The sequence below is a fragment of the Dryobates pubescens genome, chromosome 13 (genome assembly GCF_014839835.1).
Source record: "Dryobates pubescens isolate bDryPub1 chromosome 13, bDryPub1.pri, whole genome shotgun sequence".
NCBI lineage: Eukaryota > Metazoa > Chordata > Aves > Piciformes > Picidae > Dryobates > Dryobates pubescens.
Genome location: NC_071624.1, coordinates 28,492,999 through 28,546,859, shown reverse-complemented (window position 1 = coordinate 28,546,859; position 53,861 = coordinate 28,492,999). Strand labels below are relative to the sequence as shown.

At 48.9% G+C, this 53,861-nt stretch overlaps 2 protein-coding genes across 4 annotated transcripts; both read left to right on the top strand.

Annotated features, from left to right (window-relative positions):
* The first annotated feature begins 544 nt into the window (after positions 1-544).
* Positions 545-26,909, top strand: RABGEF1 (RAB guanine nucleotide exchange factor 1). Of its 3 annotated transcripts, XM_054166709.1 has the most exons (10): positions 545-587; positions 11,252-11,437; positions 13,831-13,997; positions 14,848-14,967; positions 18,271-18,440; positions 20,825-20,906; positions 22,215-22,347; positions 22,791-22,882; positions 23,829-24,085; positions 26,310-26,909. In XM_054166709.1, the coding sequence occupies exons 2-10, from the start codon at positions 11,259-11,261 to the stop codon at positions 26,706-26,708; spliced, it is 1,599 nt and encodes a 532-aa protein (XP_054022684.1). In that variant the 5' UTR covers positions 545-587; positions 11,252-11,258; the 3' UTR covers positions 26,709-26,909. The 3 variants fall into 3 exon arrangements, with proteins under 3 accessions (XP_054022684.1, XP_054022682.1, XP_054022681.1); XM_054166707.1 differs by lacking the exon at positions 14,848-14,967 and having other exon boundaries at positions 18,274-18,440; XM_054166706.1 differs by lacking the exon at positions 14,848-14,967.
* Positions 26,910-29,620: 2,711 nt separating this feature from the next.
* TMEM248 (transmembrane protein 248) lies at positions 29,621-49,846 on the top strand. Its single transcript, XM_054166486.1, has 7 exons — positions 29,621-29,874; positions 42,754-42,928; positions 44,817-45,099; positions 46,931-47,081; positions 47,882-48,065; positions 48,502-48,645; positions 49,498-49,846. The coding sequence occupies exons 2-7, from the start codon at positions 42,770-42,772 to the stop codon at positions 49,516-49,518; spliced, it is 942 nt and encodes a 313-aa protein (XP_054022461.1). The 5' UTR covers positions 29,621-29,874; positions 42,754-42,769; the 3' UTR covers positions 49,519-49,846.
* Positions 49,847-53,861: the final 4,015 nt, after the last annotated feature.

Genomic DNA, 53,861 nt, shown 5'->3' with positions numbered 1-53,861 from the left:
TCAACAGGGACATCTTCAGCTAGATCAGGTTCTTCAGAGCCACATCCACTCCGGCCTGAACTACTTCCAGGGATAGGCTATCTACGGATAACCCCTCTCTGGGCAGCCTGGGCCTGCATCTCACCACCCTCAGTGTAAAACGTTTCTCCCTTCTCTCTCGTCTGAATCTCCCCCTTAGTTTCAAGCCATCACCTCGTCCTAACAGGCCCTGCTCAGAAGTCTCTCCCCAGCTTCCCGATCGGCCCCAGGTGGTCTCCCTGGAGCCTTCTCTTCTCCAGGCTGCACAACCCCAACTCTCTCAGCCTGTTCCCAGCAGAGGGCTTCCAGGCCTCGCATCATCCCTGGGGCCTCCTCCGGCCTCTCTCGCAGGCCGCCGCTGCCGAGCCGTGCCGGCATGAACGAGCGGCTCCCGGCCTGGCAGCCCGGCCCCGGCTTCCTTCCGGGAGGGGGCCCCGCCCCCGGAAGCGGAACCACGCCTTTCCGCCGCGGACTGGGGCTAGCTCCGGGCCGCCGTGACGGGAGAGCCAGCGCGGGAGGAGCGGAGCGGCGCGGCGGGGCGGGTCTCCTCCCGCCGCCCGGGGCAACCGGTGAGGCACAGCTCGGAGCCGCTTCGCTGCTCGCCCCGGGGCCGCGGGCCTGCCGGGCTCCTCGCCGGAGCCGCTCGGTGCCGCTGGGCCCGGCTGCCGGAACGGACAGCTGAGGGACACCCTGCCGAGCAGCCGCACCGTGACAGTTAGTGACAGTTCGGTGGCTGGCAGCCTTCCCCGCCTCGTCCCCGCCGCCGGTCGTTGCCATTCGTTACCGGTCTCGGCGATACGGCGTCTGAAGCGGCACCGGGGCCGGCCCTTGGAGGGGGAGGTCGTGCCCGGTCCTGCCGGCCCCTCTCTCAGGGATGGGGAAAGGCCCCACCGGGCTCCGGGAGGTAACAGTGACCGGGCTGAACGCAGCGGCGTACAGAGAAACGAAATACCCTGCTTGTTCCACAGGAGGACACAGTCTCAAGCTGCGGCAGGGGAGGTTCAGGCTGGGGGTTAGGAAGAAGTTCTTCATAGAAAGAGAGACTGGCCATTGGAATGTGCTGCCCAGGGAGGTGGTGGAGTCACGAGCACTGGAGATGTTTAAGAAGGGAGTGGATGGGGTGCTTGGTGCCATGGTTTAGTTGATTAGATGGTGTTGGGTGATAGGGTGGACTGGGTGATCACAAAGGTCTTTTCCAACCTGGTCTATTCTATTCTGTTCTGTTCTATTCTACCCTATCCTATTCTACCCTATCCTATCCTACCCTATCCTACCCTATCCTATCCTACCCTATCCTATTCCATGTGCAGTTCCCAAAGCTGAGCTGGTTTCATGATGTTTGTGTTTGTTGCTTTTTAGTTCCCTGGGCACGCTTCAGTAGCCAGGCAGGGTAAAGAGGGCACTGGGAACTTGCCAGTCCAGCCCCTCAGCCTCTTTCCCTGCCCAGATCCCTGTGGATTCATAGAATGATTTGGGTTGGAGGGGACCTTAAGGATCATCTAGTTCCAACCTGCCTGCTATGGACAGGGCTCGAAGGGTTTGGACTCTTTGCAGCAGTATTGCCACTGCCTGACTCCTTACTGTGAGGCTGGGGATTGAAGTCCTTTTGGCTCAAGCCAAGTGAAGTCTAGAGCAGCTTTAAAACTCTGAGCAGGGCAGCTGGGGTGGTTTTGTGTGGGGGTTTGTCCTGTGTGAACACCTTGTGCTGGGCTGGGGTTGCTCCCGTGGAGCAGGGAGTGGCTGTATTTTCACAGAGGGTGTGAGAGATTGGAAGGTGGATGACACACTTGAAGTAACACCACCAACAAAAAAAGGTCATCTGAGAGCATAACTTGGCTCTTTCTGAAATCCTGGGCTGCCATGGTCTGTGGGCAGGGGCTGGTGCTGGGTTAACCGAGGGAAGTGTTACAGGCAAAGTTCAGATCAGGTCCTGTAGGCTGAGTGGGGCCCAGATGAGTCCTGTTGCTGGGAATTAGTGGCACTGCCCAGCTTTGGAAAAAGGCTGGAATTGTGGAGATGGGGGTTCCAATCCAGTATTGGCATAGCTTTGCTTGTTTGGTTTCACAGTTGTGAAGCTGCTTTCAAAGTGCTGCTTTGTTTCAGCAGCTCCTGGTGCCAGGCCCCTGGCATCTGCAGCAAGTTTCCCAGCTACCTGGGAGCCTTCGCAGGCCAGTGACCCATCAGCGTGGAAGGACGTAGTGTTTCCAGGAACAGTGTCTCACCCAGGAATTGGATGGGTTGGCTGTCTGGGCATGGTTGCACAAGGAGCATTATAGCTCAGTGGAATGCTTTGCTGATGAAAACCAAACCAACAGACAACAGAAGGGGAGAGCAGGATAGAAAATCAGTTGTCCCGATTCAGGAACGGCTTTACACAGCAAACTCTCCTTCTAGGCTTGAAGATACCCATGGATCTGGTGTCTCATTTTGTTGTGGAGTCTAGAAGAGTCTTAGCCCCCTCCTGATGTTTGCTACATATTTCATAGATTCATAGAATGGTTTGGGTTGGAAGGGGCCATAAAGATCACCCAGTTCCAAGCCCCTGGCCATGGGCATGGACACCTCCCTCTAGACCAGATTGCTCAAGGCCACATCTAGCCTGGCCTTGTACACCTGCGGGGAGGGGGCATCCACAGCCTCCCTGGGTAACCTGTTCCAGTGTCTCACCACTCTCCCTGTCAAGAATTTCTTCCCAAGATTTAGTCTAAATCTGCCCTCCTCAAGCTTCATAATCCCCAATTATGCTAGTTTTTTTCTGTGATGATGGGGTGTTTGTGGCCCCAAACTAGACCTATCACTGGCGCTTGTGAGGCCCTGTTCAAACACTGTCAGTGACAAATCAGGGGCAAAATGCATGGGGTGCTTTGAAGTTTATGCAGCTTAGTTTTCATCTGTGGTTGACAAAGCACACAGGGAGTGGGGAAGCTGATTGCCTCTGTTTCTGAGGAGATTGTGGAAGTTTTGGCTAATCCTCCTGTTCCTGCTTGAATTCCAGGCCAAGCAGTACAAAGCAGTTTTTAGATGTCTCTTGTGATTGCATTTGAGAGTGCAGTGACGAGTCACATGTGGATGGTGAGACACAGGCTGCTCATTCATGGAGAGGTGCTACTCCCAGCTGGGTGGCTATTGCTACAGGCAGTCGTTAAGGATTTGATGTGGCCAAACAAAACTGTAGCTTAAGGTCTGTAGTGACGTTGGAGGGGGAACGTGAACCTTCCAGGTGAAGTGGACGGGGAGCTCTGAGGGCAAAGAGGTGAAGCCTCAGGGCCATTGGGTTTCAGGGGTTTTAAGTAGTGGCTGCAATTTCCCCTGCCAAATTACAGCACCCAGCAGCACTGGTTGTTTCCAGGTGGCTCTGTGCTGTCATCACAGTTAAGGATTGTGTCTTCTCCCAGGATCATTAGTTAGCAACCTGCACTCTTTAGGAAACAACTGCTGGAGCTGAAATGTCTTAATTGCAAGGAAGATGCACATTAAAACTGTGAAGATTCATATCTTCAGCTGTGGATTCCTCATCTCCAGGGATGGGGCCTCAACCACCTCATCCCTGGAAGTGTTTAAGATGAGGCTGGATGGGGTTTTGAGCCACCTGGTCTAGTGGGAGGTGTCCCTGCCCATGGCAGCGGGGCTGGAAGTTGATAATCTTTGAGGTCCCTTCCATCTCAAGCTCTTCTTTGTGATCTATTGTAGCTGCCATGGTTCTTCCCCAATTCATGAGCTAATGGCTTTCCTATTTTCTGTTCATGAGGCTCTTAGATCATATTGCCCCACCCTTTCCTCTGGAGGAAATTAACTCATGGTTAATTACCTTTGTGCTAATTATATGCCTGAATGTTTAGGGTTATGCATGAATTGTGACTCACACTTAGGTGGCTCTGAAGAAGCTTGTGGGTCAGTGCTTGCTCTCTGGAATACCCAAGTGGTATTTCAGCTGCAGTGTGGGTGCTTGTTGGAGACCATAACCCAATCCCATCCTTCCACCCCTTCAGTTTTGCTGCACTTTCTAGTCCACCTCATACAATTTATCTTCAGTAACATATGTTGTGTGCAATTTCAGGTGGGACTTGCTACTTACTCTCTTGATCTGGTGGTGAGGTCTACAATGTAGGGACATATAAACCAGCAGCTGTCACTGTTTGTCTGGAGACTTCTCCCCAGTTTCATCCTGTGCCAGGGGATGGCCATTAATAACCAGCCAGCTGCAGTGAGTGATACTGTGTGAGACATTGTGGACACTCTTTGAAGCACTTTGATCTGTGTTTGGTTGTGGTTTTTTTAATGAGAAGAATGAATGTAGTTTGTTCATGAAGTGTTGTGAAGACTGCAGCTTGAAGAGCCAAATCACACTCACTTGAGTCCAGTGCAAAGTGTAGGTTGTTGCCCAGAGTTGTGCCAGGCTGGGGGTTGGGGTGTTTTGTTTTGTAGAAGGCTTGATTTCAGGCAGTAAGGTAAAGAGATGAGAGAAACCACACAAACCCAAATCAACCCAAACCAAAGGTAGGAGGAGGCTTCCAGGTGTCAGGAGACCTTTTTTGTTGTTGTTTGTAGCTGGAAGTGTAGAAGCTGAAAGAGGCTTCCCAGGAGGCAAATGCAGTCTCATGCTTTTGTCAGCTTGTTTGGAGGCTGTTAGGGGAAGTCTCTTCCTCTTCCTAGACACATTGAATGAGTTTTGCTACTCATACTGAAACTCTTAGGAACAGTCTTACAAAGCCACTGCTTTCCTTTCCAGAGTTAGCCTGCAGGGTCATTTGGCACCTGCTTTCATGGCTCGTAGTAACTGTAAATGGACTTGCAATTACCTCTTGGTCAAGACGTCTGCAGATTGATTCAGCGAGGCCCTTTCCGACTCGGCTTTGCTCTGTGAGCTTTCTCAAGCAGCTCTTCCATCAGAGGTGACCTGAGCAATCCAGGACTGATAAATAGTTGATGAACAAGTCGGTATCTGGTCGCTGGGGCAGTGATGCAATCCGCACCGACAGCGAAGGTATCGCCTTGCCTCGCTCCCTGGGAAGGCTGCACGGTAGAGAGGAACAAGACAAGCAAGCTGGTGGTGGCTGAGCTCATGGCAAATCTCTCCTGCTCCCTAAGCTTTATTTCACTCCCAGTGCTTCTCCTGAAGCCAAAGCCCTGCCTGCAGTCTTTGGAAACCCTGATGGGTTATGAAAATGATCTTGGGCTTCTTGCTGCAAGGAAGCTGTTACATAAGGGTAGTCTCTTGATGTGTGTGTTAGCTCAGCCCTAGTGACAGATCCTGTTGTGATGCAAGGAGGGCCTTTTCCTTCCCACATAAAAGCCAGGCCTGCACTTGCTCTTTGCAGTGCCTGTGATACCTGCTTAATAAGCTTGCTGTGGATTTCCCCAGCTCTTCTGTATTCTGGTCTGTGTGAAAATCAGAATATAGTCCTTTGGTGGTGGTGAAAGCTTTGAGTGTGGCACAAAAGGTACGGTGTCCTGCAGCAGGAATTGCTGCTGCTGCTTCAGTCCTCATTGTGGGATACTGACCAAAAAAATGGCCAAAGGATTTATGAACTCATAATTGGAGGAGGGAGAGAGCTTTTTGGAAACTTACTTTGGTGCTTTATGTAACTGACCAGCATATCAAGAGCTCCTCTCTGATCACCAGGTGTTGGCAAACTTCTGAGCTCTCCTTTTATCCCCTGGTTTTAATTGTGCAGTAGCTCTGATTCTGACGGTTTAGTCTTTAGTCCCATGGGAATGGGAGAAAAAAAACCCCAAACAATAAACCCAAAACATTAACATAGTATCTGGTTGCCTAATTCAATGTCAGTGCAGTCTGTTTAGTTCTGCACTGATGCAGGCAAACTTCACTGCCCTGTTTTAGGAGCAGTCAGGATGCCAGAGGTTGGATGTGCAGCCTGATGTACTCAGATCTAGACCCAGACAAGAGTCTAAGGTGGGACATGAGCAAAGTGTTGCTGCCTATACTCTGGTGACTGTTGTAGATAGTGTTGCAGTGCCTGCAGCTGTTGCCCAGTGATGCATAGGGAATTAAGGTTGTAGATTCCTGTCTGCAAATGTTGTCTGAAGACAAAATACTTTGGTGGGATCCCTTTGTAGTTAGAAGCATTCTGCTTTACCCTGGACATCTGGAATAGAGTGGAAGGATGTAGCCGCGGGCCCCTGAGGCTGTAGCTCAGAGTCAGAGTGCTGTCAGGCTGGGAATGCACGTGGCAGGAAGACAAGGAGCTCTTTGGTGTCCATACAGTCTGGTCCTCTGTTAGCCACACTACAAGCACTCTGATTGCCAGCAATGGGACAGCTTTGCATGTTGTGATTGCCCAGAATAAATCCACTTTTGCAGCCGTGATGTTAGAGCACGTGTTAGCAGTGATCCTCTGGGGAACCACACAGACTGTGTGGCAGGTGGAGTTTGAAGATCATGGAAGGGTGTTTTCCATTTTTCCATTTCAGAGGAAAATAGGGAGGGAAGAAGCTCTTCCTGGCAAATAATTACCAAGGGGAAAGAGATTTAATAAATTCATAACTGAGAGCCTGTTCTCTTTGGAAACTTTTCCATGAGGTGCTGCTAATTAACATAGGTGTTAACCCTTGATGAGGTCTAGTCCAGAAAGGCTTGGGAGAAGATTCTGTATTGAAGAGGAGATAAGAAAGTGACATTTCTGCTTCCCAAGGTGCCATTCACAGCAGAACTATCTGAAGCACCTACTGAGCAAAGCAGTGTGTGAGAGACTTCAAACTGCAGGTGTCTGCTTCTGGTGCTGCTTGAAGTGTTTGAATTGGAATACAGGAGGTGTGAAAAGTGTGTTTGGTGCAGTGCACCTCTCCAAAGTGTACTAGTTAGGGTTTTTTGTGGTCTTCTGGTACAAGGTTGTCCTTCCTGGTTAGAATATTTTAATCCATTTTTTTCAACATGGAAGTTTGTTACCTTCCTGACCATTATTCTCTGGATGTCTCAGTGGGGGCAGGCAGCATGAATGCTGCTCACAGTTGCCTGCCTCTCTGACTCCAGCAGAACAACACAGTTGTTCTGTCTTTTGGATTTTTATGCTCTCAGAAGGGAGCTGTGAACAGCTCATGGAGAACAGCTCATGGGTTTGGGACATGAGTGAAAAGAAGAGGTCTGACCACGCAAAATACGTGGTGAGGCTGTGAAAATCCAGTGAGGAAGCTGGTCTTTGAGTGAAGAGTGATAGACCTTGAGCTGGAATAGGAATGGAACTGAATAGGAGTGGAATGGAGTGGGAATGGGAATAGGAATGGAGTGGGAATGGGAATAGGAATGGGAATAGGGATGGGGATGAAAATAGGAATGGGAATAGGAATGGGGATGAAAATAGGAATGGAAACAGGAATGGGGATGAAAATAGGAATGGAAAGGAATGGGGATGAAAATAGGAATGGAAATAGGAGTGGAATGGAATGGGAATGGAAATAGGAATAGGAATGGAATGGGAAGAGGAAGGGGAATGGGAAGAGGAATGGGAATAGGAAGGGGAATGGGAAGAGGAATGGGAATAGGAAGAGGAATGGGAATACAATTAACCAGGTTGGAAAAGACCTTCAAGAAGGGAACAGAGAAAGGAGAAAAAAAAAGCATTTTGGACACTCAGAAGAGCCAACAACACACATTTGGGGAATAGAAAGATCCCAAAGAGCATAGACTTAGTTGCAGAAAGCTGACTTGAGAAGGATTTTTCATACTCCATTTATTAAAACTTGTTGAATTGTTCATTAAAGTGTAAATGCTCAGCTGCAAAAACTGGCTGTGGAACTTGTTTGGCTTCTCTTTGGCAATGGCTGTGTGTGTTTGAGGGCAGCAGAAAGGCTCTGCCTCAAGTGCAGCATGTGATTTCTTCATATTGATTCAGGGTGACCTCTTTTGTCCCTGCCTCTGAAACTGATGTAACTGCAATCGAAATATGCTTGAAGGGGAGGAAGCAGAACAAAACTTGCTTTCTGGGGGCTTTGCAGCTGTTTACCAACCTCTCCTGCAAGAACACAGAAAAAGGAATCTTGCTACAAAGAGACCTGCAGGGAAAGCTGCTGAACTTGGACACAAACCAGAGCCTTGTTTTTGGGGCTGGTGTGGGATGCCAAAGGTAACTGCACTGCTGCTGTGTGGCTCAAGCTCTGCATGCAGAAAGCTGATTTTTGGGTCTTTGTCTGGAGATAGTGGAAGTGCACAAGGGGCAGAGGAACTCAGGGTGCTGTTGAGCTTTCAGAAGGCAAGGTGCTGATGCGGGGTAGGAGCAGGGTTGTGTGTTTTACTCTGCTCCTTTAGCCTCCAAAAGCTCTGAGTGTCTGGGCTATTGAATGAGAACAACAGACACCCAAATGCATGGAACTGGCCTCCAGGCTGCAACTGCAGAACTGCTGTCACTGACTCAGTGGCAGCAGATGATAGGATCAGGGACGTTATTTCCCTGGGTGAGAGCGATGGGTGTGAGATTTCTCTGATGTGTTATGAAAACGTTTTGCTCTCTTGTGTCTCTGAGGCTCCCTGTGGTTTACAATGGGAATGTTCAGACTGCTCAGCCATACCTGTACATTTAATGCATGCTGAGTTCTTTTCCTGGGACAGGCACCTGCAATACCCCACAACAACCCCATGCAGTGCTACAGGCTGGGGTCAGAGTGGAGAGCAGCCAGGCAGAGAGGGACCTGGGGGTACTGGTTGATAGCTGGCTGAACATGAGGCAGCAGTGTGCCCAGGTGGCCAAGAAGGCCAATGGCATCCTGGCCTGGATCAGGAATAGTGTGGCCAGCAGGAGCAAGGAATTCCTTCTGCCCCTGTACTCAGCACTGGTTAGGTCACCCCTTGAGTCCTGTGTCCAGTTCTGGGCCCCTCAGTTTAGGAAAGATGTTGACTTGCTGGAAGGTGTCCAGAGAAGAGCAGCAAAGCTGGAGAGAGGTTTGGAACACAGCCCTGTGAGGAGAGGCTGAGGGAGCTGGGGTTGCTTAACCTGGAGAAGAGGAGGCTCAGGAGAGACCTTCTTGCTGTCTACAACTACCTGAAGGGAGGTTGTAGCCAGGTGGGGGTTGGTCTCTTCTCCCAGGCAACCAGCACCAGAACAAGAGGACACAACCTCAAGCTGCTCCAGGGGAGGTTTAGGCTGGATGTCAGGAAGAAGTTCTTCCCAGAAAGAGAGATTGCCCATTGGAATGTGCTGCCTGGGGAGGTGGTGGAGTCACCATCCCTGGAGGTGTTTAGGAAGAGACTTGGATGGGGCGCTTAGTGCCATGATACTGTGATGGTTTAGTTGATCAGATGGTGTTGGGTGCTAGGTTGGGCTTAATGATCTCAAAGGTCTTTTCCAGCCTGGTTAATTCGATTCTATTCTCATAGGAATCTGCACAAAATGCTGCTGCAGCTTCTGGTTTTAGGAAGCAGTCTTCAGAGTGGATGGGGAGGAGCTGCGGAGTTTCCAGCTTTCGCTTCCCTGTTCTTTTCAGAGCTGGTGCTAAAGGTCATGCCTGAGAATGGGGCTGTGTTTCCAAACACTGCCAGCAGGCAATTGCTGGCCCAGGCTGTGCAGCTGACAAACATTTGATGTTTAGTTTCTATTCTGCTGGAGTCAGGCAGCAGCTCCGTGTGCTGCTTCAGTCAACAGAAAGACCTTGCTGGAGGAAGCAGAACACGAAGGTGGTATAGGAACCAAAGATTTCTGTGAGGGCAGTGTACTGATTTTCCTCTCTTAGTTTGTCCATAGGGGAATGAAGTAAAGCTCTGTGAAATACCTGAGATCTGCCTGTTCTTTTTGTTTTACTTTGCAGAAACACACCAAAGCCTTTTTCACTGTCAGACTTCTCTATAGGAGAGAAAAGAGCATTCAGCTGCCCTCTGCCTATATAAATGAGAAGTGTCTTTATCAGTGATGCCTTTAAGAAACTGATTGCTTTAGTAGCCCTTAAGAAACTGATTCCTTTAGTATCCAGCTCTTTACATGTTGCTAAGGGTGCTTGCTCAGTTTATGCAAAGGACACTGACAGGGGACAATCCTCTGACAGAGCTGAGGAAAAGGGGCTGGATTTGGTGGCCCAGACCTGCTTTCCAGTGCCTTGCTTTGGTAGTTCTAGTGCCTGTGTATGTCAATGCTGCAACCCAAATGTCAGTATTTTAATATGCAGACCTGAAACTTGCCCATGCAGGTAATCCTCTGCTGCTTTTCTCCAAACCCAAATCCAGGATTAGAACAAAGCAGCTGAAATGTCTCTGGGAGCAAGCTGGTGTGTGGGATGGTTTCTGTCAAGCAAGAAAAGAAAGGGGAGGGCTGGATGGTTGGAAGACAGGCTCTGCACAGTGGTGGTGTGGGCATGAGAACCCATCTTTTTGTTGCTGTCACTATATATAAATACTGTGGAGCTGTGCTGTATCCAGGTGCCCAACTTAACCCTGAAGTAACTCGAGTACTGAAGGACATGCAGATGCAATGGGCAGTGGTTTTAAACTAGAGAAGGGGTAGATTTAGATTGGACATTAGGAAGAATATCTTTACTCTGAGGGTGGTAAACCACTGGGGCAGGTTGCCCAGGGAGGTGGTGGTGAAAGTCCCATCCCTGGGGACATTCCAAGTCAGGCTTGATAGGACTTTGAGCAACCTGATCTAGTTGGGGATGTCCCTGCTTACTGCAGGGGGTTGGAATAGTTGACCTCTAGAGGTCCCTTCCAACCAGCTCTATGATTCTATGCACTTCACCCCTGTTCATGTACCTTGCTGAGTGAGCTGTGATCCTTCCCAGCACTGGGAGCTGTGCTCTTTGAGGCCAAAGCTGTGCTGCCTCAAGTCTCATCGATGGGACTCTCCGCAGAGACGTCCTTAGCCTCGGTGCAAACCAGCTTGGTCTCTTGCTCCCTTTGCTTCCTCTGCTGGTGAGAATAACTTGCTCTACTTATTTTTCCCCCATTGCTTTGTGCCTCTGCAACTGTTAGAACAATGTGCTGGTGAGATAAGAGACTTGTGCCTTTTTCCCACGTGTGTATGGAGCTGTAGGGCTGGTGCTGCTGGCCTGTGTTGCAGGCCAGCTGTCTGCTACCACGGGCAGGTCACAGCCATGCAAGCAGCTGCTAATGCTGCAGCTGACTTTCAGGGCTGTGTGGTTGTGTAACTGTGCCCTTCCTTGGTATTGTTGCTGGGGGAACTATTAAATCATTCAGCCAGGTGACTTCTTTCTGAAAGACAAGCCTTCCAAAGAAATCACTTCTGGCAGGCTGCTGCCTCTCTGTCTTCTCACTCTTTTTGTCTTTCAACAGGAAGAAGATGAGCCTGAAGTCTGAGCGCAGAGGAATTCACGTCGATCAGTCAGAGCTCCTGTGCAAGAAGGGATGTGGTTACTATGGCAATCCAGCTTGGCAGGGATTCTGCTCCAAGTGCTGGAGGGAGGAATACCATAAGGCCAGGCAGAAACAGATTCAAGAGGATTGGGAGCTGGCAGAGCGGTAAAGAGCCTTCTATTTCTTCATCTTTTACACCAGGGTGACTTCACTCAATACTATTCCTGGCTCCTATTTCCTGGCCCTCTGTGCTGTGGCTCAGTTTCATCAGAAGTTTTCAAGGTTGACCTTTCCAGCAAGAATCAAAGTCTTCCTTTTGATGCAAAGCTGAATATTTATGGCATTCTAATTTTAGAGGTTTCAAAAGAAAGCCTGTGAAGTAGCAGATGTAAACACACCCTCCACCCCCCCACCCCCCCCCAACCTCTCAAGAACCACTTTGACCTGATTTGCATACTGGAATCTGTCAGGGTGAAAGTGACAATCTTGATTAAAATACCTCTGCCTCTGGAGACTGCAGGTATTGTCTTGAATCGAGCCAGCAAAGTGGGTTTTGACATTTCAGCTTCAGCTTGGGTTTAGCCTTGTCTTTAAACTGCCATGTTGTGCCCCAAAGCATCAAAGCCTTAGCTGTAAAACCTCAGATTATTTTTCTAAGCACATATTTTGAGTAAAACAGTCTGGAAATCTATGCTTGAGTGAGAAAATAAGAGCAGCTCCAACTGCTTTTTATGCCATGGGCTGGGACACCTCTTGACTAGACTTGGTTGCTCCAGGCCTCATCCAACCTGGTCTTGAACACCCTAGGGAGGAGGTATCCACAGCCTCCCTGGGCAGCCTATTCCAGAGTCTCAGCACCCTCATACTGAAGAACTTCTTCCTAAGATTCAGTCTAACCCTGCTCTGCCTCAGCTTCAAACCATTCCCCCTTGTCCTGTTGTTAAACATCCTTATGAAAAGTCCCTCTTCAGCCTTCCTGTAGGATCCCTTCAGGTATTGGAGGACAGCTCTAAGGTCCCCTGGAGTCATCTCTTCTCCAGGCTGAGCAACCTCAGCTCCCTCAGCCTGTCCTCACAGCAGAGGTGCTCCAGCCCTTGGATTGTCTTTGTGTACTCACTCCAACAGCTCTATGTCCTTCTTACGATGGAGACACCAGAACTGGACACAGTATTCGAGGTGGGGTCTCATAAGAGCAGTATTGACACTCAGGTTCTCCACATACACTCAACAGGTTCAAACTTGGAACATAGAAGATTTCACCTCAACATGAGGAGAAACTTCTTTACAGTGAGGGTGCTGGAGCCCTGGAGCAGGCTGCCCAGAGGGGTTGTGGAGTCTCCTTCTCTGGAGACTTTCAAAGTCCACCTGGGTGCATTCCTGTGCAGACTACCCTAAGCGATCCTGCTTTGGCAGGGGGGTTGGACTTGATGATGTCCTGAGGTCCCTGCCAACCTGTAATGTACTGTGATGCCTTGATGTATTGGTGCTGTGTGCCTGCACTCTAGGAGCAAAGTACAAATTCCCAGGAGACCTGTCTGCCCTTTGGTGAACTTGAGTTACTTGGTGATACATTAACCAAGGCCAGTGGGGGTTAAAGAAAGGGAAAAGGCATTAAGTGCCCTGCTCACAGCAACCTACCTGAAGAAGGTGACATCTGTGGAAGCACTCTGATCTTGAGTTGGGTTCAGGCTGATGGCTATAGTTTGGAAGCCATAAGTTTTCTGGTATCTGGCTACCCTAGATCAGGGAGGTCATTCTGCCCCTGTACTCAGCACTGGTTAGGCCACACCTTGAATACTGTGTCCAGTTCTGGGCCCCTCTATTTAAGAAGGATATTGAGAGACTTGAATGTGTCCAGAGAAGGGCAAGGAGGCTGGGGAGGGGTTTGGAGCACAGCCCTGTGAGGAGAAGCTGAGGGAGCTGGGGTTGTTTAGCCTGGAGAAGAGGAGGCTCAGGGGAGACCTTAAACTTCCCCTGGTGCAGCTTGAGACTGTGTCCTCTTGTTCTGGTGCTGGTTGCCTGGGAGAAGAGACCAACCCCTTCCTGGCTACAACCCCCTTCAGGTAGTTGTAGAGAGCAATGAGGTCTCCCCTGAGCCTCCTCTTCTCCAGGCTAAGCAACCCCAGCTCCCTCAGCCTCTCCTCACAGGGCTGTGCTCGAGGCCTCTCCCCAGCCCCTCGTTGCCCTTCTCTGGACACATTCACGTGTCTCAATGCCCTTCTTAAACTGAGGAGCCCAGAACTGGACACACTACTCTCCCACAGTCCTTCCCCTCACATCTATGTTTGAAGAACTGAGGGCTGGAACATGAGAGGAATGTGGCCATGATTGCACTGCAGTCCTTTTGGCCTCACTATCTAATCCTCCCTGGGCATCCTAAGCTTTCCCTTATTTCCACCAGTGCAACATGGAAGGAGTGAATGTAATGCAGTGAAGGGAGATGTGGTAGGAAGCAAGAAATGAAGGTGAGGACAGAGGAGAATTTGCATGTCAAGTGAGTAATCAATTTGCTATACAGGAAATCAACTTCTTTGTGCCCTACATGTTTCTCATTCCAGGCTTCAGCGTGAGGAGGAGGAAGCATATGCCAGCAGTCAGAGTACCCAAGGGGCACAGTCCCTGACCTTCTCAAAATTTGAGGAGAAAAAAACCAATGAGAAAACAAGGAAGGTCACTACTGTGAAGAAGTTCTTCACTGCTTCTTCTAGAACAGGAGCTAAGAAGGGTAAATCTCTCCTTTGCTTTTCAGGGTTCCCTACGACAGGTGGAGTTGTGCTCCTGCTCGCTGGCAGAGCAGGGGAAACTGCAGAGTCCTACCAACACTGTTCTCATACTCAACCACAGCATTGCACCACCTGCTAGGAAGAAAATGAGCTCTTAGTCCAGCCAAAGGCAGCATAGGTGCACATCCTTGGCTAGAATCATGAGTCAGCCATGATGTGGTACTGTGGTTTAGGACTTGAAGAAAGCAAGGGGGGGGAAAAAAAGTGCAGGCTGTCAGTCACCTCACCCTGATGTGCCTAAGTGTCATAGAAATAATCAGATCATGCTGCCATAATGCATCACTTCAGCAGCTTGAACAGGAAAAAGGAAATGTGTAAATGAAAACAGTTGTGAAAGGAAACTTGTACTCTCCATGTGTATGTGGGCTGTGAATATCGAGTTTGTGGTTGGCTGAGTGTTTATTCTGCAGCGTGTGTTACCAGTGGGAATGATTAATGGCCCAGCAATAGCTTACATGGGCAAAAAGCAGCAAATGCTAGACTGTGGAGGAGGCATTCCAGAAGGCAAAAAGCAGCATTAATGTGTCTCAGCCTTGGGTGCATTTCCTTAAGAAGAAGTTCTGGCTTTGTCTGGATTTCGTCTTAGAACTTGTCTCGGTGCATGGGCAGCAGCTGGCTAAATGAGGCCTTCACCTGTGGATTGAAACCATTCCCTTTTATGTTCATTCTTCTAACTTTCCACATTCTCTTTTGTGTTTGGTTTTTGTTTTTTTGGTGTTTTTTATCCCATTCACCATCCCTCCTGACGTGCTCCTGCCCTCGGTGTCCTGCTTGCTCTTGCGTTTACTTCAGTGGCTCAAGAGAAAATCCTTAAGCAAGGACAGCTTGGGAGGGAGAGAAATGCTGATAACATTCTCAGGGATTTGAAGGAGATTTTTACTCCCTCCTGGGAACTGGCTTCCCCTACTGAAGGTAATGCAGCACAGCTTGAGCAAGCTGTCTGCTTGGTGTTAGCAGGCTTCTTACTTAGCTGGGCTTTGCACAATGCAAACTAGGGTTGTGCCAGTTATCACTTGTGCTGTTGAGTGTGGAGGTGATAAAAGAACAAAGAAGAAAGTCTTATCACCTCAAAGTGAACTTGAATCTGGAAACCAATTGTTTGCTTTTTGATAGGAGAGTGTAGGAACAAAGCTGAAGCTCCTTTGAGCTCTGCCTTAGTGTGGCACCTGAAGGATTCCGCAGTTTTAAAACCCCCAAGGATTTTGTAAGCAGTGCCTAGACCTTGCTTTGTGTTTTTATCACAAAATAATTCCAGGTTGCCATTATAAATCTGATCAGAAGTTGAAACTGCTTCAGTTTAATAGTTCACACTCCAGGGACTTTCTCAAAGCATCTCCAGATGTTACATTAATCAAGAAGCCAATCTCCTAGCAAGAGGAGACAGCACTGGTTTCATTTAAACCAGAAGGACACCAAACCCCTTGATGCAAACAGCTTTAGCATCTTGTCCTATGCTACTTGTTTGCAATTCTGACATGTTCTGCTGACTAAAGAAATCTGCAGAGGGACCATTCCTCATTTAGCCAATTCTCTGAAGGTGATGGATGGCTGTGGGTAGTAGAGCTAATGACAACAGCATTTTGATACACTTGACTTGGACTGGGATCCATGAGCATGGCACAACCATAGTGAATCACTGGAGTGCTGCTGATGTTCTGCTGTGACAACTAGAGGTTTTGTAGAGTGCCTTGAGAAAGATGTCAGTATGAAGAGTGCTTATTCTTTGTAGAGGTGAGCCCTTCGTAACTCCTTCCATACTCTTTCTTCTCAGTTTACCATATCTGCTCTCCTTAAGCTGGAGTTTCTTTTCTGTGATCAGCTTCTCTTTAGTGAGGCTGACTTTTATTTTGTGTTAAAGCACATGAGAAGGCTAAAAATACTTTGTTGGAAGTACATTTGGTCCTGCATTGCTTAGTAGTCAGTGCACATTGCACAGGTTCACTCTCCTTCAATCAGGATTTTGACACAAAGCTGCAACATTGCTGAGTGGCTCCATGTTCCTGATGTGACTCATGGAAAAAGTTCATCTTAACATTCAGGGTTGGGTTTTTTCAATGCCTGCATTAGCAGTAATTTGCTTCACTTCTCTACATTTCTCTAGTGGCTACAAAAAATCCCCCACCAGACCCCCCTCCCCTGTTTTAAATCTGAGACTTAACTAACAAAAAGATAAATCATACATTCCTTAAAGTCAGATAGGAAAATTAGGAACCTTATTCTTCTAATGCAGTGCAGTCAGTGTTGAAATGATCAGAGAGTTGTCAGGGTTGGAAGGGACCTCAAGGATCATCCAGTTCCAACCCCCCCTGCTGTGGGCAGGGACACCTCACACTAGATCAGGTTGCTCACAGCCACATCCAGCCTGGCCTTAAAAGCCTCCAGGGATGAGGCTTCCACCCCCTCCCTGGGCAGCCTGTGCCAGTGTTTCACCACCCTCATGGGGAAGAACTTCTTCCTAACATCCAATCTGAATCTACCCACTTCTAGTTTTGCTCCATCCCCCCCAGTCCTGTCACTCCCTGACACCCTAAAAAGTCCTTCCCCAGCTTTCTTTTAAGCCCCCTTCAGATACTGGAAGGCCAGGGGAGACCTTATTGCTCTCTACAACTACCTGAAGGGAGGTTGGAGCCAGGTGGGGGTTGGTCTCTTCTCCCAGGCAACCACCAACAGGACAAGAGGACACAGTCTCAAGCTGTGCCAGGGGAGGTTTAGGCTGGATGTTAGGAGGAAGTTCTTCCCAGAAAGAGAGATTAGCCATTGGAATGTGCTGCCCAGGGAGGTGGTGGAGTCACCATCCCTGGAGGTGTTTAGGAAGAGACTGGATGAGGCACTTGGTGCCATGGTTTAGTTGATTAGATGGTATTGGGTGAGAGGTTGGACTTGATGATCTTGAAGGTCTTTTCCAACCTGGTTAATTCTGTTCCGTTCCATTCTATCCCTATTCCTATCCCTATTCCTATCCCTATTCCTATCCCTATTCCTATCCCTATTCCTATCCCTATTCCTATCCCTATTCCTATCCCTATTCTATTCTATTTCTGGTCTGGTCTGGTCTAGTCTAATCTAGTCTAGTCTATACCCAACTTTAAGATACTAATCCCATGTTATTTCTGTTTATTTTGGAGTTCTGCATGTATGCCTATTGAAAGAAGGGGTGCTGCTGTTGTGCATGTTAGTGTTTTCAGGTTGGCAGCTGTGTTTGTATCACATTGACCATGCTTATGTCATGTTTTCTGTCTCTCTGCTGCTTGCTTTTCATCACGTTCATTTACACCATCTCTGTTCAACCCTTCATTTTGAACAGTGTTGGCTGGCAAGTTGAAAGGTGGGTGAACTAAACTTGGGTAGTGAAGGTATGGTTGGATCAGTACAGTTAACTTGCAACACATGCCTTGGAAAATCAGATGTTGTTTGTGTGGAGAAGAGCCCTGTGGTTGCAGCTCTATAAACTTGCATCCAGTGCTGTGTGCAGTCTGTGTTCCCACCTCCTTCTTGAGTGCCAAGCAAATTCCTCCTTGAACAGGTGTGGTGCCTCTGCTCTTCCTGAAACAAGAATGGCCAAGTGCTCATTTACACTGCAGGTGTGATTCTGTGGCATCTGCTGCCCAGCCAAGAAGGGCTGCTGCATCTGCCCCATCCTCATGCTCCTGTTCCTTTCTTGTGCTGCTGCTCCTGTGACCTGGTGGGAAGCTGAAAAATAACCCCCACCAGAACACTGCTTTCTGACCAGGGCTGCCCTCAACTGTGACTCCTTGAGCTAGTTCATGAGTCAGTTGAATGCTTGTGTTGGTGCAAGCAAAGGAGCAGGAATGTCAGGGTGAGGGAGGATGGAGAGAGACCCTTCCCTTATCCTAAACCGCTGCAGAATCCCATCTGGAAGCCTTGATCTTGTATGGTGATCTCCTAACCTGGGAATGAAAATGGAAGAAACCCAACAGCAAACCCATGTTACAGCAGTCTGCCAGCAGAAAAAAGGCCAGCAGTGTAAATGGGACTGTGGCCACCAATGTTTCACTCCAGTGGAATACTGAGTTTCCTGGAGCTCTGTTTGATGATATCCAACATCTCCTTGGTAAAGCTTGGGAAGTGAATGCTCATACCTCTGCACAATTGAAACCAAAGCCCAAGAGCCTGGAATTCTCAGTTGTGTTCCATGCTTCCTCAATTCATCCAGCAGAGTACAAATGCTCAGCTGATGTGCCCACTTCTTCCCAGCAGAGATCCAAGAAGCCAAGGCTCCCAGCCCTTCCATAAACAGGCAGGCTAGCATCGAGACAGATCGAGTCTCCAAGGAATTCATAGAGTTTCTCAAGACCTATCATAAGCCTGGACAAGACATCTATAAGCAATGTAAGCTGTTTCTGGACTCAATGAATCATAAAAGGGTGAGTTTTGCTTGCCTTTTACCTAAATAAAATGGGGAAATGGAGGAGAGGTGGAGAAGTCCCTGTGCAGAGGGAACTGCACAGGCTTGGGAGGTAGGCTCAAGCTAACCTCATGAAGTTCAAGGCTAAGTGCAAGGTCCAACATGTGGGTTGGGGCAACCCCAACTGGGTGAGGAGTGGCTTGAGGGCAGTCTTGAGGAGAAGGATTTGGGGGCTAAGAAGTTATTGCTAGCATCCCCTCTAAATCCACTCTTCTCTAACTGAAACCATTTCTATACCATTTTATCTTAGACCATTTTTATCTTTCCATACTGTTACTTAGATTTATACTCCTTTGCATCATTTGTGTCTTTCTAACTGGCTAGGGTTAAGATGCTGCAGTGTCAACCCACATGGCCCCTTTCCTCTGGGGAGAAGGGATTTGGGGCTACACCTTCCTTCTCCATGGCAAAAAAACCCCACACTAATAATCAATGTTCCTGAAATATTGATGTGTTTGTAGTGCCACCTATGGTTGAAATGAGTCTGTGTTCAGCACAGATTCCCTTTTTTACCTTCCCTTTCCTTTCCTATTTAGTTACTCAAGTTACATCCTCCAATCAGACTGGAAGTTTAAGGATAGAATCTTCCCTGCCCTCCACTTTGAAAACATCTTGTTCTTTTTTTCCCCTCCCTCTTTTGGAACTGATGCATTCTGAGCATAGAGTTTGTGAAAATAGGGTGGTGGTGTCGTTGGTTCTAAGCACCAAAGGGGCTGGAATTTCATCATCCACTCACAGCTTGTGCTAGCCAAACAAGCAGTCTCCCTCAAATCACAAGAAGCTGCTGCTGCTACTCATAAACCAGGCCTGAAATGCAGCACTGCCATCAGAGCTGAGACTGTGTTCAGGGTAACTGATTTTTGGCCTTAAGAGTATTCAGAAACTGAAGTTCTTTCAGTTCTTTTGTTCAATGTGTGGTTTTATGCTGCCACTTAATGGTGAAAAGTGACTTCATTGGTGAAGTGAATTTGTAACCCTTCAGGCCTCTGTGATTGTTCTTTAGTAGCTCAGCAAGTCAGGGCCCCAAAGACAACATTATTTCACCAATGGCATGGGGAATGTATTTCATAGTAAATCATTACTCTAGATACTGTTTCCACTTAGGATTCATGTTCTTGGGGGTTTGATTTACTGTGCAGCAGGTTAGATGATGCACAGCATATAGTGGCATTCATCTAGTTCCAATGCCCCTGCCATGAGCAGGAGCACCTTCCACTAGACCAGGCTGACCAAGGCCTCGTTCAGCCTGGCCTTCCTGGATCCAAATTGTTCCAAAGCCCAAATACCACTGATGAAAATGGGCATAAACTCAAGCCTTTCACATGTTCATAGTATAGTATCACAGAATCAGTCAGGGTTGGAAGGTACCACAAGGATCATCTAGTTCCAACCCCCCTGCCATGGGCAGGGACACCCCACACTAGATCAGGCTGGCCAGAGCCTCATCCAGCCTGGGCTTAAACACCTCCAGGGATGGGGCCTCAACCACCTCCCTGGACAACCCATTCCAGGGCTTCACCACTCTCATGGGGAAGAAGATTCACATCCAGTCTGAATCTCCCCACCTCCAGCTTCATTCCATTCCCCCTAGTCCTATCACTACCTGAGAGCCTGAGCAGTCCCTCCCCAGCCTTCTTGTAGCCCCCTTCAGATCCTGGAAGGCCACAATGAGGTCACCTCGGAGCCTTCCCTTCTCCAGACTGAACAGCCCCAACTCTTTCAGTCTGTCCTCACAGGAGAGGTGCTCCAGCCCTCTGCTCATCCTCCTGGCCCTTCTCTGGACACCTTCCAGCACCTCCAGATCCCTCTTGTAATAGGGGCTCCAGAACTGGAGGCAGTACTCCAGGTGGGGTCTCCCCAGAGCTGAGTAGAGGGGGAGAATCCCCTCCCTGGCCCTGCTGGCCACACTTCTCTTGCTGCAGCCCAGGATCTGCTTGGCTTTCCAGGCTGCAAGCGCACACCGAGAGCTCCTGTTGAGCTTCTCCTCCACCAGCACCCCCAAGTCTCTCTTCTCAGGGCTGCTTTCCAGCCAGTCCCTGCCCAGCCTGCATTTGTGCCTGGGATTATCTTGACCCAGATGCAGGACCCTGCCCTTGGTCTTGTTGAACCTCCTGAGGTTGGCTTGTGCCCACCTCTCCAGCCTGTCAAGGTCCCTCTGTTAGAGCCAGCATGCCTTGGTTTCTCATACTCTAAAGTACCATTTAGCCAACACAAACACCTCTGATGATATATTTGCATTCTCAGACTGTTACTGCAGCTGGACACTTCCCCTTGAACAAAACCAGAGCACCATTGCTGCCATTTCATCCAGGCATGCACACTTCAATCAGTTTTCTGTTACAGGACTTGAGTATTGAGGAGCAGTCTGAATGTGCCCAGGACTTCTATCAGAACGTAGCAGACAAGTTACAGACACGTTGGAAAGGTACCAAGTTCCCCTTCCTTCCTGCCTTCCTGCTGAAAAAGTCAGGATTTGAGGTGGAATCCTCTTGCATTTGCAAGTGGAAATGGAAGCATTCCTAACCAGCTTTCAGGAGTGTTGGCAGCAAATGCTTGTACCACAGTTAGGACTACTCCCAGCAGCACTAGTGCTATAAAGTTTTGCAGTCTTAATTAACTGGGGGGGTTTTACAAGGTTTTTTTTTTCTTAGACTCCCAATTAAATGGGGTTCAGCTGTTTTCATTTCTTGCTCAAATTCAGCTTGTTTGAAACTGAAGTTTGTTTGAGTAACCTCAACCCAATTAACAGAAGCAGCCCGGTGAGAGGGGAGTGCTTCTCTTGCAAACTGCTTTTCTGTGCCTGGTCTCTCTGAGTGGCATGGCTTAAACATACCCAGGGCCTTTTTAAGGCATAAACAGGAACAGGGGACTTGGAAGACCTCACTGGATTTCTTCCCAAAGACTGTATTTTCAAGAAATATTCCTGCAGCCTCCTAGCAGTTGAACCTGATTTGTGTTGAATGTGCTTCACTGTGAGCCTCTGCATGTGCTTTGGCATCTCCCTGTGGTGTTCTCACCATTAGGTTTTGATTTCTGCTGTAGAGAGTGAAGAATGCTCCAAGTAGATCCATTTAATATTAGCTCAGGTTGGCTGAAAGGCAGTGGTACCCATTTGGTGATAGTAGAATCATAGACACAGAATCAGAGACTCAGTGAGGTTGGAAAAGACCTCAGAGATCATCAAGTCCAACCTATCACCCAGCACCTCATGACTAACTAAACCATGGCTTCAAGTGCCACATCCACTCCTTTTTTGAACACCTCTAGGGACAGGGACTCCACCACCTCCCTGGGCAGCACATCCCAATGGCCAATTACTCTTTCTGGGAAGAAATTTCTCCTCACCTTGAGCCTAAACTTCCCCTGGCGCAGCTTGAGACTGTGTCCTCTTGTTCTGGTGCTGGTTGCCTGGGAGAAGAGACCAACCCCCACCTGGCTACAACCTTCCTTCAGATAGTTGTAGACAGTAATAAGGTCTCCCCTGAGCCTCCTCTTCTCCAGGCTAATCAACCCCAGCTCCCTCAGCCTCTCCTCACAGGCTGTGCTCCAGACCTCTTCCCACCCTCCTTGCCCTTCTCTGGACACATTCAGGTCTCTCAATATCCTTCTTAAATCGAGGGGCTCAGTACTCAAGGTGTGTTCTAACCAGCAGAACCAAACTGGATTCAATCTACAGAGGAGGCATGGAATAGTTTTACTGACTTGTGTTGGGGGTGGGATCTGTGCCTTGCAGTGCCCCCTGAAAAAGTGGAGAAGGCCATGGATCAGATTGAAAAGTACATTATGACTCGGCAGTACAAGTATGTCTTCTGCCCTGAAACCACTGATGATGAGAAGAAAGATCTTGCTGTCCAGAAGAGGATCAGGTAAGCCTTTAGGGGAAAAACAGTTGTGTAATCACAGTCCTGAACCAAGAGTGTTACAGCTCTCAGGCAGTGCACACAACACTAGCAAGCTGCTCACCCAGAAAGGGTTAAAAATCCCTTTCTTTAAGGAACAGAAGGAATGCACAGAATGAAGAATGAAAGCTTTAGCAGTTTGCTTTTGTTGAAAGACAGCAAAAAAAAAAAAGCCCCAACCACCCAAAACCCAGAAAGGTTTTTGGTTTGGTTTGGTTTGGTTGGGTTTTTTGTACTGAAAATAAATGACATCAGTGGAATAAAGTAGCTTATGGCTGGACTCATGCCTCATTTACACAGAGCACTCCTTGTGTGCCTTGAATTGAAGAAGCAGCTCAGTTCAGACACCTGAATGTTTCTGGCACAGAGCAGCTGTAACATTTTGTATTTCTTTCTTTTCCTTGTGCCAGGGCTCTGCACTGGGTGACTCCCCAGATGCTGTGTGTTCCTGTCAATGAGGAGATCCCAGAAGTCTCTGATATGGTTGTGAAAGCAATTACAGGTTTGTGAGTGATGAGAGAGTGGTTCTGCCCCCTCTGCTCTGCTCTCATGAGACCCCCACCTGGAGTACAGCATCCAGTTCTGCTGCCCCTAGCATAAGAAGGAGATCAGTGTGGTGGAGCAGGTCCAGAGGAGGCCAAGATGATTGTCAGAGGGTTGGAGAACCTCCCATATGGGGACGGGCTGAGAGGATTTGGTCTGTTTAGCATGGAAAAAAGAAAGCTTTGGGGAGACCCAACAACAGTACCTGAAGGGGGCTACTGGAGAGGGACTTTTGGCAAGGGCTGGTAGCAATAGGATGAGAGGGAATTGATTGAAGCTTGAGGAGGGGAGATTTAGACTGGAGATTAGCAAGAAGGTGAAGGTGGTGAGGCACTGGAACAGGTTGCCCAGGGAGGTTGTGGTTGCCCCCTCCCTGGAGGTGCTCAAGGACAGGTTGGATGAGGCCTTGAGCAACCTGGTCTAGTGGAAGGTGTCTCTGCCCGTGGCGGGGGGGGTTGGACCTAGATGGTCTTTAAGGTCCTTTCCAACCCCAAACCATTCCATGAACCTACGAATGATGAAGTTGACATTTACAGCTTTAAATTCCGTGCCTCTTGCTCATCAAGATTGTTTTCTGTTGCCAGCAGAAGGGTCTCCAGGCTTTTAGCTTTGCAGTATTCTTTGTGGTGTGGAGTGGGAATAATCTTTGTGTCACAGAAGAGTTTAGACTTACCCCTGACCTATTTGAAATGCTCGGACTAAACTGACAGGGCTTGGAACTGGGTGATCTCTGGGGGCCCTGCCAGCATGCAATGTCTCTTGAATAGACTTGGAATATTTTTGTGGCCCAGCAAGCACCACAGATAAAAATGATGCAATGAGAGCCTTGCCCACTGAGTGTCCCACTCATTCAGGTGACTCACTGATGGCCTTTTAATGATCTGAGGACTCTTTTTGTTCTGCAGACATTATCGAGATGGATTCCAAGCGCGTCCCTCGTGACAAGTTAGCATGCATCACCAAGTGCAGCAAGCATATATTCAATGCTATTAAAGTCACCAAAAATGAGCCAGCTTCTGCTGATGACTTCCTTCCGACACTTATATACATTGTTCTGAAGGGCAACCCCCCCCGGCTGCAGTCTAACATCCAGTACATAACACGCTTCTGTAATCCCAGCAGGTTAATGACAGGAGAAGATGGCTACTATTTTACCAACCTGGTAAGTGCAGCAACAGTGCTGACATTTCCTACAAGAGTCCCTGTTCTCTTGCAGGTGGTAGATTGAGGTTAGACATAAGGAAGAAGCTCGTTACAACGAGAGCGGTAAAATACACATCCCAGTGCCGGGTTCTGCACATTGGCCACAGCAACCCCAGGCAGAGCTACAGGCTGGGGTCAGAGGAGCTGGAGAGCGGCCAGGCAGAGAGGGACCTGGGGGTGCTGGTTGATGGTAGGCTGAACATGAGTCTGCAGGGTGCCCAGGCAGCCAGGAGGGCCAATGGCATCCTGGCCTGGATCAGGAACAGTGTGGCCAGCAGGAGCAGGGAGGTCATTCTGCCCCTGTACACTGCACTGATTAGGCCACACCTCAAGTACTGTGTCCAGTTCTGGGCCCCTCAGTTTAGGAAGGAGGTTGACTTGCTGGAACGAGTCCAGAGAAGAGGAACAAAGTTGGTGAGGGGCTTGGAACACAGCCCTGTGAGGAGAGGCTGAGGGAGCTGGGGCTGCTTAGCCTGGAGAAGAGGAGACTCAGGGGTGACCTTATTGCTGTCTACAACTACCTGAAGGGAGGTTGTAGACAGGCAGAGGTTGGTCTCTTCTCCCAGGCAACCAGCACCAGAACAAGAGGACACAGTCTCAGGCCGTGCCAGGGGAGGTTTAGGCTGGAGGTTAGGAGGAAGTTTTACACAGAGAGAGTGATTGCCCACTGGAATGGGCTGCCCAGGGAGGTGGTGGAGTCACCATCACTGGAGGTGTTCAGGAGGAGACTTGATAGGGTGCTTGGTTGCATGGTTTAGTTGATTAGGTGGTGTTGGATGATAGGTTGGACGTGATGATCTTGAAGGTCTCTTCCAACCTATTCTATTCTATTCTATTCTATTCTATTCTATTCTATTCTATTCTATTCTATTCTATTCTATTCTATTCTATTCTATTCTATTCTATTCTATTCTACTGTACTGCAACAGGTTGCCCATGGATGTGCTTGAGGCTCCATCCCTGGAGATACTCAAGATCAGGCTTGATGTGGCCATGGGCAGCCTGATGTAGTTGGGCAAGGTGACCATTGAGGGTCCCATCCAACCCATGTGATGTAGGAATGTCCAGTAAAGGCAAGCACAGCATAACAGAGAAGGAAACTTCATCTTTGACTAATGGTTGAGGCTGCTCAGAGTACAGGAAGCTCTTTGCTTTGTCTCCTCTCTCTTCCTCCCCTGCTTTCCAAACCAGACAGTGCTTTGCCTTCTTAATAATATGAAACCCTTTATGTGAACAGTCTGCTGCTAAGACTTAGGTATAATTTTATTCTGTAAAGAGATAAGTCCTTTCTATTCCCAAAATCCTGAGGTTTTATTTGTGCAGGTGTTAGAGATGCAAAGTTCCCCATTTAAACCCACGAGAGAGTTTAATGGCCTAGTTCTGCAGTGCCTTCAAGAGATAATGTGTGGAGGTAAACAGGTTTTATAAAGCTGCTGCAGGAGGCATTTATTGCTGTGCTTGTTTATAGTAGAAGGAATTATGGTGAGGAACTTGGCTTCCCTGCATTTAATCATAAAGCAGTTCTCCAGGGAAAATCTGTAGTTGAATGGGATGTTAAAAATTCCTTTCACTAGGAGGAGAGCTTCCACAAGGTAAGATGATCATTCCCCATTCCTTTCATCAGAAAATGAATGCAGAGCACAGCAGATCTCTGCTGATCAGATCATTAAATATTAAACAGTGTTGTCTAGCTGCTAGGTTCTGTTTCCTCACCTCCAAAATGCAGTGACCCTGAGGTTTGTGGTAGATGTTACCCTGTGAGTCAGTAATGTTCAGCTGAAGTGCATCTTCTTGCCCTGGAGCTGCATCTTCTTGCCCTGGAGCTGCATCTTCTTGCCCTGGAGCTGCATCTTCTTGCCCTGGAGCTGCATCTTCTTGCCCTGGAGCTGCATCTTCTTGCCCTGTTCTCCAGAGTTTTCAACTTCCTCAGTCTTCAGGGAAAGAGACATTACCTGTCTCATGTACTTAACCTCTGGAAAGGCTCTTTAGGAGCAACTTGTTGAGGCATCAAATAAAATAATCAGTTACTGGTCTAGGGGCAGGATGAAAAAATAAACCACCTGCTTTGGGGGCTGGACTTGATGATCTCTGGAGGTCCCTTCCAACCTCGAATGTTCTATGAGTCTTAAGTGCTGACTTGATTTCTAGCTTGCTCTGATGCTCTCTCTCTGTTTTGTTTGCAGTGCTGTGCTGTGGCCTTCATTGAGAAGCTGGATGCTCAGTCTCTAAATCTAAGCCAAGAAGATTTTGATCGCTTTATGAGCGGTCAGACATCCCCAAAGAAGCAAGAACCTGAGAGTTTTTCACCTGATGTGTGCCTGGGTGTTAAGCAAATGTATAAAAACTTAGACCTCCTATCTCAGTTGAACGAGAGACAGGAAAGGATTGTCAGTGAAGCCAAGAAGCTTGAGAAAGACCTAATAGATTGGACTGATGGAATTACGAAGGAAGTCCAAGATATTGTTGAGAAGTACCCATTAGAAATCAAACCAAAAAACCAAGCCTTAGCAGCTATTGACTCTGAAAATGTGGAGAATGACAAGCTGCCCCCACCACTGCAGCCTCAGGTTTATGCAGGGTAATTCTCAGTGCTCACTTGGAAAAGTGTCATTGTCCTCACCTAGTACTATCTGCTACTTGGGAAGGGGGGAGGTAATTCAAGGCTAAAAGTCAGATGAGCTTAAATCAGTACCTTTTTAAAAGGTTGGTTTGCTTTGGGGGGTTTTGGTTTGTTTTCCTGAGTGTATTTATTTTAGTCAAGTAGATTTCTATTAGGCTCTGGTGGGGGGAGTGGGGGTGGTTTTGAACTGAACTTACATTTTCTACACAAACTGGTGTCATTTTTAAGCAACACTAGGCCATTGACAGCTTTCCTGAAGGCTACCTTCTTTAGGCATGCACTTAACTTGGTTTTAATGCTTTCACCTGAAGTCGAGTCCCAGCAGAAGCCCCAAAGGTAACCAGTGTTAGTCTCAATTGACTCTGTGGCTGCAAAGAGGAAATTATACAGTGTAAAATAATGTAAAATTGTAAATAGGTTTCAACTCTGATGTCTCAGCTGTGCATGACACCTTGTGTGTGTGAGTGAAACTGGTATCAAAAGGGTTCATTGCAGCACCTTTCAGTTAACGATCCCCTTGCAGCATAAAGGCAGGTACGCTCTTCATGCTTCCCTAAGCTAGAAGGTATAATGATGAACTACAGTCAGGGGATGCTGTGATGAGTGGAGGACACTCAGCTTGAAGTGTGCTGAGTGAAAAAAACAACAAGACAGAAAAGTGCTATTCAAAACACATTTCTCCATGTAAACATTCTCTCTGCTTTGTCAGTTCATCTGATCACCTTCACAGGTGCACAGAAGTGCTGATGTTACTGCATTTGAGGGGAGTGTTGAGCCAGGCTTCAGAAGCAGGAAGGAACAGTTGTGTTTTAAAAAAAGAAATGCATAATGTAGAATAAAGAGGGGGAGGGGAGGAGGAGGAGGTATTTTAAGAGGTGCACCAAAAGTGGCTTTCTTTTCTGGTGTTGCCCAGTAATTTCCATCCACGGGCTAGGTCTTGATTGCTTCTTTGACAATCCTGGTAGATAAAGAAGTTCATCTAATGAGAGGCTGCTTTTTAGAGGAAGGATGAGCTATTGCTCTGAGCAGGTGAAAAAGGCACTTTATTTTCCTGAAACAACAGCCTCCTGATCTTTAGTGACTCTCCTTAGCAAAAGGACTTACCTTGCTAAAGCCCTGAACATCAAGATGGATGTGGCTTGGTGTCACGGTGTGTTTCAAGTTCAGAGGAACAGCTCACTCTGCACAAAGCAACCTCTTGCAGTAGAGCTCTTTCTAATGCCAGCCAAACATTCGATGTATCATTTTTGTGAGTATCCTCCAGTGACTTCAGGCTGCCATCACTTGTTTGTGTACCTGAGATATCAAAGCATAATGCTACTTAGCTCCAGCTGCTTCTCTAAGCAATGTTAAATTCTTGGCATCAAGGAGGGAAGTGCCTACCTCTTCATTCCGTTCCACTGCTTTCCAAACACTGCGACTTGCAATTTGCACTGCAATACTTTCAGACCACAACTGTGATTTGTCCCCTTTTATGTTAGCTTTTTCATCCAGTGGGTTGAACCTTATGAACTATGCACTCCTAGTGTTCCAGAGAACCACTTTACCCCAAACTCCACTACTGAGGTGAAGCTAAACGGATAGATCACAAGGAGCAGATCAATTAATTAGTCATCTATGTGTCACGGTGCCCCAATTGCTTAGGATCTGATCTGACCAGTGCTTACAGTAGTAACACTGTCAAATCTTTCTAAACACTAGGTGCTAATTCTGATATCCAGGTACACAGGTTTTCCTGGGGGTGGGGAGGGGGAAGCAAACTTTGAGCTCTTGTGTAAATTGCCATGTTTAAATAAAAGTGTGTACGTTATGGCCTTGGTAATGAGTTCCTAAAGATTTCGTCACTGGGTTTTGTTACGCTGTTAATGGTTAATGCGAATATAATTGTGGCTGCTGCTCCTTGGGGGTCTGGGGGATTGACAGTTCTTAGCCATTCAACTGCAAGCCTAGGCAACAATTCTTTGCAGCAAGATCGTTGTAGTGATTAAGTACTTAAGAACGACTTGCTGGTGAATTTGCGCTGAAGTACCTCTTATTCATATGCCACTTTGTTATCGACCCATGAAAGTGGGAGCGTTTTCAGCAGACAAAGCCTCTGAGTCCCCCATAAGGCAGGTAAGATGGATTTCCATCCACCATCGAGCAGTTAGCAACCCGGAGTGGTTTGCTCCGAGTAGCAACGACGCTGGGAGCACCTCTCAGTGGAATTTGCATTCTCGTGTTTGAGTGACCGCTTTAAACCCTTATCAATATTTTATTAGGCAAATGAGCAGCCTGTAGGTAAAACAGGTAAACAGTTTTGTCTTGATTAAAAGTAAGGTAGTTCAGCTGCCCTAATGATAACTGCAGAGTATCCCTAAAAATTAGGAGCGGGCAAGCCGCTGTGCAGTGGATGCTGTCAGGTGCTGCTGGCTGAGCGGGGCAGCTGCTCTGCCATTTCAGGGCTTGTAAGCAGTAACAGAGCGGCCTGGTTCTGGGTGTTGCTGTCGTATTGCTTTCGTGGTCCCACAGGCAAGTCTGGGATAAGATAGAGCGAGAGACCCCGGTGCTGCAAAACCTCATCAGATAGTATCTATGAACAAATTAGTTGTGAACCAACACCTCCCCCCGCCTCCAGCCTGAGGAGACAACGGGGAGGAGGCGGGACGAGAGGAGACGTGCCCGAGCTGCCGCTTGTGGTGTGGCAGCGAGCGCGACCGGTTGGCAGTGCCCGCTCAGCCGGGCCGGGGCCACTCGTGGGGCGCAGCGGCCGGGCTCAGCCGTGCGGCTCCGCTGCCGTTCGTGGGGCACCGCCCGCCGCCTGGCTCCGCCCGCACGTTGCCGGCGCCGCAGCAATCTTGTCCCCCCCGCGCCACCGTCCGCGCGGCTGGGGTGAGAGGTCACGGCTGCGTCCCGGAAGCAGCGGGAGGCGGCGGCGGAGGAGGAGGCGGAGGCGGGTGTCCGGGCAGCTGCGCCGGCAGCGGCCTCTTCCCCCTCATCCCGTCCGGCCCCCTCCCCGTAGCCCCGGTCAGGGCAGGAGGATGGTGCAGAGCCCGCCCGCACGGCAGCCTCGCCGCCTGTGAGCTCAGCCGCTGCCTCCGGGCCTCGACCCGCCCGGCCCGGGGGCCTCTTCCCCGCTTCGGGCGCCGGTAAGATGGGGATGGGGGTGGCTGTGGCTGCAACTGAAACTGAGTGGGCCTGGGGGCTTCCCGTGCCGTGCCAGGCTCGGGAATCCCGGCCATCGCCAGCCTGCGGGCCCGGGAGCGCTAGATGTGGGGTCGTCTCCCTTCCTCTTCACCGGTGAGCGGCGGGAGCACCTCCGGGCCTCGACGCCGGCATCCTGCAGGCGGGTGGGTGGGCAGCAGGGGGGAGCTTTGGGTCGTTACGGCGATGGTTGTGTAACGGGGGGAGCGCGGTGCGAGCCGCTGGGGGAGCGGCTGCCGGAGCCTCGGCCCCACGGCCGCAGGCAGAGCCGCGGGACCGGACGCAGCCTCCTCTGCTGCCCCCTCCGCAGAGCCTCGGCTCCGGGGAGTTTGTTTTCGGAGCTACATGGCAACACCGCTAACAGGGGTGATTCGGCTCGACGGATCTATTTCAGCGTTACTCTGGCTTGACGGTTTATTTCCTTTTAGCTATACATTTAAAGTTGTTAGCTTGACGTTTGTAGATGTGGCATCGCACCCGAAAAAAAATAGCAAGAAAGAGTAATTTCGGTAGCAGTAAAAATACTTCCGATTCAAAATAGCTTCCAGAACAGCGATTAATTTGTTGGTTGGTTGGGCTTCCCCCCCCCCCAGCTATTCGCTATATGTTAATATTTTAACTACTTTCATGCTTTCGGTTTAACTTGCTTAAAGATGTCATGATGGTTTTCGATCCTAAGTCTCGGGTGCCTCACGCCTAGAACATGGCTGCGAGCTCCCTAGCACTGAACTGGAGCCGTGGATCATAATCACAGAAAGGGACATCCTGGGAAGTGTTTCTGCCCGGCAAGGGAATGGCCAGTCCACGGCACAGCTCTGTTAGGGTTTTTTGCTTCCTCTTTCCCTTTGTTTGCTTTTCAAGGGCTTGTCTTCGGGGAAACTTATTTGCATGATTAGCTCCGCTGGGGTAATTAGAGGTGAATGTGCTCTGTTAGACAAATCTTGTGTCTAGATAAGAATCCGTCGATTACCCTTCACAGCCTTATTCAACTTCTGAGGAAGTTTGGGAGTTGGAAGGGTGTCGTGGAATGGAAGCCTGTCGTGGCTGAACTTGGCCTTTGTGGTGAATCATTAATGGGGTTTTATATGCAGTCGACTTATAGGGAATATATGGTACTAATCCTTTCGCTTCTAGGTTGGATGTACAAAAGGGTTCTAGGTTCATCTAGGGAGGTACTGCCACTTCCATCCTCCTGCTTTCCCTCTGCTCTGGGAACAAGACAACGGCTGTTGTCCAATTTCTGGTCAGCAGGTGCCCACAGGACAGGGGATAAATAACTTTTGTAGGCAGCTTGAGCAGAGATAATATTGAATTGTGCCTGTAAGACTGCAATGCTCTTTGACCCTAGACCGAGGCCCATCAAAGACCTCGGTAGCTTTGTTGCCTCCCCTGATTTGAGGAGTGGCTCAGGGCCGGTGGAATGTGATTCTTCTTTACCACTTGAAAGACAGGAACTTGAAATGCTGCCTGATAACACAGAGTAGGCACTGTGCTCGGTCGGTGGAGAGGAGCATCTGAGGGCACGAACAAACAGACCTCGGTGTCCTTTGTGTGAGCCGGCCGCATCCGGCAAGCGACAGGAGCCTGGCACGTCCATCACCCTTGCACAGCCAGCCAGACGGTGTGCCACAGGAGAGCTGCTCCCTCCTTAAACACCCCGGCCTGGATTCCTGCAGAGCTCTTTAGCTCTGATTAAGTAGCATAACATTTTTGGTAGAAACGAAGCTGGTTGATCCCACGAGCCTCCAATTAAATATTCATGAAGCTTGTGGTTGCCAGAACTCGGTTACTTTCCCCAGACGCCCCTCTGCCAAAGGTGTGTCTGTGTTGGGAGTTTCATCTTCTGAGAGGATCCTTCTGACCTGTGAAGAAAGCTGGTTCCCAGGACTCGGAACTCCCCGGGTTGCTCTGGGAGGAGATGCGAGTGCCCTGGCTGGTTGAGGTTTGTTAACTGTCTCTCTGTAAGATGGAAACTGCTAACGGCGTGGCTTTGGGCTAGGCAAACTTAAATCCCCTTTCTGTTCACCAGCAGGGGTGAAGTGTGCAGACCTGGTGATATTTATTGCTGCCATAGCCTGTTGCCCAAGTCCTTTGTTGCACTTGGGTTTGCTGCTGGTTGTGTTTTCTCCTTCGCTAGCGGCTGCTGGCTCTTCTCCTCCTCTTGCACAGCCAGCGCTACCTTCGTTCTCCATCCAGCACTCTTCTATTTTGCCATGCCCACTGAAGCTGCCATTTCCTCAGCCTGTCACTCATTTTCAGCTTGTGATTCAAGCTGTGTATCTGTCTGCAGCTCTTGTCTCCTTACAGCTCTCATTACGAGCAGCAGTTCTCATCACAGCTTCAAGAGCCTTTGCCTGGCACGTTCCTCTCCTTGCAGTTCTGCGCCGCGTTCCCTGAGGGGTGGCTTTAAGGGAGTCCACCGCTGACCTTCTCAAATTGGTCACTGAAGTTTCTGCTGATTTCAACTGTTGCTGGGACTTTTCATCCCCCTTTCAGTGAACTGCCTTTGTCCAGGGCAAGTTACACAGAGTGTGGTTCCGTGAAACTTGGCCGGATCCGATAAAGCGAAACCGTTTGGCTTTTGCTTTCCGTTCCCAGCTCCTCCTGCTAAGCAGCAGTAACCAAACCTGCGTTTTGTTTTAACTAGCGCTTCCAACATCCTCGAGTCTTAATTTTGCATGTTTTATTGCAGGCCATATGATTCAGATTATGACAAGTCATGTTGGAAGTCATGACTTTGACTTGTTAAAGTTGGAAGCTTTGGAAGATGCCCAAGCCAGGGCTCTTGCGGCTGAGCGGTGCTGTTTCTCATGGCTCACTTGGCAAACAGGGCTGCCTTTTTGGGGTGTTGTTTTTTACAGGCTGGCAGCAAAATGTCTCTTTTAAAGTTTCCAAACAGAGGTTAGGTTTTACTCTTATTGTACAGCTTTAATTGTGGCTTTTGCATTTAGCAGAAGTCAAAGGTTTTTAGGGTGCGCTGAACCGCTTCAAAAACGCTTTCCTCGCATCGTTTGTGTTTCCTGGCTTAGGACTTCTGTCTGACTGACTTCTGACTTACTGTGTCCAGTTCTGGGCCCCTCACTTTAACAAGGACATTGAGACACTTGAAGGTGTCCAGAGAAGGGCAATGAGGCTGGGGAGGGGCCTTGAGCACAGCCCTGTGAGGAGAGGCTGAGGGAGCTGGGGTTGCTTAGCCTGGAGAAGAGGAGGCTCAGGGGAGACCTTATTGCTCTCTACAACTACCTGAAGGGAGGTTGTAGCCAGGAAGGGGTTGGTCTCTTCTCTCAAGCAGCTAGCACCAGAACAAGGGGACACAGTCTTAAGCTGTGCCAGGGGAAGTTTAGGCTTGAGGTGAGGAGAAAGTTCTTCCCAGAGGGACTTGTTAGCCATTGGGATGTGCTGCCCAGGGAGGTGGTGGGGTCCCCATCCCTGGAGGTGTTCAAGAGGGGATTGGACGTGGCACTTGGTGCCATGGTTCAGTCATGAGGTCTGTGGTGCCAGGTTGGACTCGATGATCTTTGAGGTCTCTTCCAACCTTGGTGATTCTGTGATACTTCTCTAACCCTTTTCTGATGCCTGATGGGTTAAAAAATACTCTTGGCATTTAAAAAAAGAAGAAGGGGGAGGGAAAGCATTTGGAACTTGTTTCCATTTGTCTCTGCACAACTTTCTCTCAGGGGTAAATGAAAATTGCCTTTGCTGTCCCAGGAGCGTCAGCTGACGCTGTTTGGGTGCTGGTGTTAAATCCCCTGCAGAGGTTGTGAACTGCAGCATGCATTTGGGAAGGGCTGTTCAGCACCTGGGAACGCTGCATACACAGATTGAGTAACACTTGAGCCCTCCTTATCTTCCTTGGTCATTTTTTGACTCCCCCATTTTTCACTGTAAGCTTTCTCTCTTGATCCAGAGTTACAGTCAGGAGCTTGGCTGCTTGAAGTTCAGTATCGATTTGATCCTTAAAAGGGACTAACATCTCCTCCTGCCCAAATCACCTCCTTTCCTTGGCTTTGTTTTAGGGGTGGAACTGAGATGTTGGCTGTTTAGGAAGCTCTGGGGGATGTTGAAATGCTTTGTTATGCTTTGGAAAGTGTTTTGGGAGGTGAAAAGAAACGTTTGGTGTGAGTATGAAGCAGTTTGCCTCATTCTTTTCTTGCAAGTCCCCAGGCTCTCAGGCTTCTGTTAATAATCTGCTGCCCTTAATAATTGGACTCCCTTATCAGCATAACAGGAGGAAGGAATCTCCTTTTCATCAGGGGATGTTCTTGCTCTCCTCCTGTGCTGCACAGTATCTTCTGCCTGTGTTCTTTGCATTGGGCCAGGCCATTTTTCTGCCACACTTTCTACTTCCAGGCTCTAAGCTGCGGGGGGAAAAAAAAATATCTTTATTTAATGAGTAAACTTAATTTAGAGGATAAAACAGCTCAGCCAACTGATGAGCCACTGGCTAGGTTGAGCTCATTCACTGTCATCTTCCCCTTGGGTGCTTTTTCCTAGAGGAGGAGATGTTTGTTCCCATCTGGCTGCTGATCTTTGGGGTATTTGGCTGCAGTGGGCTGGCACTGGTTGGATGTTAGGGAAAATGTCTTCCCTGCAAGAGTGGTCAGACACTGGCACAGGCTGCCCAGGGAGGTGGTGGAGTCACCATCCCTGGAGGGGGTGAGGAAAAGTGGGGATGTGGTTTAAAGGCCGTGGTGGGGTTAGGTTGGTGGTTGGAATCCATCTCAGAGGTCTTTTCCAAGCAAAACAGTTGTAGGATTCCATGAAGGAGGTGTTTACATCAGCTTTCTTCCTCTACAGGTCTTGATTGCTTCTCTTCCTCTGCTTTGTGAAGAAGCCTGGTGGCATTTACTACAATATAGGCTGTTTGCTTTGCTGTGTTTGTTTAACACTGAAGGACAGGAGCAGGAGGGGGGATCGTTTGGACAGAAAAAGTGCTCTGCTCTGGAGGATTTCCTTCCCTTCACTCCCCTAGGAGTCAGCCCTGCCTGCCCCTTCTGCTGCTGGCAGGGATTTTAGGCTGAACAATTTCACCCTGCAGGGTCTTGATGTGCTTCCTAAACAAAGTTGAACTCAACCAACTGAGATCCTGATACTTCCCCCTCCCCAGATACCAGTATGGTAAAGTCAGCCCTCCTATAAAATCAGTAGGAAGCCTCTCCCCTCCCTTGCCCCTCTCTCCCCTCCCTTGCCCCTCTCTCCCCTCCCTTGCCCCTCTCTCCCCTCCCTTGCCCCTCTCTCCCCTCCCTTGCCCCTCTCTCTCCTCCCTTGCCCCATGATACAAATATTATGTTGTGCCATTCTAATGGATTTAAAAGAGGAATAAACCCCCTTGATTAGCCTTCCCCAGCTCCTGCAAGAAACTGGCTGTAAAAGCTCCTGGTAGTTTGTGTAGTAGAAATTAATAATGCATTTCAGGGCATGGAAGGGCAACCTTCTGGTGAGTTCAGAAGCCTCTGTTTAATTGTAGTGGGTGTTTTTTTCACTCTGTTTTCTTTCCCTTATGAAAAGAGGGAGGGATGGTAATTGCTGCTGCTCTGAGCAGCAGCAGAGGCTTTAGTTTCAGTTGTAAGACAGCTGAGGTTACTTCAGCTAGGCTGGGGAGATTAGAGATACAGACATTTTGATTAATTAGTTTTAATAAAGCTTTCACAGAGCATTTGGGCATGTAATTAATAGAGTGCTTCACAGTTAACCCAACTGTGATCTCTTTGTGCTTTGCTGTTTCAGTGCCCTAGGTGTCAGACAGCAATTTGAGGAGAGGAAAACTAAATCAGAGGTATTTTTGGTACCTGCTGCTGTTCAGTGCTCTTAACTGAGAGGCACTTGAGTTTGAGACCAACACCATTCCTCTGTTTGCATGTTATTTGTGGGTGGTTTGCTAACAAAATCGCAGCTGGGTTGATTTGTGGCTGTGGGTAGCTCTCTGGCTCATTCCAAGTGGTTAACCCTGGGGTGACCCATCTCCTACCCCCCCCCCCTTGTGCTGCTGGTGCTGGGGCATCGTTGAAAATGTGATTGATCTACAAATAAACTGAAGTGCACAGCTGTAGATGAAATGCTTCTATGTGTGACAAGATGCTGAGGCTTAGGAAATGTGAGGGCTCGATGGGGTTAGCAATGGGTTGCTGCCCTTCTTTTCCACCTGGTTTTCTTCCGCAGGATATTTCAGTGGTGCAGGTCCAGAGGAGGGCCACAAGGGTGATGCCAGGGCTGGAGCCCCTCTGCTATGAGAATAGGCTGTGGCAGCTGGGGTTGGTCAGCCTGGAGAGAAGACTCCAGGGGGACCTTAGAGCTGCCTTCCAGTACCTGAAGGGATCCTACAGGAAGGCTGGAGAGGGACTGTTCATAAGGGTGTCCAGCAACAGGACAAGGGGGAATGGTCTGAAGCAGGGGGAGAGCAGGTTTAGACTGGTGTCTTTTCCAACTGTCTGGATCTTAGGAAGAAGTTCTACAGTATGAGGGTGGTGAGAGTCTGGAATAGGCTGCCCAGGGAGGCTGTCAGTGCCTCCTCCCTGGGGGTGTTCGAAGCCAGGTTGGATGAGACCTTGAGCAGCTGAGTCTAGTTGAGAGGCATCCCTGCCCATGGCATGGAAGTTGGAGCAGACCTCTAAGGTCCCTTCCAAGCCATTCTAAGCTTATTCTTTAAGCCTCTCTCCAAATGTTTTTTCTCCTCTAGACTGACAATCCTCCATGCACCACAAGAAGGGGAAATATTCCCAAGGAAATGACCTCATTTTATGCTTTCTGGTGGAAAGATGGCAAGATAGCTGCAAAACCTGTCAGCCATTTGCTTTGATCTCTTTCACATTCATGTGGTCTTTTCCCTTCTATTCTGCTTTTAATACCTGCTTTAGTACAGCACAGGATGGTTTTATTATTGCTGGGAATGTGCTTCCTTTGATATTAAGCCCTGCAATGGGAATTGAATCCTTCTGCTGTGACTCATTTCATTGACTTTTTGGTGCTGTGCAATAGACTTCAAGATTTATTTAGTTTTTCCCCTTGTTTGCAATTTATTCTTGAAAACCTCACAGGTCTGTTTCAGAAAGGACCTTTTCTGTGCTCTTTCTCATATGTAAGCAGGAGGGGATTTAAACCAAGAAAGGATTTAAAGCAAGAATCACAGAATCACCAGGGTTGAGAGAGACCTCAAAGATCACCGAGTCCAACCTGGCACCACAGACCTCATGGCTAAACCATGGCACCAAGTGCCACATCCAATCCCCTCTTGAGCACCTCCTGGGGTGCTGACTCCACCACCTCCCTGGGCAGCACATTCCAGGCAGCTAACAACTCTCTCTGTGAAGAACTTTCTCCTCACCTCCAGCCTAAACTTCCCCTGGCACAGTTTGAGACTGTGTCCTCTTGTTCTGGTTCTGGTTGCCTGGGAGAAGAGACCAACCCCCACCTCGCTACAATCTCCCTCCAGGTAGTTGTGGAGAGCAATAAGGTCTCCCCTGAGCCTCCTCTTCTCCAGGCTAAACAATCCCAGCTCCCTCAGCCTCTCCTCATAGGGCTGTGCTCAAGACCCCTCTCCAGCCTCGTTGCCCTTCCCTGGACACCTTCAGGTGTCTCAATGTCCTTCTTAAAGTGAGGAGCCCAGAACTGGACACAGGACTCGAGGTGTGGCCTTACCAGTGCAGAGTACAGGGGCAGAATGACTTGCCTGCTCCTGCTGGCCACACTATTCTTGATGCAGGCCAGGATGCCATTGGCCTTCTTAGCCACTTGGGCACACTGCTGGCTCTTGTTCAGCCAGCTGTCAATCAGGAGGGATTTAAAACATGACTGCTTTGAGGTTGCTGTGTATGGGCTCGAGCTGTATTGGAGGAAGACTCCCAGAACTGTAGAAGTAGTGATTATTTGCTCTTTCATTGGCTGCCCAGGTCTCTGTGTGCCTGGGGCTCAGTTATGCATTGTCCAGGGAGGTGGTTGGGGCCCCATCCCTGGAGGTGTTTAAGCCCAGGCTGGGTGAGGCTCTGGCCAGCCTGATCTAGTGTGAGGTGTCCCTGCCCATGGCAGGGGGGTTGGAACTAGATGATCCTTGTGGTCCCTTCCAAGCCTGATACTATGATACTATACTATTTCCCTGCTTTCCCTGTTTTCCCACTGTTTAACACAGTTTCTGGGGTTTGTACTGGAGGAAGAGTCCCTAAATTGTGAACCCAAGCGAGTGGTTGTTGGCCGTTTTTAGCTGGCTGCCCAGTTCTGTGTGCCTGGCACTCAGTTATGGATTGCCTGCCACCCTTCACCATTTGAACCTTTTGCTCACTGTTTCACAGAATTCCTGGGGTTTGCAGGGCCTGATTTAAGAGCACCATACCCCTGCAATGCTTGTCAAGTGTTTTCCCAGCCAGTGCCATCAGCTGTAACTCTGCCTGAACCTGGCATTTAATCTTGCTGTCTAAACCTCAGTGCAGAGCAATTACAACTGGAGCTGGTGGCCAATGTTCCAGGCTGGCAGTTTCCATTCTTCCCGTTGTGCTTGAGCTCCTCCTTAGGCTGACTGTAGAGATTTTTATTGCAGGAGTATTGAGGGAGCTTAGCTGGGGGTGGAGGAAAGCAGGGCAGCAGTTATTAGAGCTGCTTTCTAAATTATTTAGTTAGCTAAAAAAGTGAAACCTGATCTTGCTTTCCTGACCTGCCAGGGGCTAAGAGCAGTTGCTTTCTTTTTGAGCTGTGTGAAAAAGGATTGAAAGTTTAAATGTTGGGGGTTTTATTTTCTGGTGGGTTTGGGTTTGGGTTTGTTTTTTTTTTTCCCCTTAGGTTATTCATTTACAGGGAGGAAGTTGTTGGTTGGTAGAAGAGTTGCATTTGTGCTGTGCTTCTAACAGGAAGGAGCACTTTAAGTGTGTGGATGATTAACCAGATCCCACCTAAAAAAATCCTCTGGGAACAGACATTGTGGGTTACCTGCACCTCTCTGTTTCACAGGTTCCCTGGCAATTAGTGTTACTTGAGCACTTGGTTGCCTTTAAAAAGGGGAGATTTCTTCAGGCAGCAGTGTGAAAACCCTGCAAAACCCCCAAACAAATAAACCTTTCCCCTCCTCTCTCCCCCCCACCCCCCCACCAAGTAAGGTCTAGTTTGCTTTTCTTTCCTTTGAGCAATTCCTTATGCCTCCTACCAGGGCTACAAAACTAACCCCTCCTTTCAGAGTCAGAATTGCTTTGGTTGGAAAAGACCTCCAAGACCATCAAGTCCACTTCTGATGCTCCCAGCATTAAGGACATCATGGCCTCCTTTGGACCTGCTCCAGCAGTTTGATGATCAAAGGGCTGGAGCACCTCCCCTATAGGGACAGGCTGCAGGGCTTGGGGCTGTTCAGCCTGGGAGAAGAGAAGGCTCTGGGGAGACTTGAGAGCAGTCTTCCAGTACCTGAAGCTGGGGAGGGACTTTTGAGAAGGGCTTGTAGCAATAGGAGAAGAGGGAATGGATTGAAGCTTGAGGAAAGCAGGTTTAGACTGGAGATTGGGAGGACTCGGGGCTGTTCAGTCTGGAGAAGAGCAGACTCTGAGGTGACCTTATTGTGGCCTTCCAGGATCTGAAGGGGGCTACAAGAAGGCTGGGGAGGGACTGCTCAGGATGTCAGGGAGTGATAGGACTAGGAGGAATGGAATGAAGCTGGAGGTGAGGAGGAAGTTCTTCCCCATGAGAGTGGTGAACCCTGGAATGGGTTGTCCAGGGAGGTGGTTGGGGCCCCGTCCCTGGAGGTGTTTAAGCCCAGGCTGGGTGAGGCTCTGGCCAGCCTGATCTAGTGTGAGGTGTCCCTGCCCATGGCAGGGGGTTGGAACTAGATGAGCCTTGTGGTCCCTTCCAAGCCTGACTGATTCTATGATACTGTACTATGCACATGTGAAAGGCTTGAGTTTATGCCCATTTTCATCAGTGGTATTTGGGTTTTGGAACAACTTGGATCCAGGAAGGCCAGGCTGAACGAGGCCTTGATCAGCCTGGTCGGAACTAGATGATCCTTGTGGTCCCTTCCAAGCCTGACTCATTCTATGATACTATGAAATTCTTGCCAGTGAGGGTAGTGAGACACTGGAACAAATTACCCAGGGAGGCTGTGGATGGCCTCCTCCCTGGAGGTGTTCAGCTCTAGGTTGGATGAGACCTTGAGCAACCTGTTGTAGCGCAGGGTGTTGGGACTGGGTGGTCTTTAAGGCCCTTCCCAACCCAAACCATTCCACGAACCTATGAATCCTAGTTCTGGCTTGCACTAACCATCTCCAATTGCTATTTTCCTGTCAGCTGTAGCCCTGCAATCCACAGTTGCTCCCTTTTCTCTCCCACATGCTCCAAGGGCACATTAGGGCTTGGGGAAATTGCAGCTTAGAGCATTTTTCCTAATTGCTTGCAAAGCCGTGGGGTTCTGGGAGCATATTAAAGCACCCAGCACTTAAAAGCTGGTGATCTCTTACATAAAAATATTAGCCCAAATATGCTGGTGCTTTGTTGGCCTTGGGTTGTTTTTCCCTTCATATGTGTGTTTCTCAGCACATCCAGTTTTTATGGCTGAGTTCTTTTGAGACCCTGTGGTAAACAGGCAATGCTGATGGAGCTGTTGGAAGCCCCTTGAAAAAAAAGGACTCCCAGTGCTGTATGGGCTGTGGGTGACATTCAGCTTTGATGAAGTGCTGCAATAAAGCCTGCATCTGTGGTGCTAATTTCAAAAGGCACTCCAGAAGGGAAGGCTGAACACAGCTCTGCTGTTGGGTTGTCTTCTGATCATCGTAGAGGTTGGAGGCGGTGGTCTCGAAGGTCTCTTCCAACCTGGTTGATTCTGTTCTATCATCTGGTTTTTCCCCTCCATCTCAACATGTGCTTCCAGTGTTTCTAGGTGGAGTGTTTGGGATTTTTAACCAGGGCTCATGTAGAGAGTTTGCTGCCAGGGACAAGGTAGGAGAGAGAATGTGCACAAGTGTGGGGTGCACCCAGCGTGATTCTTCCCAGCTCTCACTCCTGCCTTGTTCTGACACCTTCACTGGCCTGTTTGGCTGTAGCACAGCTGGTCTTGGACAAAGATAGAAGTTCTGGTAAGGTGCACATTTATCATCACCACCTTCTCTTTCCTCTCTTCCCCTTCTCTCTGTCCTTTCCCTGCACTGTGTTTTTCAGGCCACAGTGTTTTTGCACAGCCATGTTGGCAGCACTGAGCCATTCTTGCTGATGAAGTCTTGCTGGCCTTCCTGGTCTTTGCAGAGGGGATGGAAAGTGGTTGATGGTGCAAAACACTAAACCCAGCATGGGAACTTGTGCTCTGGAGTGAGCACTTCATCAGCTTTCACCAAGGAGGACAAGTAGGTGTGGGGAGGACAGGGGAAAGTCATTGTGGACAACTCCAGTCTCTGTTATTGCCACAAGACCTTGGGTCTCCTCTCAGTGAGTTGAATTCTCCCCTCTCTGGGGCAGTTTGGCAGGTTGAGTGAATATTCCTCTTGTTACTCTTAACAGGAGCATTTCTGCCAGTAAAATCTCAAGTATAGACAAGAAAGTTGAAGTTATTGTACACTGTGGGATCTGAAGAAGACTTTGTCTGGCAGCTTGTCCTTTTCCCTTCTCTTGATTTCTTTTAAACCAGCAGATCAAAGATTGCTGTCTCCTTCCCTTGCCCTCTTTCTCAAAGCCTTTCCCTCTCTCATCCTCAAACTTGCCACTCTTCAGCCCTGCTACATCTGGATTGGAAATGAGCTGTTCTTCTAATAAGAGTCCACCAGAATCCCCCAGACCTGCAGGGAGCAGAGTCCCTGCCTTGATTAAATGTTCTCAGATCTGTGTGAGTGCTCACACATTAACCACTGCAGTGCTGAATTCTTTAAGTGCTGGTCTTGAGGCTTGCCTTTTCCTGTGAATCTTGGGGAGAAGCAACAGATTGCCAGGAACAATTGCTGCCCTTCTGGCTTATTTGGGGTTAAAAACCTGCTCAACCTGGATTGTAGGTAAGACAAAGAGGTTTTGCTTGAAGGTCCAACCTTGCAGAGCTTCTGAAGCAGGTGCTGCAGGCTGCCCTTTAACACAGGGCTGTTTGCTTTGCTGTGTGAGTGGAGGTGGGGAAGCTGACACAATGAATTGATTTTTTGGGTCTTTCTGCCCTGCAGAGGAACATTCTGAAGGGGTGTCAGACACACTCTTACACTTTGGGCAAAAAGAAATGATTCAGTATGTTTTCTCAGCAAGGGTAAAGTCTACCCTTGACTTGAGTAGAAGTTCTCTAGATCCAGCAGGACAGAAAGAAATCTTCCAGCCTAATGCTGGTGTGAGGTGTTTCTGACCACGGGATTCTCGCTGCAGAGACCTCAACCAGGCTGTTTCTGAGAGCCTGTTTTGAAGGCAGACTCCTTTGGAGCTGAGGGTGGAGTGAAGTGGGAGCTTTAAAGCTTCAGCCTTGCTGCAAGGATGGTAGAGAGTTTGATCTGGGGGCTGCAGTGCAGCTCCACCTGCACTGGGATTTGATGAATTCAGCTGTTACTGGAGTTCAAGTGCAGCAGTGAATATCCTGCCCTAGGGGTGTGGGGAAGGAAAGGAACTGGTTTTATTGCTTATCAGTGGCTCTCTATCTGTGCTAGAAGGTGTCCTCCTTTCTTACAGTTTGTTCCCCTCTGGCAGTCTGAGGCACTGAGGAGGTGATGTTGAGTGTGTCTTGATTTGTGCTTTATTTCAGGCGTACCAGGTGTGTGTTCAGTCAGCAGTGCAGAGTCCCAGAACTGAATCTCATGTAATGCCTGATTCCAGTGGTGGTTTTTCCCTTGGTCTTCTGTGATCCTGCAGCCCCCACCCTGTATGACACAGCCCAGTCACTCTCTTTGACTCTTTGCTTGCAGGTGAACAATCAGAATAATGTTCAACATAAACCTGTTGGAGAACCTGAAGGTCTACATCAGCAGTCGACCTCCACTTGTGGTCTTTATGATCAGTGTGAGTGCTATGGCAATAGCTTTTCTCACCCTGGGTTACTTCTTCAAAATCAAGGAGATCAAGTCACCAGAAATGACAGAGGTGGGTACAAAAAGTTCCTGAGCTAGACACTGGGAATGCTAATTAGGAAAGCAGGCCCAAAGCTAAGGAGTTAGGGGAGGTTGTGATTTCTTTCCCCCCCACCTTCTTTCCAAGAACCCTCCCATAGGGGTGTGCAGAGTCATGGGGAAGGTCATGAGATAATGTGTAACAAGTGTGTGTGGGGCCACGAAGCAATAATGATGGAGACCAGGTCTCAAATCAAAGCACCTAAGCATTGAGCTTTGCCTTGAGCTTTGTTGATGTTTGGAGCCGTGGTACTGAGAAGCCAGATTTGTCCCAAAGAGTGTTTGCAATAACCAGAGAAGAAAATGAGAAGGAAACTGCCCCCCACAAGTTAACATTGTAGAGCAGCCCCCCCAAACACCTGTGCTCCTTTATGCCTCCTCTGATTTCATAAGGCAGAGGCTGCTGGTGGGAAGGGTTCAGCAGTCTTGGTTTATTTCCAGGAGGAGGTGGAATCACCTGACATGGGTCCTCCTCTTGTTACAAAGAGAGACTTGAGAGGCCTAGGCCTGTTTAGCCTTGAGATGGCTGAGAGGGGACCTGGTCAGTGTCTATAAATGCCTGAGGGGTGGGTGTCAAGGTGAAGGTGCCAGGCTCTTGTCAGTGGTGCCCACTAATAGGACAAGGAGCAGTGGGGATAAGCCGGAACACAGAAGGATCCTCCTCAATGTGAGGAGACTTCTTTATAGTGTGGCAGAGCCCTGGAGCAGGCTGCTCAGAGAGGTTGTGGAGTCTCTTTCTCTGGAGACTTTGAAAACCCACCTGGATGCATTCCTGTGTGGCCTGCCCTAAGTCATCCTGCTTTAGCAGGGGGGTTGGGCTCGATGATTGCTGAAGGTCCCTTCCAGCCCCTAGCATTCTGTGATTCTCTGATTCCCTGCTCTGGCTGGAAGCCTTTCTTTCCCCTGCTCTCTTGTGTCAGCTAGCATGTTTGTAAAACTTCTTGTCTACTACTACTATAAGGAGGGAGACCTTGCTAGAAAGCACTCATACCCTGAGCATGGTGAGAGCAGACCGAGTCAGGGTATTCCTCCTGTGGTTTGAAGGAGGAGATTCTGCTGCAGCATGGGGACTGACCACAACTGACTCTGTAAACAGCTTGTCCTGTTGTTGAGATAGCCACAGTGGTGTTTGTGCTTGCTTTGTGAGCCATGTAATTTTGGTTAAATGGCTTGGAACTGCCAGCAGGATGGGCTGAAGTCGAGGTCTGCTCTGCTCCAGGGCAGCGGCAGCCGATGTTGACCTCGCTAATCTGGCCGCAGGAGCAGGGAGGTCATTGTGCCCCTGTACTCTGCACTGGTTAGGCCACACCTTGAGTACTGTGTCCAGTTCTGGGCCCCTCACTTTAAGAAGGACATTGAGACACTTGAAGCTGTCCAGAGAAGGGCAACGAGGCTGGGGAGAGGCCTTGAACACAGCCCTGTGAGGAGAGGCTGAGGGAGCTGGGGTTGCTTAGCCTGGAGAAGAGGAGGCTCAGGGGAGACCTTATTGCTCTCTCCAACTCCCTGAAGGGAGGTTGTAGCCAGGTGGGGGTTGGTCTCTTCTCCCAGGCAAGCAGCACCAGAACAAGAGGACACAGTCTCAAGCTGCACCAGGGGAAGTTTAGGCGGGAGGTGAGGAGAAAGTTCTTCCCTGAGAGAGTTGTTAGCTGTTAGAATGTGCTGCCCAGGGAGGTGGTGGAGTCCCCATCCCTGGAGGTGCTCAAGAGGGGGTTGGACGCGGCACTTGGTGCCATGGTTTAGCCATGAGGTCTGTGGTGCCAGGTTGGACTCGATGATCTTTGAGGTCTCTTCCAACCTTGGTGATCCTGTGAATCTTTGAGGTCTCTTGCAACCTTGGTGATCCTCTGAACCTTTGTCTGCAGGACTGGAACACTTTCCTCCTGAGGTTTAACGATTTGGACTTCTGTATATCTGAGAATGAAACCTTAAAGCATCTCATCAACGACACCACGACCCCGGAGAGCACCGTGACGAGCGGGCAGGCAAGGTCAACGCAGTCCCCACAGACCCTGGAGGACTCTGGCCCCATAAACATCTCTGTTACAATCACTCTGACGCTGGACCCACTGCGACCCTTCGGGGGGTACTCTCGCAATGTCACACATCTCAGTTCCACCATTTTTGGGCACCAAATTGGGCTTTCAGGTATGCCAGGCTTGACCTTCCCAACTTGGAGTTATGGCTACACAACCAGCTAAAAATTCACCACCTTACTGTGGGGGAGAGAAATCTTTTTGCTTAGGATCTCTGTGTCCTTGAGCAACTTGATCTAGTAGGAGATTCTACCTGAGCAGGGTAGGAGAGCTCTGCAGAGGGACCTTGACAGGCTGGACAGATGGGCAGGGTCCAAGGGCATGAGATTTAATGCATCTGAGTGCTGGGTTCTACACATTGGCCACAACAACCCCATGCAGAGCTACAGGCTGGGGACAGAGTGGCTGGAGAGCAGCCAGGTAGAGAGGGACCTGGGGGTACTGGTCAGTAGTAGGCTAAACATGAGCCTGCAGTGTGCCCAGGCAGCCAAGAGGGCCAATGGCATCCTGGCCTGCATCAGGAACAGTGTGGCCAGCAGGAGCAGGGAGGTCATTGTGCCCCTGTACTCAGCACTGGTTAGGCCACACCTTGAGTCCTGTGCCCAGTTCTGGGCCCCTCAGTTTAGGAAAGATGTTGAGTTGTCCAGAAAAGGGCAACAGAGCTGGGGAGGGGCTTGGAGTACAGCCCTGTGAGGAGAGGCTGAGGGAGCTGGGGTTGCTTAGCCTGGAGAGGAGGAGACTCAGGGGAGACCTTCTTGCTGTCTATATCTGCTTGAAGGGAGGTTGTAGCCAGGTGGGGGTTGGTCTCTTCTCCCAGGCAACAAGCACCAGAACAAGAGGACACAGTCTTGGGCTGTGCCAGGGGGGGGTTGGGCTGGATGTTAGGAAGATGTTCTTTGTAGAAAGAGAGATTGCCATTGGAATGTGCTGCCCAGGGAGGTGGTGGAGTCACCTTCACTGGAGGTGTTTAGGAAGAGCCTGGGTGAGGCACTTCTGCAGTGACTGCCTTCAGTTATTTCTTGATACATCCTTAAGTCCTTAAGTTGTATTTTGAAGACATTAATGTGCATACATTAGAGATTAAGTACCACATGGGGGGGGGGGGGGGGAAGTTCATCCATGAACAAGCTTCAGTATTGCAAACAGCAACAAATAGGTTGACTACAGTTTCTGTGGTGTGAGGAGGCTGATCTGCTCTGTGGCTGCCCTGCCATCAAGTTTGGACAAGAGATTGTGGAGAACTAGTAGCAATTTATCATGGAACCTCCTGGAGCTTGTAGCCAGGGCTGCATTTCATGTTAATGCCTGAAGGTGTCTTGAACCTCAGAGACTTTGTGAGGGGACATTTACCAGGGCTGTTAAGTTGCATTACTCTGTTTTGTGGTGGTGTTGTGTTACTGCTTTAAGAGCTGTCGAGCGCAGGTTCCCTTTCCAGCAGCCTGGGTTTATTGTCAGGACAAACACATTCACCTGGAGTTAACACACACCTCTTAATCTGCAGTTCAATATCTGCTGGCACCTGTTCTGTTTGCACAAATACCTCCAATTTGAAAAGTAAGCATCAGGGGCAAAAGCAAATACCTGACAAAGCCTTTGGGAGGAGGGAGACTAAAGAGCTGTGATCTTCCTTTCCAATAAAGTTGCCTGGACATGCATGAATTCCCTTTAAACAGTGAGCTTCTAATTTCTGAAAGGAGCCTAATGAGCTCCTTTCTCCCAGGGGCAGCACTGATTAGAAACACCCAGCAGTAACTTTGTTTGGTTTGGGGTTTAACTTTCTTTTTGCTCTCTTTATTGATAGTCAAGATCCTGGATGACTTCAAAGGGACAGGATTCCGGGTGGTGGTTGCCGCCTTAGTCGTTTGTGTGTTGTCCTTATCCTGGTGATTGTTGCTCAGATACTGTTGTGAGCAAACCCCAGCTCCCCTTCTCTTTCTCAAAAGGCAGAGAATCCCACGAGGAGATCAATATCACATTCACCCTGCCAGCTGCCTGGAATTCAGATGACTGTGTTCTTCATGGCCACTGCGAGCAGGTCGTCTTCACGACCTGCATGACTGTGACAGCAGCCAGCAATGTATTTCCTGTCACAGTGTAAGTGCATTTCAAACATCCCTTCATGAACTGGCTACGGGGGGGGGATTCATTCCTCAGCTGCTTCTCTCAGGCTGTTGCTTCCTCATGAACCTTATTGTTGACTGTGAAAGTTATGTCCCTGCCTTCCTCCCCCCAGTAAAAATCCTGTTGGGAGACTTCTGCTCTCTTTCAGCAGCAGTAGCTTTTTCTGTGGATGTTTTGAGCTCTAGCCCCTACCTGCCTTTCATCAAGCTACCTGTGATTCACACTTCCCAAGGAACTAAAGAATCCATGAATATTTAAGCAAGATACCCTATAATTTAGTTTCACTACCTTGTGTGAGATCTAAGGCTTGGCTTTGAGGTTCTTATCCTGTTCCCTGCCGAGAGATCGGCGTAAGCCGAATGCTTCTTTGCTACCAGACCCCAGCAGGTACAGACCTTTCATCAAAATAGTTTCCCTTTCTCCAGACTCTCTGACACTCTTCAGTATACCCTGGAGAACCACCAGATAGGTTCACAAGACTTGAGTGAAGCCTTCTGAAACCCAGTGGTTTTCTAATGAAGCTGTGGGATGTTGGCTTACAGCAGCAAGCTGCAGTTAATTCTGACCTTAATATAGGAGGAGTGGTGTAGGAGCTGCCTGGGCTTCACACACCCTTTTGGCTCAGCCTTGGTGTCTGTGGTTGGTTTGGGAAGTCCAACCCAAACCTGTGTTTTATGCTGCTGTTGGGCTTGAGTTGCTTCTAAAAATCAGCCTGCCTGCAGATGGAGGGTGGCAATTAGGATGCTAATGAATTGTTTCTGTTTTCTCTGCAGTCAGCCACCACATTGTGTTCCCGAAACATACAGCAATGCCACGCTTTGGTACAAGATCTTCACCACAGCAAGGGACTCTAACACAAAATATGCACAGGATTATAACCCCTTCTGGTGTTACAAAGGAGCAATTGGGAAAGTGTACCATGCTTTAAACCCCAAGCTAACTGTTATAGTTCCAGATGTAAGTGCCACGGTGGGGTTGTGTGTGGTGCTGAACGAACGCTTGGCTCCGGCTTAGCAGAGTGTGGTTCTGCTCACACCCTACAACAGTCCTGTTCAGTGCTGGTTTATTCTGTAGTGCAGGGGCTGAGACAGAGCTGGGTGTCTTTTACCCCAGGGGTGTGATGGTCTCCATCTGCCTCACAGCCTTTATTAACTACCATTTGTATTTTGAAATCACTGTGATATACCAGATGTTATGAGATCTCTAGGGATTCTTGACCTGAGGCACGTTTTGCCTCTTTGTTGCCCCAGTTAGGAGCCCCTTCTCCTAGCTGTGCCAGCTGCATGAAGGGGAGCAAGTTGATTCCTGAAGTCATTTCTGTGCTGATCTGGTAATTGCTGCTTTAACTTGCAGTGGGTGCATTGTCAGTCAATGGTTTCAATTCTCTGTGCAGGATGATCGCTCCCTCATCAATCTGCATCTCATGCATACCAGTTACTTTCTTTTTGTGATGGTGATCACAATGTTCTGCTATGCAGTCATTAAAGGCAGACCAACCAAACTGAGGCAAAGCAACACAGAATTCTGCTCTGAAAAGGTGAGTCTGTGTAACAACAAAATATTGGCCCTGACAAGAGAACATAGAAACCCCTTTTTTAGGGGTTCTTTTGAGACACTTGAAGGTGTCCAGAGAAGGACAGCAAGGCTGGGGAGATGCCTTGAGCACAGCCCTGTGAGGAGAGGCTGAGGGAGCTGGGGTTGTTTAGCCTGGAGAAGAGGAGGCTCAGGGGAGACCTCATTGCTCTCTACAACTACCTGAAAGGTGGTTGTGGCCAGGAAGGGGTTGGTCTCTCAAGCAGCCAGCACCAGAACAAGGGGACACAGTCTCAAGCTGCACCAGGGGAAGTTCAGGCTTGAGGTGAGGAGCAAGTTCTTCACTGAGAGAGCTGTTCATCATTGGAATGTGCTGCCCAGGGAGGTGGTGGAGTCCCCATCCCTGGAGGTGTTCAAGAGGGGATTGGACGTGGCACTTGGTGCCATGGTTTAGCCATGAGGTCTGTGGTGACAGGTTGGACTCGATCTTTGAGGTCTCTTCCAACCGTGGTGATTCTGTGATCCTGTTGGGGGGGGCTTTTGGAGTGGGTGTTGGGGGGGGCTTTTGGAGTGGGTGTTGGGGGGGCTTTTGGAGTGGGTGTGGGGGGGCTTTTGGAGTGGGTGTTGGTTATTTGGGATATTTTTTGTGTGTGTGTGTGGTTTTGTTTTTAGCCCTTTAGAAACGGCTAAGCACCAAACACCTTTCAGACTGACTTTTGATTCCCTTCCCAAGGAAGGTTCTTTGAAAAGTCAAGGCCAGCTGTGCCAGCTGCATGGAGCTAAGCAGCATCACTGTTGCTGGCTGAAGAGTTTGCCTTTTAATCAGAGCTTTCCTTTGCCTTTTTTTCCCCTCCAGGTGGCTTTGTCGGAAGCCTGAGAACCCCAACCCTCGGATGACTGCGAACCGTTGAACCATTGCCTGCTGAGCCCGGAACGGGCCCTAACAACTCTGTGAATACAATTATCTTGCAACGTTGGTTTATTCCAACCAAAGACATTTCAAGTGCCTGTAATTGATTTGTACATATTTATAAAGGTATATTCAGAGTAGGCCAGGTGACGACGCCCTCGCCCCGCGGCGCAGCGCGGCCGGAAACCTTCAGTCTTTCCCTGTGGACATAGCCGAATGTTTGTGTAGATATGTTTAGTGATATGGCTACATAGAGCAAAGATACTATTATTATTATTGTTATTATTTTTGGGGGGGGTGGGGGTGGGGGGTCTTAGCTGCATCTGGGCAGGTTAAGTTGCCTTTGCAAGTGGCTCCAAACAAAGCACCAGATCTCGGGTTGGGGTTGGTTTCGTTTCCCGGTTTGTCGTGCGTTTGGGTTCTTGCCCTTTGGGGTTGTTTTTGCTTGCCCAGTCTGATGCTGGGCAGCGTTGTTCCAACCAGCCAGGCACCTTGGAGCTGGGATCCCACTGCATTTCCAAAGCCACTCCAATCTACTCTGGGAGTTGAAGCTGTGTGGGTGTGTTTCGTGTGGCCCTAACACTTCCCTTCCGCGCGCTCTCCTGGCTTGCAGGAAGAAGGTGGTCGGCGTTTTAGAGGAGGGAGGGAGGTTGGTTGGTTGGTTGATTGTTCTCCAGAGGAAGAGAAACTCAGAGGTTGGCAGTGCTGTGTTTAGGACAGAGTTCTGCTTTGATTCATAGTAAAGCAACAAGGAGGGGGGTGGGGAAGAAAACCAAAACCAAATGAAGAAGTGAAGTCCCCACTTGAAAATGTTTCTTACTGGAGAGTGCTAAGTTTGGTTGGGGTTTGGTTGGGGGCTGGTGGTGGGCTTGGGTTTGTTGGGGGGGTTGGGAGGGGGTTTGTTGTTTGCTTAGTTTGGTTTGGGGAGGGGGAGTTGGGGTTTTTTTGGGGGGTGTTTGGGGTTTTTTTGGGGGGGGGGTTTGGGTTTCTTTGGGGGGAGTTGTTTTTTCTATTGGGGGTTTGGTTTGTTTTGGGGGGTTGGGTTTTTAAGAGGTTTTTTTTGGGGGGGTTGAAGGGGTTGGGGTTTTTTTTGGGGGGGGTTGGTGGTTTTTTTGCAGGGTTTGGTTTTTTGGGGGGTTGGGGTTTTAGGAGTGTTGGGGTGGGTTTTTTTGGGGGGGTTTAGGAGTTTTTGGGTTGGGGGTTTTGGTATTGGGTTGGGGATTTTTGGGGGGTCTTTGGGGGTTTTTGGTTTCTTGGGGGGGTTGGAGTTTTTTGTGGGGGTTTGGGTTTTGGGGGGCTTTGGGTGTTTTTTTGGGGGGGGATGGGTTTTTAGGAGTTTCTGGTTTAGGGGTTTTGGTATTGGGGGGTTGGGGATTCTTTGGGAGGTCTTAGGGGTTTTTTGGTTTTGGGGGGGTTGGGGGTTTTTTTGGTGGGGGGTTGGGTTTTGGGGGTTGGGTTTTTTGGGGGGCTTTGGGTGGTTTTGGGGGGGGTTGGTTTTTTTAGGAGTTTTTGGTTTGGGGGTTTTGGGAGGTTTTGGTATTGGGGGTTGGGGATTTTTTGGGAGGTCTTAGGGGGTTTTTGGTTTCTGGGGGGGGGGTGGGTTGGTTTTCTTTTGGTGGGGGTTTGGTATTTTAGGGGTTTGGGGGGTTTTGCTTGGTTTGGTGTTTTGTTGTTGGTTTTGGGGAGGGGGGGTTGTTGGGTTTGGGGTTTTTGTTCCATTTTGCTTTCCATTTGGTTTGCTGAGTGCCAGAGAATCAGTCAGCAGAGAGACTTACCTGGAAAGCTTTCCACTCGGCCTCCCATCCTGAGCCCTCCAACCAGGATGGTGCAGCTCTGCTGCAGAGCAGCTTTGCCATCATTTTTTTCCCCTTTCCTTTTCCTTTCTTGTTTTTTTTTTTTCTCCTAGAAAGTGAAACTTTCTAAAAAGATGGATTGTATCAAGAGTCTGCTGGGGCTCTGCACAGCCTGGGGCAAGTGCAAACAATGAAAGGGAAAAGAAATCCCTGAGTCTGGTATAAAGCTTCGCTTTGGGATCCTCCATCCATCTCTGAAGGGCAGCTGAAAATGACCCTTTGGTTAGCCCTGTCCCATTGGCATTCCCTGCTGGCCACTCAGGGGAGAAATGACAAGGAGGGGGCTTAGGGCTGTTGTGAGGAAGGTCAAAGGAACCACACAGTAAAACACACAATGTTCTCTGTGTCCATTCTTAAATCAGGTTTTATTCAGAGCATTTCTCCCTTTCCCATCCTACCTTTTCACTGTTTCTTTCTGGCTTCCTACCAAGTAGCCTTCATTTTCAGTTCTCATTTGGTTGTTTTTTTCCTGTAGACATTTCTACCACTGCTTTTAAAATCTCACTGGTTGCCTTAATGGACCTTTCAGCTTTCTTGTCAGGATAATTAGGTCTGCATGCATACACAAGCTGCTTTCCCTGCCCCCCCCTTCCTCCTTTTACCTCTAAACTACACAAAAGAAGAAACTCAAGTCAAAAATCTCACAGTCTCAGTTGTGCTGGCTTAAGATCCTTGGTTTATTGCCTGTAGACACTCTTGAGTGGTACCCTACTGGTCTGCACCTCTAAGTTCACAAACCTTGGAGTGTTTGAAGCAAAACAGTCAACACTTCAGGTGGTTTCCTTTAGAGCATTTCAGTTACTTAAGTGGTGTTAATGAACATGCATTTTCCTCCAGGGATGTTAAGACAGAGCTGTAGAGGTGGCCTAGTTTGAAGTCTTAAGGATGAAATGAAGCTTCCAGTTTTCTCCTGATGCTGCTATGGGCTGATAGTGCTTCACTGCAATGAGCTGGTGAAGTCCCAACAGGTAGACAGCTCCTCATGATAATGGTCCAAGCTGTTCCTTGTTCACTCATGCCCAGCCTCCTGCAGTCATACTGCCGGAGTTGCCTCTGAGGGTGGCTTGATGGGGGGACCAAAGGCAGGAGTAGGAAATGGATTGGGGGGTGGTGTCCCCAGTTCTGGAATTGCTTGGAAAACACCCAACATGATATGACTGCTTAAAAAAAGAGGAAGAAGCAAAGCCCACTCCCTTCAAAAAGCTGAGCCAAGTCCTTTCTGTTTCAGCACAGGAGAAATCAAGCTCCAAATGTCCACGCTGGGATTTGGTCTGGTGGGGGCAGCGTGTTGGGTTGGGTTGGTCGTTCTCTTGGGTTGTTTCTTTTAATCTGGTTTAGCTGCTTGGGAATGAAAGCAGCCTGCTGGGGAAACTTACTACCCACTGCATTGCAGTAGTGACACACAAAGAAAGGAGATGGTGAAGAGTTGGGGGGGTGGGGGAGGGTTTTGGCCTTAGTTGATCCCTTTTGCCACCCCCCTGTATCGCAGCAGAGAGGTGAGGGTGGCCACGGGGAGAGGGGCTGGGAGGGGTGCTGCAGTGCTGAGGGATATTGGATTGTTGGTGTCCAAAAGTCAAAATGCAGCCAAACAGAAGAGTTTAAAAAAAGAAGTTGTTCAGATCATATTGATCTTTCCTTTTTTGTTTGTTTGTTTGTTGGTTTGTTTGTTGGTTTGTTTTCTTTTTGTCTTTTGAACTATGACTTGAATCAGTTTTGATTCTGTGTGTATGTGGCTGGCTTGTTCTTAGCTGCCATTTTCCTTTTGCATTTGTTTTGTCCTTTGGCATTACACAGAGAAATCTGAGCCTTGGTGTTCAACCCTCTGCAGGTGATTGTGGGGTTAAAGATGGCTTTTGTTTTGCTCAGTTTGGTTTCACTCTTTGCATTTCACTTGTCTTGTTGCATGATGGTTAATGGCTGATTTGGAAATGACAACATTTCTCTCCTAGATTAATTTTGTGTTTGTAAGATGTGCATATTGCTTTGCAGAATAAAAACCAATGGAGTTTATCCTGCTGTCTTTCATTTCTGCTGCTGTGGAGTGGAGGTTTCACAAATCACCTCTGTTAACGTGGACCACGGAAGGAAAGTCAAGGCTGGAACTGCAGGCTCTTGGTGTACCTTACACAGACTTCTTGCTCTCAGTGGAGGGAATGAAGCTGGTGCCCATCATGAGACAAGCAGAATCTGTGACCCAGACCTATCTGTTCTGTTGCTGCTTCTTGCTAATGATAGAATAGAATAAACCAGGTTGGAAAAGAGCTTTTGAGATCAGTGAGTCCAACCTATCATCCAACACCATCTAATCAACTAAACCATGGCACCCAGCACCCCGTCCAGGCTCTTCCTAAACACCTCCAGGGATGGTGACTCTACCACCTCCCTGGGCAGCACATTCCAATGGCCAGTCTCTCTTTCTGTGAAGAACTTCTTCCTGACATCCAGCCTAAACCTCCC

Excerpts from the sequence above, each read along its gene's own strand:
- TMEM248 (XM_054166486.1), top strand. The coding sequence starts at position 42,770 with ATGTTCAACATAAACCTGTTGGAGAACCTGAAGGTCTACATCAGCAGT. Across the intron at positions 42,929-44,816 it reads AGTCACCAGAAATGACAGAG|GACTGGAACACTTTCCTCCT; the intron begins GTGGGTACAAAA and ends CTTTGTCTGCAG. Across the intron at positions 45,100-46,930 it reads GCACCAAATTGGGCTTTCAG|GCAGAGAATCCCACGAGGAG; the intron begins GTATGCCAGGCT and ends CTTTCTCAAAAG.
- RABGEF1 (XM_054166709.1), top strand. The coding sequence starts at position 11,259 with ATGAGCCTGAAGTCTGAGCGCAGAGGAATTCACGTCGATCAGTCAGAG. Across the intron at positions 13,998-14,847 it reads TAGAACAGGAGCTAAGAAGG|TGGCTCAAGAGAAAATCCTT; the intron begins GTAAATCTCTCC and ends CGTTTACTTCAG. Across the intron at positions 18,441-20,824 it reads ACTCAATGAATCATAAAAGG|GACTTGAGTATTGAGGAGCA; the intron begins GTGAGTTTTGCT and ends TTTCTGTTACAG.